The sequence below is a fragment of the Bufo gargarizans genome, chromosome 9 (genome assembly GCF_014858855.1).
Source record: "Bufo gargarizans isolate SCDJY-AF-19 chromosome 9, ASM1485885v1, whole genome shotgun sequence".
Lineage (NCBI taxonomy): Eukaryota > Metazoa > Chordata > Amphibia > Anura > Bufonidae > Bufo > Bufo gargarizans.
This window is the reverse complement of record NC_058088.1, coordinates 83929616-84001704: the sequence shown is the minus strand read 5'-3', so window position 1 is coordinate 84001704 and position 72089 is coordinate 83929616. Positions and strand designations below refer to the sequence as shown.

The 72089-nt window shown below is 42.4% G+C and overlaps 1 protein-coding gene across 1 annotated transcript; it reads left to right on the top strand.

The window, feature by feature from the left end:
• Window positions 1-26551: 26551 nt before the first annotated feature.
• On the top strand, window positions 26552-61521 carry SERTM2 (serine rich and transmembrane domain containing 2). The gene is made up of 2 exons (XM_044268488.1): window positions 26552-26831; window positions 59583-61521. Exon 2 carries the CDS (start codon window positions 59958-59960, stop codon window positions 60237-60239), a length of 282 nt encoding a protein of 93 aa, XP_044124423.1. The 5' UTR covers window positions 26552-26831; window positions 59583-59957; the 3' UTR covers window positions 60240-61521.
• Window positions 61522-72089: the final 10568 nt, after the last annotated feature.

The window sequence follows — 72089 nt, the reverse complement described above, 5'->3', positions numbered from 1 at the left end:
GCGACCATCTTCATCAACGCACGGCTGAGGGTTTCCCCCATCCTCAGCCATGACAGTATGACTAGAAGGATGGCCCCCACTGGCAGTTGGTAAGTAACCAGGAGGATGTCTCCAGCAAGCATGGCTGAAGCATCCTCTCTGACTACTGCCTACAACTGAGGCTATATAGGGCCAAGAGGCCACACCCAACAATCAGACACACCCCGTGACTCACACACACAGAAAGGGAGTTAACCCTTCCAATACCACAGAAGGGAAAACACAACATAAAGGGGAAGTGTCCAAACAACGAACACACTGTGGCTGTTGCCGCAGGCAATGACATGGGTGGCACTCATGTCCTGGGAGTCAGCCCGAAGGCCGGGACACGGCCACCACATGTACACAACGACCAAACGTTGCCACGGGCAACCACAGTGAGGGGAAGATGTGAGTGCACACCACACATACCACAGAGTGCACACAGACATACCAAAGTGCATACAAACGCGCACACAACTCCAAGGGAACCGCACACAAAGCTGTTGTCCACGGCAACCGCACTTGAGGCTAACAACATATGCCTCCAGCTGCGGTTGAAACTACAACCCAAACCGTGGGCAACTGTATGTGGCTCCCAAGGAGTCACGGCCATAAACATGGTCGTGACACTTCTTCCTTAAGGCTCTGCATTTTAGTAGAGAATGTGGTATCTTGTGCAGCGGGCATTGTTTGGTAAGATATTTGGGTATGTTCTATTCTTGAGAAGACTTAAACGGCCTATAAGGAGAACCTGTGGAGACAACATTTTTTATGTGGACTGCTACTGGTGTTTTATGAGGTTTGACACCAGGGGTAGTGGGACATGACAATATAAAGTCATAATTGGGATCATTTCTAATCCTAGCCTGTTGAGTAACAAAGTCTACAAACACCACGAAGGGGGGAAATGGTACATGGTGCACAATCGGATTGACACCTGTGGCGGTGTCCAGGAATGCTAGCCCCGGCAGATCTCCTTCTGCCTGAGAAACCTGTACCTCTATCAACAAGTCACTGAGTTCCTGGAGCTTCTGGTAACACCTACCCACTATTCTGGGAAATTTATCAATTCTCTTATATAAAGCATTTTCTATAGCTTCTATTGGACCATAACACTCATCAAGTCTTCCCCACACCATCTTTACGCCTTTGCCCATATCATTTATGTTAATGTCTCTGATTCTTTTGGCACTCTTGTGTTCAGCAGACTCGCTTCCAAGCCACTTTACCAAGAGATCTAACTCCTCACTACAGGAAAGATCTAAATCCCTTATGGCATTCTGGGAGGAGGCTCGCCATGCCCTGTTGTTCTCGGGGCGATCGGTGAACTTTATAAGTCCATTGGTAACCAGCTCTCGTTTAGCAAAGAACTTAGTGAAGTCAATGGCAGCCTGGTAAGCGCCAATACTACCCAGTGTGTTGTTGTTATGCTGCCTGTGTGTATCACTATACCTTTTAGGGGTTTCTGGCTTAGGGAAGTCCTGCTCGAAGTACTGCGGTTCCAGATAGGATCTTTGGCTGATGGACGTATCCTGAGACACGCTGTGTTGGATCTTGTTCATCTAGGTCTGGCCCAAGTACTGTGTTTTCTCGGACTCGGGAAACTCCATGGCTTCTAGGAACTCTGGTTTGTCTACTGCGGCTGCCGCTTCTTTCTCTGTAGCCAGTTTTTCCAGAAACGCTTGCAGGCATGCTGTCTCTTCTTCCAGTAACACTTGCAGGTGTGCTCTCTCTTCTTTTAGTGACGCTCTCTCTTTTTCCTTTGACGCTTGCTGCCATGTTCTCTTTTTCTCTTAAAGCTCTCTCTTTCTTTAGTTGCATCTCTTGTGCAGCAAAGGAAGACCTTACTTTTTCATCCTCAGCTTCTGCACAGGCAAGAGCAGCCTTTTCTTTTATTGTGGACTTGCTAGAGCAGGTTGCTCGTGACCTGGTCCTGTATGATGATGCCTGGCTAGCAAACATTGTGTGCCTTTTGCTGGCTGCTTAATGTTACTGTGCGGACTCAGTCTATGTAGAAATGGACTTCAGCATGGTCTGGATCGTGCTGCACTTGCTAGGGGCTGCACTCTCACTTCTTGTGACTGTATGGCAATCACTGAAATCTTGTACGCAGGACCGCTTGTGTGATGGTGGCTCTGTATAGTCAGATCCACAATCGCTGGTGACTATCATCTGTTTTACTGTTCTGTCTTCATACACATTTGCACAGTGTGCAGTCTGACATTCAGCATAAAGCATTCCTGTCTTCCAAATAAGACGACTGTTCTTTGTAGTCTAACTTGTTTATTGGTAAAACAGGATTGTTGATTGGCAAAACAGGATTGATTGTTTGATTGGTAAAACTACAAGAATACAAATAGCATGTATAAGTATAAAGTATAGATAGCATTTACTACAACATTTGCATTATCACTGAAGCACATGATAAAATAGCTGCCTGTAAATAAGAATACATGTCTAGCTAACAACAGTAACAACTCCCTGAGTAACAATTACAATTAATTGAACAGCTCTGTATAACATATATCCCTTAAACTAATGATGAGCCTGCCGGGCTATATTTGAATTCGTGATATTTCACTAATATTTGGGTGAATATTCATCATATATTTGTGAATTAGCAAATTTTTGATGATTTTTTTTATTGCAAAAAATCGACAATGTAATATTCGCGTAATGCGTGCGAAATACAGGCATGGGTCACTTTGGCTACATTTTCCAAGCTGCTAGAAGTTTCCTAAGACTGGAGAAAATGGTTGGCATGGCAGAACATTAAAAATGGCTTTATATGCAGTTAGAATGCTCCAATATATTTGCGATTGCGCTAATCGGCACTAATTCTGCAAATATTTTGGCGCAATACGTGAAACTTCCCATTTTAGCAGGTCTGCATGTATGTATGGACAGCAGAACATAAAACACTACATAACACACTGCACTGCAACAGCTACAGTATATCAGGATATAACTATCTTTAATATATATATATATATATATATATATATATATATACTAACTATCTATCTAATGTAGTGTGGAAAGCACAAAGCATAGCAATAACACTGCTGTCTCTCTCAGAACTTAAAAAAACTGTAGAAAATGGTTGCTGGGGAGGTTCTTATATAGTAAGGGGTAGGCAACTTTCCTATTGGTTTCTAGGGATGTTTCTAAGCTCAGACAAAGACATTGCAACCTTCTCAATGGCCCACAAGCAAAAAGGGAGGTTACTGATGAAAAATAAATCTAGAATATTCTAAATTACGAATATATATAACTATATTCTAAATATTCGCGAATTCTCGAAATGCCGATATTCTCAATTAATATTCAGGATTAGAATATTTGCACCCAACACTACGTGAAACAAAAGTAGATCTCTCACCAGATATGCTTTTCCAAAGATGGTGGAGTTTGAGAAGGAGATATGCAAAAGGACAGCTCTGCTGATGTGTCCTAGAGACTGGAGGGTTCTCTTTCCCAGGATGCTTTTCACTTCCACATTGCAGTGCACCACCCACAATGCAGTAGTCTTTGTAACAGAAAAACAAAGTGTAATACAACTTAACACCGCTAGATGGTGCTATAACCACACTAACCACTTGAGAAATACCAAGACTCTGGCAGAATGAACTGGAATCATTTTCTAACCCTGCTGGGCAGAACACCAGGAGTCTACAATATAGAACTTATTCAGAATATTTTAATTTTCTGAAACACTGACTTTTGGGTATTCATTAGCTGTAAGCCATAATCATCAACATTAAGAAGAAATAAATGCTTGAAATAGATAGTCGGTGTGTAATGAATCTATTTAATATATGAGTTTTACTTTGAGATGACATTCTAATTTATTGAGATTCATCTGTACATTCTGTCTGCCTTAAAGTGCTCCTGATACATTATGCCTGCATGACATTGCCCCAGATAGATTGTGCCTGCCAGACAGTGCATCTGACACACTGCGCCTGTATGAGAGTGCCCAGGCCCATTGCTAGATTTAGTCCAAGTCCCCAAATGTAGTGGGCTGGAATGGAACTAGAAGGTTCCTCTCCAGGAAAACTAACTCTGCTACTGTTGCCACCATCTGCTGGTGAACAAGGCACATTACACTTAAACAGTATTTTACAATGAAATATAAAAACAAATTTTGCAGGACATGATATTAGATGTGTAAAATGACACAGGATGCACCATTAAAGATAGTGGGGGCCAGACAAAGGTGGTAATGCCACTCTGTGGTATTACAACTTGACGTTCTCAGGATAACAATACAGTTGAATTACAGCAGCAGGGCACAGGAGCCAATGGCTTCCTGCCCCGCCATTCACTCTCATAGGACACAGGCCCCTAAGCTTGAGGCCTAAGAGATAGTAGAACAGCACAGGTGGTCTCTAAGCAATGACATCATAGCTACCTGTTTCCTGTATTCGCACTTACTCTGCCTGCCCTGACCTTGGCCTGTTACTGCCTCAAACTGGTGTCACTGACCCCCGTGGGTTAGTTGTGTCAACCACACCAGGACTACTCCAGGAGGTAATGGTCTGATGGTCCCTTGCAGCAAAGTCCAGATCCCAGGGGTTAAAGGGTGAAAACCACTGCCGGGATTATGCCTTTAGGTTTATCCCAAAGTTAAACTGGTTGGTTGACACTTTGGCTCCACACCCACCTCCATAACAAAATGTTATGTAAAGCACGGACTCTAATTCTTTATTTATTTGTTTGCTATTTTTTGCTAATTAAAGTCCGAGTTTTGCCAAGTTCAGCCTAGTACTGTTAATCCCCCCCCCCCCCCCCCTCCCATTGACAGAAGTATAATTGGGTGGGAAATTACAGTCAAATTTTTTATCTCATAATTTGACAGTTTATAACACTGGTCATTCATTGAGTGAATTACTAATTTACTTACTATCTCTCTCGAATATTCTGCAATTTGGAAGTCATTGAAATGTAAAAGCAGATTGTAGTCCCCTCTGCACTTGACAGCTTCTTTTTTCTTGACAGAATAACATATACTCTTCTTATCAGACATACAATTATCATCTGCTCTTAAGAGCTCAATCATTTGATAAGAGCACATGGTGGCAGATTAACACTGCCTTTGTATCAGAAGGGATAACAATCTGTTTTCCTTTCTTTGGTGAGACAATTACTTGGAATGCAACACCCCATTAAGTATTCCATTAACCTGAAAATATACCTTAAAGCCTAACATAATTATATCACAAAAGAACATAATTCAGTTTTCAATTGTATATTACATTTACAAGAACACGTGGGTTGGCAGGAAATCATACATGTTGATCATGGTCATGTGCAGATCATACTCCAAAGAATAATGAAACACTGACTGTATTCAGCATTGGACTTGCCACATCTGCTAAAAATATTACTATTTCTGAGTTGAAGGTTTTTTGGGCAAACTGCAGAGAGGCTGATAAAGAAATAATAAAGTAAAAAAAAGTAGAATCCCATTCCCGATCCAGCGCCACCATACCAACCTCTCAGCAGGGCTGTAGCTGTGGCATGCTGTGTTGGCTGCAGAGGTGACTTCCCATATACTACTGCAGCCAATCATTGGACTTGTGCACCACACCTATGAAGCCAGGAATTGGCTGCCGCAGTATATGGGACGTCAACAATGCGACCACATCACCCAAACACTTTGTCTCGCCATATTCTGTGAGAACTGTTATTTTTCAGTTGAAGTAAGTTCGTGTGGAATGAGTTGTGTTTTTATTGGCATCATTTTAGGGAACCTGCAACTTTTTGATAATATTTTTATTCCATTTTTGGCAGAGGTGAGGGTGACCAAAAATGGCAATTCTAGCTTCTTTTTTTTTCACCGCATCCACTGTGTTGGCTATATAACATAAGATTTTAGCAGTTAGGGCATTTTCATATTTTTTATATTATAAATGATAAATGGGGATAAGGCTACTTTCACACTAGCGTTCGGGCGGATCCGTTCTGAACGGATCCGCTCATAATAATGCAGACGGAGGCTCCGTTCAGAACGGATCCGTCTGCATTATATTAGCAAAAAAAAGCTAAGTGTGAAAATAGCCTGGGACGGATCCGTCCAGACTTTCAATGTAAAGTCAATGGGGGACGGATCCGCTTGAAGATTGAGCCACATTGTGGCATCTTCAAACGGATCCGTCCCCATTGACTTACATTGAAAGTCTGGACGGATCCGCACGGATCCGCACGCCTCCGAACGGCCAGGCGGACACCCGAACGCTGCAAGCAGCGTTCAGCTGTCCGCCTGTCCGTGCGGAGGCGAGCGGAGCGGAGGCTGAACGCCGCCAGACTGATGCAGTCTGAGCGGATCCGCCTCCATTCAGACTGCATCAGGGCTGGACGGCTGCGTTCGGGTCCGCTCGTGAGCTCCTTCAAACGGAGCTCACGAACGGAAACCCGAACGCTAGTGTGAAAGTAGCCTAACTTGAATTTTTAATATGTGGGGTGCTTTTTTTTTTTTTAGAACTTCAGATTGCTCAATTGCATGTGCTATACACTGCAACACTGAAAAGGGTAGTCCTGTGGGCCTTCATAAGATGACCGCATAACTTGTAGGAGGGCAATCGGGGAATGGAGGGAGCTCCCTCCCTCTGCCTGACGATTCAATTGCCACAGGGCCCAATCCTGTCAGTAGCAGTCAGTAACACAGCCGACTTATTTTGTGTATTTAGCCCACCTGTGACTTGTACAGTTATATCACGATGCTCAAAGTGTGTGGGGGGGGTTTAAAAAATTGCTGGTTAATTATATTATGGGGAGGGCAAAGTGTGAGACAATGAGTAATGCTTTTGTGATGAGTAAAAATAATAGAAGCAATAGATTTAAAGACATGAAAAATGAGTTTCTGAATTAACTGCATAACAGCAGAGCAGGCGACGTGAACAAAAGCTATTGAGCAGTCCTGTGGATAAGCAATGGCATCAACACAAGGCACCACTGTCCTGCGGAGGCCGCACACATCTTTATCCTGCTGCATTGAGGAATAGCCTCAGAGGCTGTGATTTTATCAGCAGCGAGACCTGCAATCCATCACAAAGTATTGCCTAAAATCCATCCTCACCAATGTCACCCCATATAGCATGCTCAGTGCATTGCCTTGTAATATATTGAGTCTGTCTGTGAAAGAGTTAAAGATATAATGAACTATTTGGAAACAGATGGCTGAGAAATAATAAATTCCCAGCATCATCAGACCGTATGCAACCAAGACTCAATGACGTGTCCTCGCACAAAGGGAGCTGACATGCCTGCAGAACTCATTTCTATGGACTTACGATTAGCAGGTGGGGCCCGTGTAGATCTGAGGCTGAGAGATAAGCAGGTAATCAAGGGAGAACTCAAACATCATATCATTTGCCTGAGGTGGCATTTCGAAAGCCAATATTTCCTATTTCTGTCATCTCCATTCTGCACTGAAACAAACTGCACCTGCTGCACAACGCAGAGTCAGGCACAATGGCAGAGGCAGCCCCGGTCACACAGAGCTGTAGAGCAGTAGCTCGATATAATATATGAATAATAGCTATAAAATATATTCATCATATACAGGGATGACACCAAATGAACTATGGGGTCATTTATCAATCGGAAATATGCCTAAATTAGGCGTATTTCAGGCGCAGATGGTGGCACAGCGGTTAGTTGCACCGCAATCTGCGACTTCTCCCTGCTCACGCCAGGTCTAAAATTGTGGGGGTGGAGTGGGCGGAAAAGGGGACTGGATGGTAGGCCTGTGTCATTTACCATTTTCCTCGCCTGTTTTAAGCATGGGAAAAGGTCTAAATGTAAGACAGCTTGGAAACTCTCTTACATTAGGAATTGGCAGAGGATAGGCCAAAGTTATGAAGAGTCTAAAACGTCGATCTTATTAAATGTGCCCCTATTTGTATATGTAAGAGAACTGCGTGTACAGGAAGCCTCCAATGTACTATGTTCATAGGGAACGAATAAGGGACAGACACGACTTCTCTTTTTTTCTTTAAAAAAAACTCCTGGTTTTGGCTACCAAAACTGCATCAAGAAACCTTGAGAAATTCATCTCATGGGCCACACCCTTGAGATTAATTTTCCTTCGTATACCGTAAAATCATGGACACATAGATGTAAAGCATAGGGCCATATCAGTCTTTGGGTTGGGTATTACAGACCATTAAGTATGGTACAGTCATTTGCATGGTCTCTAATCGTTCTCCTGATAATGGCTCATGACAGTGACAAGTACAGCAAGCTGCCCAGTATTTCCTTGCACTTCCATCAGCAGAATACAAGCTGCCATTTATTGCAGTCTACATGGTGAGTCAAAAGTCACAGGACACCCTTTTATTTCAGAAACGTAAGGGAAAAGTAAATATCTGAATAACCCAGCAAGTAATGGTTGAGAGGGCCTATGTTTTAGGCTATGTCCGGAAATGGGCCACCATCTTGAAAGCTGTGATAATAGATCAAACTTTTCTATTGGCAAGGGGGTCATATAGCATATCAAAGAAGACCAGAATTTTCTCAAAAATCAATTGCTGCAAAAAAAATTGCAATCTCTCTCGGGGTTCAAGAGTAGAGTTGAGCGAACACCTGGATGTTCGGGTTCGAGAAGTTCGGCCGAACATCCCGGAAATGTTCGGGTTCGGGATCCGAACCCGATCCGAACTTCGTCCCGAACCCGAACCCCATTGAAGTCAATGGGGACCCGAACTTTTCGGCACTAAAAAGGCTGTAAAACAGCCCAGGAAAGAGCTAGAGGGCTGCAAAAGGCAGCAACATGTAGGTAAATCCCCTGCAAACAAATGTGGATAGGGAAATGAATTAAAATAAAAATTAAATAAATAAAAATTAACCAAAATCAATTGGAGAGAGGTTCCATAGCAGAGAATCTGGCTTCCCGTCACCCACCACTGGAACAGTCCATTCTCAGATATTTAGGCCCCGGCACCCAGGCAGAGGAGAGAGGTCCCGTAACAGAGAATCTGTCTTCATGTCAGCAGAGAATTAGTCTGCATGTCATAGCAGAGAATGAGGCTTCACGTCAGCCACCACTGCAACAGTCCATTGGCATATATTTAGGCCCAGCACCCAGGCAGAGGAGGGAGGTCCCGTAACAGAGAATCTGTCTTCATGTCAGCAGAGAATTAGTCTGCATGTCATAGCAGAGAATGAGGCTTCACGTCAGCCACCACTGCAACAGTCCATTGGCATATATTTAGGCCCAGCACACACACAGGCAGAGGAGAGAGGTCCCGTAACAGAGAATCTGGCTTCATGTCAGCAGAGAATCAGTCTGCATGTCATAGCAGAGAATGAGGCTTCACGTCAGCCACCACTGCAACAGTCCATTGGCATATATTTAGGCCCAGCACACACACAGGCAGAGGAGAGAGGTCCCGTAACAGAGAATCTGGCTTCATGTCAGCAGAGAATCAGTCTGCATGTCATAGCAGAGAATGAGGCTTCACGTCAGCCACCACTGCAACAGTCCATTGGCATATATTTAGGCCCAGCACCCAGGCAGAGGAGGGAGGTCCCGTAACAGAGAATCTGTCTTCATGTCAGCAGAGAATTAGTCTGCATGTCATAGCAGAGAATGAGGCTTCACGTCAGCCACCACTGCAACAGTCCATTGGCATATATTTAGGCCCAGCACACACACAGGCAGAGGAGAGAGGTCCCGTAACAGAGAATCTGGCTTCATGTCAGCAGAGAATCAGTCTGCATGTCATAGCAGAGAATGAGGCTTCACGTCAGCCACCACTGCAACAGTCCATTGGCATATATTTAGGCCCAGCACACACACAGGCAGAGGAGAGAGGTCCCGTAACAGAGAATCTGGCTTCATGTCAGCAGAGAATCAGTCTGCATGTCATAGCAGAGAATGAGGCTTCACGTCAGCCACCACTGCAACAGTCCATTGGCATATATTTAGGCCCAGCACCCAGGCAGAGGAGGGAGGTCCCGTAACAGAGAATCTGTCTTCATGTCAGCAGAGAATTAGTCTGCATGTCATAGCAGAGAATGAGGCTTCACGTCAGCCACCACTGCAACAGTCCATTGGCATATATTTAGGCCCAGCACCCAGGCAGAGGAGGGAGGTCCCGTAACAGAGAATCTGTCTTCATGTCAGCAGAGAATTAGTCTGCATGTCATAGCAGAGAATGAGGCTTCACGTCAGCCACCACTGGAACAGTCCATTCTCAGATATTTAGGCCCCGGCACCCAGGCAGAGGAGAGAGGTCCCGTAACAGAGAATCTGTCTTCATGTCAGCAGAGAATTAGTCTGCATGTCATAGCAGAGAATGAGGCTTCACGTCAGCCACCACTGCAACAGTCCATTGGCATATATTTAGGCCCAGCACCCAGGCAGAGGAGAGAGGTCCCGTAACAGACAATCTGGCTTCATGTCAGCAGAGAATCAGTCTGCATGTCATAGCAGAGAATCAGGCTTCACGTCACCCACCACTGCAACAGTCCATTGTCATAAATTTAGGCCCAGCACTAGTGTTGAGCGGCATGTCCCATATTCGAATTCGCGAAATTTTGTGAATATTCGAAAGAATATTCGTAAAATATTCGCGATTATTCAAATTCGTTATTATTTCGCATATGCGATAATTCGAATTATCGCATAATACATATGCTATGCAAAATTCACATGTGCGCTAATGAAATCGCCTTACGAAGATTCGCAACTCAATTCAATCACTAATGTATGAATGCAATGCCCTTTGCCTCTGTTCTGGGACAAGTGTAGATATTCGCATGTGCGCTAATAAAATCGCCTTACGAAGATTCGCACCTCAATCACTTTCTAGGGAATGTGAGACTTTTGGGAATCAATCGAGATACAGTGGGGGGTGATGACAGTAGTTGACAGAGTACAGATCAATGTAATCTGTAAGGTGGAAAGTAAAATAAAAAATACGAATATTCGTAAATCGAATTTTACGAAGTTCTACGTATTCGCGAATATGGTGCTATACTATATGAATGCACAGGCCTTTGCCTCTCTGTTCTGGGGACAAGTGTAGATATTTGCATTTGCGTTAATAAAATCGCCTTACGAAGATTCGCAGCTCAATTCAATCACTAATGTATGAATGCAAAGCCCTTTGCCTCTGTTCTGGGACAAGTGTAGATATTCGCATGTGCGCTAATAAAATCGCCTTACGAAGATTCGCAACTCAATTCACTAATGTATGAATGCAAAGCCCTTTGCCTCTGTTCTGGGACGTGCCGATATTCGCATGTGCGCTAATAAAATCGCCTTACGAAGATTTGCGCCTCAATCACTTTCTAGGCAATGTGAGTAAGATCTGAGCTGTTGGACCTTTGGGAAACAATCAATTATATGTGTACTGTAATTTTGTGGGGGGGGGGGGGGAAACAAAAAACGAATATTCGTTTTTACGAATATATAGCACTATATTCGAAATATTCGCGAAATCGCGAAGTTGCGATATTCGCGAAAAAAATTTGCTTTTCGAATATTCGCGCTCAACACTACCCAGCACCCAGGCAGAGGAGAGAGGTCCCGTAACAGAGAATCTGGCTTCATGTCAGCAGAGAATCAGTCTTCATATCATAGCAGAGAATCAGGCTTCACGTCACCCACCACTGTAAGAGTCAATTTTCATAAATTTAGGCCCAGAACCCAGGCAGAGGAGAAAGGTCCCGTAACAGACAATCTGGCTTCATGTCAGCAGAGAATCAGTCTTCATATCATAGCAGAGAATCAGGCTTCACGTCACCCACCACTGCAACAGTCAATTGTCATAAATTTAGGCCCAGCACCCAGGCAGAGGAGAGAGCTCCCGTAACAGAGGATCTGGCTTCATGTCAGCAGAGAATCAGTCTGCATGTCATAGCAGAGAATGAGGCTTCACGTCACCCACCACTGCAACAGTCCATTGGCATATATTTAGGCCTAGCACACAGGCAGAGCAGAGAGGTCCCGTAACAGACAATCTGGCTTCATGTCAGCAGAGAATCAGTCTGCATGTCATAGCAGAGAATGAGGCTTCACGTCACCCACCACTGCAACAGTCCATTGGCATATATTTAGGCCTAGCACACAGGCAGAGCAGAGAGGTCCCGTAACAGACAATCTGGCTTCATGTCAGCAGAGAATCAGTCTGCATGTCATAGCAGAGAATGAGGCTTCACGTCACCCACCACTGCAACAGTCCATTGGCATATATTTAGGCCTAGCACACAGGCAGAGCAGAGAGGTCCCGTAACAGACAATCTGGCTTCATGTCAGCAGAGAATCAGTCTGCATGTCATAGCAGAGAATGAGGCTTCACGTCACCCACCACTGCAACAGTCCATTGGCATATATTTAGGCCTAGCACACAGGCAGAGCAGAGAGGTCCCGTAACAGACAATCTGGCTTCATGTCAGCAGAGAATCAGTCTGCATGTCATAGCAGAGAATGAGGCTTCACGTCACCCACCACTGCAACAGTCCATTGGCATATATTTAGGCCTAGCACACAGGCAGAGCAGAGAGGTCCCGTAACAGACAATCTGGCTTCATGACAGCAGAGAATCAGTCTGCATGTCATAGCAGAGAATGAGGCTTCACGTCAGCCACCACTGCAACAGTCCATTGGCATATATTTAGGCCTAGCACACAGGCAGAGCAGAGAGGTCCCGTAACAGACAATCTGGCTTCATGACAGCAGAGAATCAGTCTGCATGTCATAGCAGAGAATCAGGCTTCACGTCAGCCACCACTGCAACAGTCCATTGTCATAAATTTAGGCCCAGCACCCAGGCAGAGGAGAGAGGTCCCGTAACAGAGAATCTGGCTTCATGTCAGCAGAGAATCAGTCTTCATATCATAGCAGAGAATCAGGCTTCACGTCACCCACCACTGTAAGAGTCAATTTTCATAAATTTAGGCCCAGAACCCAGGCAGAGGAGAAAGGTCCCGTAACAGACAATCTGGCTTCATGTCAGCAGAGAATCAGTCTTCATATCATAGCAGAGAATCAGGCTTCACGTCACCCACCACTGCAACAGTCAATTTTCATAAATTTAGGCCCAGAACCCAGGCAGAGGAGAAAGGTCCCGTAACAGACAATCTGGCTTCATGTCAGCAGAGAATCAGTCTTCATATCATAGCAGAGAATCAGGCTTCACGTCACCCACCACTGCAACAGTCAATTGTCATAAATTTAGGCCCAGCACCCAGGCAGAGGAGAGAGCTCCCGTAACAGAGGATCTGGCTTCATGTCAGCAGAGAATCAGTCTGCATGTCATAGCAGAGAATGAGGCTTCACGTCACCCACCACTGCAACAGTCCATTGGCATATATTTAGGCCTAGCACACAGGCAGAGGAGAGGTTCATTCAACTTTGGGTAGCCTCGCAATATAATGGTAAAATGAAAATAAAAATAGGATTGAATGAGGAAGTGCCCTGGAGTCCAATAATATATGGTTATGGGGAGGTAGTTAATGTCTAATCTGGACAAGGGACGGACAGGTCCTGTGGGATCCATGCCTGGTTCATTTTTATGAACGTCAGCTTGTCCACATTGGCTGTAGACAGGCGGCTGCGTTTGTCTGTAATGACGCCCCCTGCCGTGCTGAATACACGTTCAGACAAAACGCTGGCTGCCGGGCAGGCCAGCACCTCCAAGGCATAAAAGGCTAGCTCTGGCCACGTGGACAATTTAGAGACCCAGAAGTTGAATGGGGCCGAACCATCAGTCAGTACGTGGAGGGGTGTGCACACGTACTGTTCCACCATGTTAGTGAAATGTTGCCTCCTGCTAACACGTTGCGTATCAGGTGGTGGTGCAGTTAGCTGTGGCGTGTTGACAAAAGTTTTCCACATCTCTGCCATGCTAACCCTGCCCTCAGAGGAGCTGGCCGTGACACAGCTGCCTTGGCGACCTCTTGCTCCTCCTCTGCCTTGGCCTTGGGCTTCCACTTGTTCCCCTGTGACATTTGGGAATGCTCTCAGTAGCGTGTCTACCAACGTGCGCTTGTACTCGCGCATCTTCCTATCACGCTCCAGTGCAGGAAGTAAGGTGGGCACATTGTCTTTGTAGCGTGGATCCAGCAGGGTGGCAACCCAGTAGTCCGCACAGGTTAAAATGTGGGCAACTCTGCTGTCGTTGCGCAGGCACTGCAGCATGTAGTCGCTCATGTGTGCCAGGCTGCCCAGGGATAAGGACAAGCTGTCCTCTGTGGGAGGCGTATCGTCATCGTCCTGCCTTTCCCCCCAGCCACGCACCAGTGATGGACCCGAGCTGCGTTGGGTGCCACCCCGCTGTGACCATGCTTCATCCTCATCCTCCTCCACCTCCTCCTCATCCTCGTCCTCCTCGTCCTCCAGTAGTGGGCCCTGGCTGGCCACATTTGTACCTGGCCTCTGCTGTTGCCAAAAACCTCCCTCTGAGTCACTTCGAAGAGACTGGCCTGAAAGTGCTAAAAATGACCCCTCTTCCTCCTCCTCCTCCTCCTCCTCCTGGGCCACCTCCTCTTCCATCATCGCCCTAAGTGTTTTCTCAAGGAGACATAGAAGTGGTATTGTAACGCTGATAACGGTGTCATCGCCACTGGCCATGTTGGTGGAGTACTCGAAACAGCGCAACAGGGCACACAGGTCTCGCATGGAGGCCCAGTCATTGGTGGTGAAGTGGTGCTGTTCTGTAGTGCGACTGACCCGTGCGTGCTGCAGCTGAAACTCCACTATGGCCTGCTGCTGCTCGCACAGTCTGTCCAGCATGTGCAAGGTGGAGTTCCACCTGGTGGGCACGTCGCATATGAGGCGGTGAGCGGGAAGGCCGAAGTTACGCTGTAGCGCAGACAGGCGAGCAGCAGCAGGATGTGAACGCCGGAAGCGCGAACAGACGGCCCGCACTTTATGCAGCAGCTCTGACATGTCGGGGTAGTTGTGAATGAACTTCTGCACCACCAAATTCAGCACATGCGCCAAGCAAGGGATGTGCGTCAAATTGGCTAGTCCCAGAGCTGCAACGAGATTTCGCCCATTATCACACACCACCAGGCCGGGCTTGAGGCTCACCGGCAGCAACCACTCGTCGGTCTGTTGTTCTATACCCCGCCACAACTCCTGTGCGGTGTGGGGCCTGTCCCCCAAACATATGAGTTTCAGAATGGCCTGCTGACGTTTACCCCGGGCTGTGCTGAAGTTGGTGGTGAAGGTGTGTGGCTGACTGGATGAGCAGGTGGAAGAAGAGGAGGAGGAAGCCGAGAAGGAGGAGGTGGCAACAGGAGGCAAAGAATGTTGCCCTGCGATCCTTGGCGGCGGAAGGACGTGCGCCAAACAGCTCTCCGCCTGGGGCCCAGCTGCCACTACATTTACCCAGTGTGCAGTTAGGGAGATATAGCGTCCCTGGCCGTGCTTACTGGTCCACGTATCTGTGGTTAGGTGGACCTTGCTACAGATGGCGTTGCGCAGTGCACACTTGATTTTATCGGATACTTGGTTGTGCAGGGAAGGCACGGCTCTCTTGGAGAAGTAGTGCCGGCTGGGAACAACATACTGTGGGACAGCAAGCGACATGAGCTGTTTGAAGCTGTCTGTGTCCACCAGCCTAAATGACAGCATTTCATAGGCCAGTAGTTTAGAAATGCTGGCATTCAGGGCCAGGGATCGAGGGTGGCTAGGTGGGAATTTACGCTTTCTATCAAATGTTTGTGAGATGGAGAGCTGAACGCTGGCGTGTGACATGGTTGAGACGCTTGGTGACGGAGGTGGTGGTGGTGGTGTTGGTGGTACATCCCCTGTTTGCTGGGCGGCAGGTGCCAACGTTCCTCCAGAGGCGGAGGAAGAGGCCGAGGCGGCAGCAGCAGAATAGGCCGAGGCGGCAGCAGCAGAAGAGGTAGCAGGGGGAGCCTGAGTGACTTCCTTGGTTTTAAGGTGTTTACTCCACTGCAGTTCATGCTTTGCATGCAGGTGCCTGGTCATGCAGGTTGTGCTCAGGTTCAGAACGTTAATGCCTCGCTTCAGGCTCTGATGGCACAGCGTGCAAACCACTCGGGTCTTGTCGTCAGCACATTGTTTGAAGAAGTGCCATGCCAGGGAACTCCTTGAAGCTGCCTTTGGGGTGCTCGGTCCCAGATGGCGGCGGTCAGTAGCAGGCGGAGTCTCTTGGCGGCGGGTGTTCTGCTTTTGCCCACTGCTCCCTCTTTTGCTACGCTGTTGGCTCGGTCTCACCACTGCCTCTTCCTCCGAACTGTGAAAGTCAGTGGCACGACCTTCATTCCATGTGGGGTCTAGGACCTCATCGTCCCCTGCATCGTCTTCCACCCAGTCTTGATCCCTGACCTCCTGTTCAGTCTGCACACTGCAGAAAGACGCAGCAGTTGGCACCTGTGTTTCGTCATCATCAGAGACATGCTGAGGTGGTATTCCCATGTCCTCATCATCAGGAAACATAAGTGGTTGTGCGTCAGTGCATTCTATGTCTTTCACCGCTGGGGAAGGGCTAGGTGGATGCCCTTGGGAAACCCTGCCAGCGGAGTCTTCAAACAGCATAAGAGACTGCTGCATAACTTGAGGCTGAGACAGTTTCCCTGGTATGCATGGGGGTGATGTGACAGACTGATGGGGTTGGTTTTCAGGCGCCATCTGTGCGCTTTCTGCAGAAGACTGGGTGGGAGATAATGTGAACGTGCTGGATCCACTGTCGGCCACCCAATTGACTAATGCCTGTACCTGCTCAGGCCTTACCATCCTTAGAACGGCATTGGGCCCCACCATATATCGCTGTAAATTCTGGCGGCTACTGGGACCTGAGGTAGTTGGTACACTAGGACGTGTGGATGTGGCAGAACGGCCACGTCCTCTCCCAGCACCAGAGGGTCCACTAACACCACCACGACCATGTCCACGTCCGCGTCCCTTACTAGATGTTTTTCTCATTGTTATGGTTCACCACAACAACAAATATATTATTTGGCCCAATGTATTGTATTCAAATTCAGCGGGATATAAATTTGAGGCCTAGTATTTAGGCGCTGGGTGACCGGTATGGATTTAGTGACAGAATTAGACTTGGAAATGCACAGAAGCGTGTGTGTGTGAAGTTATTCTGAATGACCCAATGTGCACCTTGAATATTATATACCCTTTTAGGGATAGATTTCAAATAGCTCTGATATAGCAGAAACCACTAAATTATGAAATTGCTAAATTGGGAATTGTACTTCAACCCAGAACAAAAAATGTGCTTTGACGGACACTAAATATCTTGCCCAGCAACAACAGTACAACGGTGGGTAACGAGAGATTTAGAGGGAATTAAATTTGAGGCCTAGTATTTAGGCGCTGGGTCACCGGTATGGATTTAGTGACAGAATTAGACTTGGAAATACACAGTAGCGGGTGTGTGTGAAGTTATTCTGAATGACCCTATGTGCACCTTCAATATTATATACCCTTTTAGGGATAGATTTCAAATAGCTCTGATATAGCAGAAACCACTAAATTATGAAATTGCTAAATTGGGAATTGTACTTCAACCCAGAACAAAAAATGTGCTTTGACGGACACTAAATATCTTGCCCAGCAACAACAGTACAGCGGTGGGTAACGAGAGATTTAAAGGGAATTAAATTTGAGGCCTAGTATTTAGGCGCTGGGTCACCGGTATGGATTTAGTGACAGAATTAGACTTGGAAATACACAGTAGCGGGTGTGTGTGAAGTTATTCTGAATGACCCTATGTGCACCTTCAATATTATATACCCTTTTAGGGATAGATTTCAAATAGCTCTGATATAGCAGAAACCACTAAATTATGAAATTGCTAAATTGGGAATTGTACTTCAACCCAGAACAAAAAATGTGCTTTGACGGACACTAAATATCTTGCCCAGCAACAACAGTACAACGGTGGGTAACGAGAGATTTAGAGGGAATTAAATTTGAGGCCTAGTATTTAGGCGCTGGGTCACCGGTATGGATTTAGTGACAGAATTAGACTTGGAAATACACAGTAGCGGGTGTGTGTGAAGTTATTCTGAATGACCCTATGTGCACCTTCAATATTATATACCCTTTTAGGGATAGATTTCAAATAGCTCTGATATAGCAGAAACCACTAAATTATGAAATTGCTAAATTGGGAATTGTACTTCAACCCAGAACAAAAAATGTGCTTTGACGGACACTAAATATCTTGCCCAGCAACAACAGTACAGCGGTGGGTAACGAGAGATTTAGAGGGAATTAAATTTGAGGCCTAGTATTTAGGCGCTGGGTCACCGGTATGGATTTAGTGACAGAATTAGACTTGGAAATGCACAGAAGCGTGTGTGTGAAGTTATTCTGAATGACCCAATGTGCACCTTCAATATTATATACCCTTTTTGGGATAGATTTCAAATAGCTCTGATATAGCAGGAACCACTAAATTATGAAATTGCTAAATTGGGAATTGTACTTCAACCCAGAACAAAAAATGTGCTTTGACGGGCACTAAATAACTTTCCCAGCTACAACAGGACAACGGTAACGAGAGATTTAGAGGGATTTAAATTTGAGGCCTAGTATTTAGGCGCTGGGTGACAGGTATGGGTTTAGTGACAGAATTAGACTTGGAAATACACAGTAGCGGGTGTGTGTGAAGTTATTCTGAATGACCCTATGTGCACCTTCAATATTATATACCCTTTTTGGGATAGATTTCAAATAGCTCTGATATAGCAGAAACCACTAAATTATGAAATTGCTAAATTGGGAATTGTACTTCAACCCAGAACAAAAAATGTGCTTTGACGGACACTAAATATCTTGCCCAGCAACAACAGTACAGCGGTGGGTAACGAGAGATTTAGAGGGAATTAAATTTGAGGCCTAGTATTTAGGCGCTGGGTCACCGGTATGGATTTAGTGACAGAATTAGACTTGGAAATACACAGTAGCGGGTGTGTGTGAAGTTACTCTGAATGACCCTATGTGCACCTTCAATATTATATACCCTTTTTGGGATAGATTTCAAAGAGCTCTGATATAGCAGGAACCACTAAATTATGAAATTGCTAAATTGGGAATTGTATTTCAACCCAGAACAAGAAATGTGCTTGAACGGACACTAAATAACTCGCCCAGCTACAGCACTAGGGACAGATTTAGCTGGATATAAATTTGAGGCCTAGTATTTAGGCGCTGGGTGACAGGTATGGGTTTAGTGACAGAATTAGACTTGGAAATACACAGTAGCGGGTGTGTGTGAAGTTATTCTGAATGACCCTATGTGCACCTTCAATATTATATACCCTTTTAGGGATAGATTTCAAATAGCTCTGATATAGCAGAAACCACTAAATTATGAAATTGCTAAATTGGGAATTGTACTTCAACCCAGAACAAAAAATGTGCTTTGACGGACACTAAATATCTTGCCCAGCAACAACAGTACAGCGGTGGGTAACGAGAGATTTAGAGGGAATTAAATTTGAGGCCTAGTATTTAGGCGCTGGGTCACCGGTATGGATTTAGTGACAGAATTAGACTTGGAAATACACAGTAGCGGGTGTGTGTGAAGTTATTCTGAATGACCCTATGTGCACCTTCAATATTATATACCCTTTTTGGGATAGATTTCAAATAGCTCTGATATAGCAGGAACCACTAAATTATGAAATTGCTAAATTGGGAATTGTACTTCAACCCAGAACAAAAAATGTGCTTTGACGGGCACTAAATAACTTTCCCAGCTACAACAGGACAACGGTAACGAGAGATTTAGAGGGATTTAAATTTGAGGCCTAGTATTTAGGCGCTGGGTGACAGGTATGGGTTTAGTGACAGAATTAGACTTGGAAATACACAGTAGCGGGTGTGTGTGAAGTTATTCTGAATGACCCTATGTGCACCTTCAATATTATATACCCTTTTTGGGATAGATTTCAAATAGCTCTGATATAGCAGAAACCACTAAATTATGAAATTGCTAAATTGGGAATTGTACTTCAACCCAGAACAAAAAATGTGCTTTGACGGACACTAAATATCTTGCCCAGCAACAACAGTACAGCGGTGGGTAACGAGAGATTTAGAGGGAATTAAATTTGAGGCCTAGTATTTAGGCGCTGGGTCACCGGTATGGATTTAGTGACAGAATTAGACTTGGAAATACACAGTAGCGGGTGTGTGTGAAGTTACTCTGAATGACCCTATGTGCACCTTCAATATTATATACCCTTTTTGGGATAGATTTCAAAGAGCTCTGATATAGCAGGAACCACTAAATTATGAAATTGCTAAATTGGGAATTGTATTTCAACCCAGAACAAGAAATGTGCTTGAACGGACACTAAATAACTCGCCCAGCTACAGCACTAGGGACAGATTTAGCTGGATATAAATTTGAGGCCTAGTATTTAGGCGCTGGGTGACCGGTATGGATTTAGTGACAGAATTAGACTGGGATATGGCCAAAAAATGAACAGACTATTGCTGGTTAAATGCACTTGGTGTGACAGCTTCACCCTGATGTAGGCTTTAGCCAAAAAACAACCACACCATTGAGGGTTAAATGCACTTGGTGACAGGCGCAGCTTGCCCCTGATTTTGTATATGGCCAAAAAATGAACAGACTATTGCTGGTTAAATGCACTTGGTGTGACAGCTTCACCCTGATGTAGGCTTTAGCCAAAAAACAACCACACCATTGAGGGTTAAATGCACTTGGTGACAGGCGCAGCTTGCCCCTGATTTTGTATATGGCCAAAAAATGAACAGACTATTGCTGGTTAAATGCACTTGGTGTGACAGCTTCACCCTGATGTAGGCTTTAGCCAAAAAACAACCACACCATTGAGGGTTAAATGCACTTGGTGACAGGCGCAGCTTGCCCCTGATTTTGTATATGGCCAAAAAATGAACAGACTATTGCTGGTTAAATGCACTTGGTGTCACAGCTTCACCCTGATGTAGGCTTTAGCCAAAAAACAACCACACCATTGAGGGTTAAATGCACTTGGTCGCAGCTTGTGCTGGCGCACCACAAGACACAAAATGGCCGCCGATCACCCCAGAAAAATGAGACTGACAAACGGTCTGTGCAGCCTAAAAACAGTGAGCAATTGAGGATCAGCAGCTCAATGATCCACAGCTGCAGATCGATCAGTTAATCAAGTCCTTTGGAGGAGTTAATCTGCCTAATCTCGCCCTACTGTCGCAGCCGCAACCTCTCCCTACGCTAATCAGAGCAGAGTGACGGGCGGCGCTATGTGACTCCAGCTTAAATAGAGGCTGGGTCACATGGTGCTCTGGCCAATCACAGCCATGCCAATAGTAGGCATGGCTGTGATGGCCTCTTGGGGCAAGTAGTATGACGCTTGTTGATTGGCTGCTTTGCAGCCTTTCAAAAAGCGCCAAGAAAGCGTCACAAAAGCGCGAAGAAAGCGACGAACACCGAACCCGAACCCGGACTTTTACGAAAATGTCCGGGTTCGGGTCCGTGTCACGGACACCCCAAAATTCGGTACGAACCCGAACTATACAGTTCGGGTTCGCTCATCCCTATTCAAGAGTTATCAACACAGAACGTTCCCTGTGATGCACAGCTATTTGATGTGTTCCCCTTCACTCATTACTTGCTATATATTCTGTGTGTTATATTAAATAAATAATCCCTAATTCCGAATGATATTCCATAATAAACATGTAATTCCATTTTAGCTAAAGCTACAATCATTGTACACAAATTATTTATTTATTCCTCATATCAGCACCAACATACTCCACAGGGCTGGACATAGATTCTCGTCACTTGCTGAAGAAGCAGAAGAATTGTGACAACGTTTTACCAATTGAGGATAGTGCAACGATTCATCAAGATAGCTTATAAGAAAGTCATGTACCCGTTTTGGTTTACTGTACTCCCAAAAGGAAAGATTGGAGGATGATAAAGTACAGTTTGTTACCCATTACCACTTTAGATGGCAGGAGATGAGAGCTTGCCTTGAAAAATTTTGGCCGGTCCTGCTTACAGATCCAGTGGTTGCGAAGTATGTCTAAACTGGACCTTCATTGGTTGCAAGAAGGTCTAAAAATCTGAGAGACCATTTAGTGAAGAGTCTTTATGTCAGGCAGATAATTTTTCCTGAGGTTGGTAATCCAAGGTGGGGATTTTTTCCTTGTGGAAAATGCATGGCCTGCTCCAATATGGTGAGGGCCATGGAATTTCATGATAGCACTGGCGAGAAAATATTTTGGATCACTCATCGCTTGACTTGTTCTAGCACTGCGGTTGTGTATTATGTAAGATGACGCTGCTTAAAGATATACGTGGGTCTTACAATGAGAGAATTGAAAGTTTATGTAAGAGAGCATGTCCGTGACATCACATCTGACCTTGATGTGCAAGATGAATCGCAATTGAAGCCAAAAGCCAGGCACTTTAAACTCCACTATAATTGTGATTCTTCAGGCCTAAAAGTACGGGCCATTGACTGTATACCAAAGAATATCCGAGGTGGGGATACTTCTAGAAGACTTGCTCAATTAGAATACAGATGGATATGGAAGCTAGACACACTATGTCCAAAACGCCTCAATGAATCTTCTGGTGTCTCGTATTTTCTGTAGATTGTTTCCCAGGTCTGCATACTCTGTGTTTTTAATTTTTTCAAATAATTTTAATAATATTTTAATGGTATATATTATATATATGTGCCATTTTTGTATCACATTGGGGTGCAAGTCCCCGTTTGGCCGATCCCAAACATTTTGTTTTTCCTGTCCAGCTACATTTGTATTATTATAAGATATTTTATATGGATCGAGTGTCAATTGATAGTGCCCTGGGAAAATTGAACTGGGCCTGACTGTCGGATAGTTTTTTTATGTCAGAGAGATTATGTCTTAGTGCTAAAATACATAATGATATCACAATATATGGTTAGTATTGAATACGCTTCACATACCGCTTATTTTTCATTTTTATTGAATCATTATATGGTTGTTTTCTACCACTTGTTTATGTAATTGTCACTTAATATTTTTTCAGAATCAGGGGGGCACTATGAGGACTGCTGGCACTACAGGGGGCACTATAAGGACTGTGGGCACTACAGGGGGAAGTTTAAGTACTGTTGGCACTACAGGGGGCACTATAAGAACTGTGGGCACTACAGGGGGACACTATAAGGACTATTGGCACTACAGGGGGCAGTTTAAGAACTGTTGGCAGTACAGGGTGGACTATAAAGTCTGGGGACACTACAGGGGGCACTATAAGGAGTGTAAGCACTACAGGGGTGCACTATAAAGACTAGGCACTACAGGGGGCATTTTAAGGACTGGGGGCACTACAGTGGAGCACTATAAAGACTGAGGACACTACAAGAGGCATTATAAGGACTTTATGCACTATATTGTGCACTTCAAGGACTAATGGTATTACAGGTGGGCAGTTTAAGGACTGTGGGCACTACAGGGGGCACTATACATTTTGGGGGCACTATATATTTTGGGGGCACTAAGAAGGGCAGTTTAAGAACTGGGAGCACTACAGTGGGGCACCATAAAAATTGAGGGTACCACAGGGGGCATTGTAATGTTTAGAGGCACTATAAGGATGGAGGGCACTATGGGGGTCAGTTTAAGTATTGGGGAACTACAGAAGGACCCTATAATGACTGTGTTTACCACAGGAGGGGTACTATAAGGCTTGGGACACTATAAGGTCTGGAGGTACTACAGGGGGCAGTTTAAGGAATGTCACTACAGGGGGCACTATAAGGTCTGGGGCCCTACAGGGAGGACTGTAATGACTGGGGGCAGTATAGGGTGCATTTAACTACTGGGGCACTTTAGGGGGCATTTTAACTTGTGAGGGCACTATAGGAGACATTACAACTACTGAGAGCACTATGAAGGAAATGTAATACTACTAGGAGCTCTATAGGGGTGCCTTATTAATAAGAGGGGTGCTATACAGTTGTCTTATTACTACTGGGTACACTATGCTGGGCATTATTATTTGCACACTAGAAACACTACAAATTGGCACTCGGGGAGCATAATTATTATTATTGGGGGCACTGTTGCTAATGAGGGCACTCTGGGAGAGAATTATTGCGATTGGTGGGACCTTTATATTACTATAGGGGAACTATCTTTATGGCAGTATAATGTTTGCACTATAGTATCTGGGGTCATTAAGGAGCACAGCAGGCACAGTATTGGGGGTAGCAGCAGGATGACACTGTTGTCGCATTATGGTCGGGATAATTATGAGAGAAAATTAAGGAACCTAAGATGTCTGTATGTGTCAAACTCTGCAGAGACAACGGCCCGGATCTTTTAAAACCCTAGCAACGGCCCTTTTTTTTGTGCATTTTTTGTAAAAATGACCAGCTCTAGATGTCTATGAGAATATGAAATGCATCTTTTCCTACTGCCTTTTTTTGGGGACAATTTTTGTCTCTCTGACTTTTTTTAAGCATTTTTTATTTCTTCCTTTCCCCACTTTATGACCTCTTTCACACAAGCAATATAGATTGTGTCAGGATCTGTTCAGGGAAAAACTAAAAAAACTGATGGTCTTGCAGTCAAGTTCGATTATTTTATCTGCGATTGCGTTGAGATTTTTATTATGCTTAATGCGCATGAACGGAAGAATAACAATTTATATCTCTTACCAACCATCAGTGAAAAACGTATTGCATTCGGATACCTTCTGTTTTTCACACAAGCCCCTTCACTTCTATTGAGCCAGAGCTACGTGAAAAACGCACAATATAGAACATGCTGAGATTTTTCCTGAACGCAAAGATGAAGAATAAAAAACCGACCCGTTGAAATTAATGGATCAGGATTTGGTCCGGATGCAATGCGTTCTCTACACATATCGCATCTGGACAGAAAACTCACTCATATAAAATTTGCATCAAGACCCCCTCAACACGTCTGTTGGTAAAAGGTGAATTGCGTTATGGATTTCGTTACCATGGACCATAGCGCAATTCTATGACGGAATGCATAACAGAATGCCTTTAGAGGCATTCCGTTATTCATTCCATCATAATAGAAGTCTATAGGCTGCAAAACGGATCCGTCCCGTTTCTGTTATGCAGGAGAGTCCTGGCAGCCATTTTTCACTGTCATGTAAATGTAGCCTTAGGGCTCATGCACACTAACATATTTTTTGTCCTTGTCCGTTCCTTTTTTTGCAGGCCCGTATGCGGGACTATTTATTTCAATGGGGCCGAAACAAAAAAAACTAATGACTCCGTGTGCATTCTGTGTCCGTATGTCCGCATGTCCGTTCCGCAAAAAAAAGAACATGTCCTATTCTTGCCTTGCAGACAAGGACAGGCGTTGTTACAATGAATCTGCTTAAAAAAAAAAGGTTGCAAACATGGACGCCACACGGATGTCATCCATTTTTTTTGCCTATACATGTTTTGCGGACCACAAAATACATACGGTGGTATCCATGAGCCCTTATAGGGAAAAACACCTAAAAAAAATGCAATTTAAACATGTTTTAACTCAAAAAATGCCACAAAAAATTAGCATTTTTTAAGGGATTTTGTGGTAAAAAAAAAGTCACTGAAATTTTTTTATGCTCATGTATTTTGCATTGGTGTTTTTATCAGAAAAAAAATGCCAGAATAACCCCCTTTTTTTTGCACATGCATTTTTTTCTGGATTTTTAGTTTTTTATCAAACTGTTTTCCTAGTAGCATTTTCTTCATGCGATTTTTATTTTTCTACTATGGAGGACGTGATGTGAAAAACCCCAGAAAACAATTTAAAAAAACACACAATCTAATTAACAATTATGGCAGTAGCAAAAAACACTTGTGTATCCTGCAATCCTTATTCCCATAGACCTTCAGCAAAAAAGCAGGTGCAAAAACGCCACTAAAAGTACAAACGTGCAGAAAAACGTCAGCAATAATCTACGTGTGAAAGCCTGACTGAAGAGATAATGCAGAATCAAACCGGTCACACTAATAGGGTAGTAGCAGCAGAATGTTTGTATTGTTCTTACTATATTTATGATTATCAATAGGATTATAATGGATTGATAGAACATATATTTGTGTCCTCAACTGACCTTTTGTCTTCTTATTTTTAAAAATGTGACTCCAACACCAAAACGGTGGCAGGCTGACATCTGAAGAACAATAGCTGACATTCATTAACCTAAAGAATTGCAGTGACCTTCAAGGTCCATAGACCTTAGCTGTCAGATGCTGACTGCAGATTCTCCTGCCTTCCACAAGCTGTCTCATACGTTCAGCAGTGATGGAGACGTGCCTGCAGATACCTGCTGCAGATTATATAAAGGGTTAACCTAGAGCATTTGGGCAGGAAAATGAGACTATGTACGCTTGTTATTTGCAAGATGATTTCTTATTTTTTCTCTCTCTCACTTCTCCTCCTCCATATACTGCCTCCACCTCCTCCTCCCAGTTCTCTCAATGCTCCTGAGCATCCCTGTTCTGCTAATGAGGTGGAGCTAATGCTGGCACATTTCTCTCCTAAGACCATAGAAAAGTGAACTTATTCGAAGCCATCCCTAGTCCAGGAGGCAGGAGTCTGGGCTACACACATCTCCAATCTCTTGGAAGGAAATACTTGGATCATATCAAGTCATATACAAAGAGACCTGCAAGGCTTGGGAGGTGGCTCCTACAATAAGAGGGAGTGCTGGTATTATTTCATATAGGAAGGATTCATGTCCGGTTATCCTGGAGCAAAAGTTATTTTCCATCATGGGGTTGGCGATCATGACTCTACTGGGAATCTACAAGGATGTAAAGAAGGAGCTCTTGGTGAACACATCATATCCTTAAAGGTAAATATTAACTGCAATTAGGAGCATGAATAATCTAGTCTACGAGCGCATTGCATGTACTGCACCGCTGAATATGTTGCAGCAATACTGGATTTAAAAGTAGCCGGCACAATAGCACAAAAGACCAGAAATGTAGATGAGTTTGGATCATGCATTTAAAGCCAAAAACATATAGCAGATCTCTGATAGGAAGTCTATACAGTGTAGCTACAACCATATACCTTTGGAGTACCCATTCATAAAATTGTATGATATTGGATTCAGTGACAGAATATTTCACCGTGGTATAGAACTAAGGAACCTCAGATGACCTACAGATCTAAGTTTAATGTATTTGCTGTCTAAAACATGCCATGCTGGCAAGCACAGGGTTAACCTGCACATGCTAGCATATGGTTAAGGAGCGATTGCGCCCTAAGGTAGTCATGTTTTAACACTCGCTAATTGGAAGCAGAGCGTAATGATAAACTTCCCATCCTGTGTGATCAGCTACCTGCAATCTGTAATATGGGCTGCACTGTTCTGTATGATGATTGGTCAATTAGCTGGCATTAGTCATATTCGGCTCTAACGCAGGATCCCCTCAAGCATATTTCATGTGCCATTCTATGGACTTGGTTAGTGTGTGGTGAGGGACAGGTTCCTTCCCTATCCCATTCTGGATCAGAACCATCACCATCAGGCCAGGAAGACTTCAGTTGAGAAGGACATTGACTTCTGTGGGTAGCAGATGTCGTAGTGTATACTAATTGCACTAGATATTTATAGTGCTTTGCTATATTTCTGCCACAAAATACCAGATCAAGGATGCCCAATGTGCTAGCCTACAATGTTTGCTGGAAAATGCACCCAATAGGGGTCCAATGCTCTGCTTGAAGGGAATGTTGGTCCTTCTTCCCTGCCCAGAATATAGGGCATTGCAGATACAACACACTAAATGTATGATACCAAACAGATACATTGTTACGCATATTGTACTCATAATAAAACATCTAATTATGAATGTATACATGGAATGGAAGCTAAGGAACTAACAAGGGGGAGATGTATTAGGGCATGTTCACATGTGGTGGATACGCTTCCAATCTGCCATAGCATATTTTCTGGTGGCTAATCCGGTGCATTGTACAGTACCGGCAAAGTGGATGAGATTGTAAGAAATCTTATCTACACATTGACCTGCGGATTTGCAATCTGCAATGTGTCAATTTATATTCGGGCTCTCCACTGCAGAGTTTGCCCTGTCCAATGGAGAGGGTGGAATCCATGACCATGAGTAATATATAATGGTTTTGTCGTGGTCTTTCTGTCACATGAGGAACTTTTATCCAAACCAATTATCAGGCCTATTATTGGGATGAGCCTTTGTATAAATGTTCATTCCCAATAATTGGCCTAATTGATGAATGAAGAAATGCTCGTTCATTGGGTGATCATTCTTTCTGCTGGCGCCAAAAATCATTGTTTATGTGCAGCAGATGGTGCTGTCTAAACAGGGATCTGCTGTCCAGGAACTATGATTTTCCAGGAACTGTATCAATCGCTTGTCCCCATACAGCCGAAGTGATTGCTGCATGTAAACACAGATCCCATTACCGCTGACGATCAGGCAATTATCATAAATCTCTGGTTCATTCCCGATAATTGCCTGACACATTGGTCTGTGTAAAAGGATATTTAGTGATAGTAAACCATCCCATATAGGCAGAATAGCTTGATGCCAATAGGATGTTACATAGTATGTGCTGGCTTGATACGATGGCAGCTGCTTGATAACTGAACCCTATTTAAAGCTATTGTGTTACGCTCCGGAGAGATCTTGGGTGTTCAATCATCAGCTAAATCTGACAGCGAGAAATTCTAGAGGGCATAAAGAACAAGGACTCTCATAACTCAGAGGTAGCTTGAACAAGTTAACCTGATTTATGGGAGATGGTATATTAAGAAATACAAATGCTGCCTCTGACTATGCCAGGCCTGTCAAACGCTTTATTACATGTCAGCATTTTATTAACTTACCAGAAAACTTCAGAACGTTGGTTCAACTAAAGATAGTATGTCATTTTTATATAGTAATCAATTATTATTAAACTGTGTATGTTGGAAAAATTATTTCAATACAGAATTAAAATCTTCATTCCCGTATGGAGGTTGCAGAAAATAGCTATTTTAACACAATAGCATAAAGATCCACTAAAAACAACTGCAAATAGATGTTAGAAACCACTGACAAGACAGAACTCAGAGACGTTTTATTTCCTAATACAACTTTCCTATCGGAAATGGTTCAGCCAACAAAATAGTTGCAGAAACTTGTAAATTGCCCAGTAAAAACAGACTGCAGGCTGCCATCTATGGAAGCCTGTAGTCCGATAATGGATTTGTAGATCTCAGATTGATTTTCTGACCCGACAATCATGGGGCAGGTTAGAGGCAGCCGTTTATGGTAAATGTTCCTGCAACTAAATAAAGCACAGAAGCTACAAAAATTGAAGCTCACGGGTACCAATACAAAAATATACTTTATTGAATTACAATTGTACATACATAAAAGACGTTGTAATTAAAAAAAGGTAGCATGAAAGAAAAACACTGTCCCAGTGTTTTTCTTTGCTGCTACCTTTTTTAATTACGTCTTTTATGTATGTACAAATGTAATTCAATAAAGTATATTTTTGTATTGGTACCCGTGAGCTTCAATTTTTGTAAGTTCTGTGTTTTGTTGTAGGAGCTGGGACTTTTTTTTTTTTTTTTATTTGTTGGCCCCATGAATTTGCCGCAATATGAGTTGGTCTTGCGTTTATATTAAAGCATTAAAGAGGTTTTTTCATCTTAGACAAGGGGGCATATTACTAGGATATGCCCCCATTGTTTGACAGGTATGAGTTCCAGCATATCAAAAATGCGACCCCAAAAGTGGTGGAGGGCGCACTGCGCATACGCAGCAGTCCTCCATTTATTTCTATGGGGACTCTGAAAATAGCAGAACGCTGACTCTGCTCTTTCCGTTGGGCCCATAGAAGTGAATGGGAGCAGTGGCTTGTCATGCAGGGTGCACTCCTATTTGCTTCAAAGGGGAGAGCGCTTGGTGGGGCTCTGTTTAGGAGATAGGTTCAGGTCCCAATGGTGGGACCCACACGTATAAGACAATGGGGGGATATCCTAGCAATATGCCTCCAATGTCTGAGATGAGACAAACTCTTTAAAGTATTATACTGCTATAGGAAACCATTATTTATGCAGTTGACTGATTGCTGTACGATGTCTGTGGGAAATGGTGTGATCTTGCAGCCCATAGAAATGCATTAGACTGTTCTATCCTAGATGACAAAGCTGTGTCAGATTCCCTGCCTTAGTGGCACTGAAACAACCTAAAGCAATGGTAGTTTGTCCCCAAAGATTGGAGGGGGATAAAAAGGGGATGGTCTCTATGGATACAATAATTTTACAAGTAGCATCTAGTAATTGCCTTTTAGTGTGAACTCTCTGCCTTCTAGAATCTAGGTTTTCAACTGGTAGTAAATGTGCCCTGGGTTACACATGTCAGGCCTCTAGGGGTGCCTGCAATAGGCAGTGAAAGATTATAGTATTGAAAGTTGTGGGGATTCGCTCTGGTAGTTAGGACTAGCGGATGCCGTATAGAGGCAAAGTACACAGTTCTTGACTCAAACAGCGGTGTTTATTCACACATTGGTGTATAACAAAATGCAGATAAGGTGCATCACAAAATGCAGGCGGCTTGGTGTTTGTTCACACACAAGGAAAGTCCATAAACAATAAGTCAACTTTTCTCCTGGGTGTTAATTCACACCCTGTTAGCAGTTCAGCCTCACCAAGTCCATAAGGAGCCTATTCGCATTTAGAAGGGTTCTCCAGCCCGACTCAAACCTCAAATCCCAGCACAGCCCTCAGTTCACAGCACACAGACTGAGCTCCACTGTCAGAGGGAGGTAACTCGACACGCCTGGCAGTGCTGGCTGATTTTTATGCCTGGCAAAACCCGGCCTGGAACATGGGGAGAAGTCACCCACCCAGCACTTTGATTACTCCCAGTAAGAGCTGTCCCGGATCAGCTATGACAGCCATGCTAAATCTCAAGGTGTCAATCAGAAACCGGCTTTTACTACACCAAGGCAAGGAACCTCTGTGACACCTTCCATCCACGATGATTCCAGGCACCTTCTTAAAAAGTTTAGTAGTAGTTTTATTTAGAAGGATGTACCTGGCATATGAACATTAAGAAACACCGTTCTAGAGGTACACCTTGAAAAATGCTTGTGTGCTGGGGGCAATTATACTTAGCCAATTTCTATATAACTAAATGTGCAAACAGTATACTAAGATGGTCATATCAGGCTTTGACTCCTATCGTGGTCTAATAAGCAAAAAATGTACTTACAAAACAAAAAAGTTCGCACTTGGCAGATTTATTGCAGAAATTTATTTGACTGTTTCATACATTAGAATATTTTTTTTTTAATCCATGCAGAAGATAAAGAAACAACAGTGCATATTTCCACTCACAGAATGTTCCAGAACAGGTATAGAGGCACCAAATCAAGCAGTAAAATCAAATTTTTTTGAATATGCAAAAACAATAATAAAACACATAAAAGGGTAGGGTGAACATACAGGCGATTAAGTATTACATGATAGAAACATTATATGTAAATGACAAAGCAATTCACACATTTGGCTATTGCTTCTTCTGGGGCAAAACACTCTGCATTCTTTTGATCTCCCAGATGAAGCACCAGCGAAACATCCCTCAGAGTGTGCTATCGCCACTATGGTCTGTATTGCTATATCATTTATATCTACTCTTTCCAGGACACCTGCCTGTGCCCTAATTTGAGATGCCTTGTATGTTACATTTTTTAACCCATGGCACTAAGTATTATACTGTCTACTATGGGAATTATATCTTATACTCTGGGAACTGTGAAACCTTTGACTAATGTTTATCATTGTCTTTTATGTGGTGGAGCTTTTGGTGGTTGGGGCCTTTCTTTCTGTAGGTCTGATATGCATTAGTGAAATTTTGTAATTCTATATCTGTATGTTAAGTTATAGAATAAAAGTGAAATGATTGTAGCAAATTTAGAAAAATATTTATGGTCTTCAGTGATATTTAGTACAGCAAAGGCTATATTCACATGACCATATGTGTTTTGCAGTCCGCAAATTGCGGATCGCAAAAAAACGGATGACGTTCCGTATGGCATCCGTTTTTTTTTTTGCGGATCCATTGTAATAATGCCTTTTCTTGTCCGCAAACTAGAAAAAAAATAGGATATGCACAATTTTTTTTGCAGGACAACGGAACGGATATACTGATGCGGACAGCACATGGTGTACTGTCCGCGTTATTTGCAGACCCATTGAAATTAATGGGTCCACATCCTATCCGCAAAATAAACTGAACGGACACGGAAACAAACCACGTTCGTGTGCATGTAGCCAAAGGAGAATGGAATATCCCATATAATACCTTTATGTAGCCCTGCATGCTCTAAGTCGTCAGTGCTAAAACTGAACATATGCTCTCACTTATTGCATATTTATGGTTCAATTTCTTTTTATTAAATATTTTCAAACAATTATGACATTACATGACAATATGCATGGATGATACAGTCAAAAAAGGTTCTTCCGTACAAGGAGGGATAACAAGAACAAAACTATTCTATAAACAGGTTAGAACTCAAAAATCAGTCCAACAAGAGGCGAATCGCCAACAGGGAACTGTTGAAGGAAAACCCTCAGACATAAAGGACCAGATAATGACAAAGGGGAAGACTGGGTATAAGGATGTGGGTGGTGGTAGGGGTATAGTGACCAGCTAAGCCACCTGGTTGGGGCATGTGCCATTGATCAACCAGTTTGTGAAGGCTAAGGCTACTTTCACACTTGCGTTCGCAATTCCGCTCGTGAGCTCCGTTTGAAGGAGCTCACGAGCGGACGCGAACGCCTCCGTCCAGCCCTGATGCAGTCTGAATGGAGCGGATCCGCTCAGACTGCATCAGTCTGGCGGCGTTCAGCCTCCGCTCCGCTCGCCTCCGCACGGACAGGCGGACAGCTGAACGCTGCTTGCAGCGTTCAGCTGTCCGCCTGGCCGTGCGGAGGTGTGCGGATCCATTCAGACTTACAATGTAAGTCAATGGGAACGGATCCGCTTGAAGATGACACCATATGGCTCAATCTTCAAGCGGATCCGTCCCCCATTGACTTTACATTGAAAGTCTGAACGGATCTGCTCAGGCTACTTGCGAACTTAGAAATTTTTCTAAGTTATTAATGCAGACGGATCCGTACTGAACGGAGCGTCCGTCTGCATTAATATGATCGGATCCGTTCAGAACGGATCCGATCAAGCGCAAGTCTGAAAGTAGCCTTAGGATCTACAAAATTGGAACCAGGAGGTCCAAACCGTAGCAAAGGAATAAGCATGATTGTGGTCTTCTGCCCTGAGCTCTTCCATGAGAACCAGGACATCTAATGCAGTTACCCATGTTAACCTCTGCGCCTATTGCATTTTTTATTAAATACCCAGGACACATAGAGCATGTCATGTAAAGCACTTTAGGAAAATGAACCTTGTGTAACTTCTAAATAGATAAAGATAGGTCAGAACTGATATTTCAGTATGTTTCTGAGTAAATTGAAGCAAGACTGATATATTACATGACCCCCTTTCTATTGAAGAAACCTGAGCTGAAATCAATACTACGGATTTCAAAATGGCAGACTAAAACTTTTTAACAAACGAATAAAGCAGCCCTTGTCTCAAATAATATTTTCACATATTTGAAGTAAATTTTCTTCAAATTACACAGCTAAAAGGGCATGTCCAGACTTTTCCTCACTAAATATATATATATCTGGTAGACAGGCTAGCGGACGCAGTATAGAGGCAATTACAAAGTCTTTAACTTAAACAGTTCTGAGTTTATTCACACATAAGGAAAAACAAAATGACCGTTGACAGTCTTGGTGTTTGTTCTCACCATGCAATTTCCATAGAACAAAATCGACACCTGGTTAGCAGTTTTCCAACCTCAGTACACAGCAGGCTTTAGGGACCTGTTTCCTGGCATGCAGCTCTCAGCCCTTTAGCATGGCACAAATTCACAGGTCCCAAAACACAGAGACTCCCCAGCTTCTCTGTCAGATGGAGGATAAACCACACCCAGCTGAGACTGCTCGCTGGGTTTTATAATAGGCCAAAAAGACCCAGCCTGGAGCGTGGGGAGCAGCCACCCACCCAGCACTTTGGCTGCTTCCAGTAAGAGCCGGCCCGAATCGGCTTTACAGCCATACTAACAAAAAACAGTGTCAGTCAGCCCTAGCTGCCACTGCCACTTAAAACTACTGGCTCTTACCTTACCGAGGCCAGGAATCTTGGTGACACATACCTTCCATCAATGACCGCCCCTTGCGCCTTCCTACAATATATATATATATATATATATAGATAGATGCATGGTAGAAGATGAATGCATATATAAAAGCATATAGGCACGGGCAGAAGATACCACATGAACAAGGAGACGGCAGTATATGAGGCAGAGGATGTCTTAGAATTTATTAACCACCTGGAATTTTCATATGCAACAGTTTCTATTGTTGGTAAATGGTGCAGAAAACAAAAACGTTCCAGGTTTGCAGGCAGAGACAGCTTTTAAATAAGAGAATCATGCAAGCTCGCAGGAAGGCAACATGAACTCAAAAACCATGTACTACAATAGTGGTCTGCAAAGGTGCTTTGCTGAATGCACATCAGACCCTCTAGTGCAGTGTTCCTCAACTCCAGTCCTCAGGGCCCACCTACTGGTCATGAATTGAGAATATCCCACAGAATAAGTACCTGTGGTAAGTCCTGATGCACTGACACTAATTATATAACCTGCTCAATACTAAGGAAATCCTGAAAACATGACCGGCAGGTGGGCCCTGAGGACCGGAGTTGAGGAACCCTGCTCTAGTGCATGAACTACAGCAGCAGAAGACCATAGCAGGATATTGAACCTGCAGAGGACACAGGCTTGACAATGCTATTCAGCTGAAATTTGAGAAATTTACTTGACATTTATTTGATCTCTACAGTCTATTTCTAGTGCTGCAGTGTTACTGCAATGTGGTAACTGACATTAGCCTATTTTTCCAACCATTGGACATTTTTAAAATCCTATCAGTCTATTGGATGGTGACCTCCACGTCATCTTTAGCCCCTGCAAAACATTTTATCTCATGCTCAATAGTGTATTTACTCCCATGTTTAGACCTTTCAGACCATGTGAAAAACCTGCATCAAGATCTACCATGGGACTATATTATTCCAATATGAAACCAGGTGGGAGAAACGGATTGCACTCATCGTAAAAAATGAACACACCATGTTTGCATTTTATCAACTATCCGTAAATATTCTCATGTTTCTGAACATCCTGAAGCCAGTCACTGTAGGTGACTACTTACATGTTCTGCAACATCTGCACAGTGCTAGCCAAACTGTCAACTGATGTTTCCTCAATTCTAAAATGTAGTAGTTATACAGAATATATTCAGAGTATTTATTTGCTTTAATCTGTGGTGACGAATCGATTCAATTTGCCACTGCATGCAAGGGCAGAGTGGGCTCCTCGCACCCTCACTTATCTTCAGCACCAGGGGAACATGCCCTGACAGCCCATCCCTCAATGACTACACCCCTTTTGCATGACTTTTTGCTTCTCCACTGTATGCAGAATATGTTGTTTGATAATAATAGTTGAAGAAGAGGAAGAAGCAGTGTGGTGTTTTCTATTTGCTTTGCTTTTATATATGACTTAAAGGGGTTGTCCCATATCACCGTTTCCACAGTGAGATGGGACTAATCGCTGGTCCCAGGTGGCTGGGCTTACAGAAACAGCCAAGCAGGCAGGCAGGTGCTTCACTGTTTCTGTAATTCCCATTATAGTGAAAGGGAGCTATGCAAACAGCATAGCAGAACAAGCTGCACTTCTTTCGTAATTTCCGGGGTGTGCGTTTAGTCCCATCTCGTCTTGGAAATAGTGATAGGGTAAAACCTCTTTTTCTTTTCTTTTTATTCTATTTTGAAGATACAACATATGTTTTGCAAAACATAAGACCCAGAAATTACAGCGTCTATGAAGATTACAAAAATTAACAATAGAACATCTTCCAACAGTAGGGTTTACAATGAAGTCACCTAGGTGTGATATATCACAGTATCTTGGTCAACACAGGCACAAGAAGTGGAAATGTAGCTAAGACAATAGGCAACTATACATTACAGTAGTGGCATTAGATCACTTATGTTTATACTCCATGTGTCTCTCTGTATTCTTTCCATGGGCTCTAAAACGTATCAAATCTGTCGTGCTTCCTAGCCGCCCAGCTAACTAGCTCCTCCATTCTATAAATCTGTCTAATCTTGTCAAACCATTGGTCCAGTGTTGGAGGGTCTGTTTTAAGCCAATAAGGAGCAATTAGTAAACGGGCTATTTGCAGGGTACAACCTCTTTAAACTACTTTATTCACTGTGAATGAAAATTTTTAGTAGTTATACTCAAGTATTACATTGCATTTCTACACGTAAGGTCAAGTGGTTGATTTTTTCCAGGCCAGGAATAGTGTCGATCACATATCAAAAGTTCCTCTTCCCCCAGTGGTGTCAGTAGCCAGGTGAACACACTCCTCGTTCCTCTTCCGCCAGTGGTGTCAGTAGCCAGGTGAACACACTCCTCGTTCCTCTTCCGCCAATGGTGTCAGTAGCCAGGTGAACACACTCCTCGTTCCTCTTCCGCCAGTGGTGTCAGTAGCCAGGTGAACACACTCCTCGTTCCTCTTCCCCCAGTGCTGTCAGTAGCCAGGTGAACACACTCCTCGTTCCTCTTCCCCCAGTGGTGTCAGTAGCCAGGTGAACACACTCCTCGTTCCTCTTCCGCCAGTGGTGTCAGTAGCCATGTGAACACACTCCTCGTTCCTCTTCCCCCAGTGCTGTCAGTAGCCAGGTGAACACACTCCTCGTTCCTCTTCCCCCAGTGGTGTCAGTAGCCAGGTGAACACACTCCTCGTTCCTCTTCCCCCAGTGGTGTCACTAGCCAGGTGAACACACTCCTCGTTCCTCTTCCGCCAGTGGTGTCAGTAGCCAGGTGAACACATTCCTCGTTCCTCTATCCCCCAGTGGTGTCAGAAGCCAGGTGAACACACTCCTCCCAGGGTGGGAATAAATTAAATATGACAATTGGAAAACAATATAGAATATACAAAATACGCCAAAATGTTATCGTAATTTTTGCTAAAGAATGTACTCAATAGCATCTGCCAAATGTTTTACATATTTTAGACACTTTCTCTATCCAAGTCTGACGACTACATTGTGTATGGAGCTGTGCTGTTCCAGAGTCTGGATCCAGGGCACTGCAGCTCCTGCAAACAGCAACTCAGTGGTGGGAGCTATAAGTCAGACCCCAGTTGATAAAGTCCAGATGATATTTTGGAGACCTTCTTTAATAATTTTAGTAAAATTCTGGGGGTAAATGTATGGAAGACATGAGATGGCATGAAGAAGATAGGTCTGGCATGCCTAATTGTGCCAACATTATGATTCCACATGTGCCATTCAGATTATTTTGGGGCAATTTAAAGGGGTTATTCAAGATTAATGCAGACCTCCCAGAGTGGCTGACCCACAGTGGTAATCATACTTACGTTCGGTGTCTGTGGCTCCCGGGCCACCTCTTTCTCTCCCTGCTGCTCTGAAAACAACATCTATCGCTGGGGGACACGTGACCGCTGCAGCCAATAAAAGGCCATAGTGGTGACCTGATCCTCCTGTGTCGCGACAACTGGTCACATGATGTAAGCGGCCACTCTGGTAGGTCTTTAAGTAATTTCTGCCTTCTATAAGTTGACACAGTATTGACACGTATCTGCCATTGTCCCATAAGCCGTACATAAATAAGCTACTTTATAAGGCTTTTATACATCCTTACTCTAGAAGTCTCTTTAATGTTCATTAAGCTCATTCATTGGCATCCTGCTGGTATTCTTCAGGGTTCATTCTGAAATTACTGGAGACTTCCTATGATTACCTCCTACAATCTTATTAATCAGCTATTTCAATTTTTTTTATTGATTCTCTGTGAATTATAATATCAGAAGTCTAATGCTTTTCTTTCTCCTTTTGTTCAACAAAAATTTGAAAATGTTCATTACTTGGGTTGTCCAGTTCGGAAAATCCCTTCTTGATAGATTAGTCTCTCAAAAATAAGCTGATCACAGGGGATCCATAGTAATTAAACTTCTGGACTAATCTCCTTCATGAGGATCGATCTCTTTTCACTTATACTGACAGTCACTGATATTGAGGAGTGTGTGATTTCTCTCCTCTGCAGAGTTTCAGGTGGGCCCTCTGCTTTCTGTCTATACTTGTAAAGAGTCTATGTGTCTTCCCCCCTGCACACTACCTTGTGTATTCTTTCATCCCTTCCTGCAGCCTGTGTGAGCTGCCCTACTTGTATTCTTCCCCTCTCTCCACCCTCTGCTCTGCCACGTCTAACCCCTCCTCTTCCTTGCTTCTATCTCTAACACTGAGAGAAGGGAGGAGGAGAGCCGAGAGTTAAGGTGGATTTAAACAAACCAATAATCGTCCAGATCATCGTTCCTGCGAACGCTCATTCACGATAATCTGGCCATCTAAATGTGCTGCTGATCACCCGATGTATGAGCAAAAAGCTCATTCATCAGGAGATCCTGTGATTCATTTCTGGGCAGCAGATCGTGCGGTCTAAACAGTGATCTGCTGCCCAGAAACAATGATTCTGTAAGGGGAGGAGCGATCGCTATATCGCTCCTTCGTCCTCATACTGTGAAGGAGATCACTGCATGTAAATACAGCGGTCTCATTCACTGAGCGAGCAGCCCACTGTTGGGAAGGAACACTTCCTTTGCGAAAATCGACCAATCTATCGACCAGTCTAAACCCGCCTTTAAGCAGGAACAAAGCCCTGAAGGATTTATGTCTCATTCAGCAACACCAGTAGCTAGGTGAAGAAGGATTTTTTAAAAATAAAAATTATTTACAAAGCTGTTTAATTATGCATTTAAAAAACAAATTGACAATGAAAATGTGTTAAACATTTTAGTACAAAGGTATAGCAATTAAATCCAGTAACTGTACATGGATATAACTGAACTTTACTTCCACTGCCTCATTCCTCAGTTTTAATGGATCGCTTGTCAAAGGACAGGACATGTTTGTCTTAGTTATATTAAATATTTGAATAATACTTCAGAGTCTTGTTGATTGTAGATATATGAGATAAACAGATAGATAGATAGACAGATAGATAGATATTAGATAGATATGAGATAGGTAGATATGAGATAGATAGAGTAGATAGGATAGACAGATATGGTATATAGATAGATAGCTAGATAGATGTATAGATATGAGATAGGTAGATATGAGATAGAGTAGATAGGATAGACAGATATGGTATATAGATAGATAGCTAGATAGATGTATAGATATGAGATAGGTAGATATGAGATAGAGTAGATAGGATAGACAGATATGGTATATAGATAGATAGCTAGATAGATGTATAGATATGAGATAGATAGATAGCTAGATAGATAGCTAGATAGATAGACAGATAGATAGATATTAGATAGATATGAGATAGGTAGATATGAGATAGATAGAGTAGATAGGATAGACAGATATGGTATATAGATAGATAGATAGATAGATAGATAGATAGATAGATAAGCAACACTCACTTTTACTGCGCTGAATCTCCCATTGAAATGAATAGGAAGCATAAAAAATGCTTCATACGTGTTTAGGAGTTTATTTGCGTTTTCTGCATGGTTTGGTGCAGATCCATGCCAAAAACCGTGAGCTAAAAAAGCAGCTGTGTATTGAAGTAAACACCCACTGGTTAAAAAAGTGTTAAAAAAACTGCATCAAAAACACACTGAAAACAGACTGAAAAAATACCTGCAGATTTTGGATTTTGTAAGCAGTTCTTCAAAGTCTGTCGTGCGAGCATATCCTTATAGAAGGCATCTGCAGTATGCACTTATTTCTTATACCAATGAGTCTTTAAACCATATAGAGCTAATACACAACCCTTTTAAATATACAATGTACCATTTGACCAAGGGTCTATTCACACATCCGCAAGTGTTTTGCGGAGCCGCAAAACATGCACTTCGGCCATGTGCGTTCCGCATTTTGCGGACCACACATGGCCGGCACTTTAAATAGAAATGCCTTTTCTTGTCCGTGTCCGTGGACAAGAATAGGACATGTTCTATTTATTTGCAGCCCCATTGAAAATCCAGACCCGGATCCGGACCCATTTTGCGGATGTGTGAATGGACCCTAGCTGAGCCTAATAAAGAATCCCCCATCTCTCCCCTCCACCTGTCACCCCCTCACCAGCTACCTGCATGTACACATAGCAGCCATCAATCCCTGGGGTTGGAAAGGACATATTTTTTTCTCTGTGGCAGATTGGTCTATGCCACTCATAGGATCAACTGAAACTAATAAAGTAGCTGAAATGCGGAAAAGATTACATTTCACGGTCTTACTTAAATGGACACATGTGACAGGACTACTAGGAAACATCAAATAATGTAACAGCCGCAATTACAGACACTTGAACGTTTATCTGTCTTGTATTCTCCTTAGAGTGCACTGTCCTCATATACCGCCATCCGATATATGTAATCAATATCTTAGTTGCTAGGGTTTTATTGTATGTGAAGTAATACAGTTTTCTATTAATATACTCGTGAGGGCGGTCAAATACAATTTATCATTTAGACTGGTTCAATAAAAAGCTAGTGTGTAGGCAGCAAACAGAATGGCGAGCAGTTTTCTACCATGTAACCCATCCGTCCTGATTCTGTCCTCCATAGCACACACAGAGAACATGTCATCTGGGAAATATAGTTTGCCATGCTAAATTACTATGGCAGGATGTGTCTGTACACGAGTAAAATGCCTTGGAGAACACTGTTTACTTTAATGGGTAGAACACAATTAGCGTATGCATTCTGTCTGAGGCAAAACTTCATGTAAAGTTCACCCTCAAAGGGAACCTGTCATCAACGTTATGCTGATCTCACTGAGGGCAGCATAAATTAGTGACAGAAATGCTGATGTCAGCGGTGTGTCACTTATGAGCTAAAAGTAAGTAGTTGCTGAGACCCAGCATCATAATCACTGCAGCCCAGGCCTTGAAAAGAGTCATGGTCACCTGAGAAGAGTCCTGGTTATTCATGAGCTCCTGCTCTTCTCCCCACCTGCTGATGGCTGACAGTCTTCTACCTAGTTTTCTCCCTTTCTCTCCAGGAGAGAACTGCCAATCATCAGCAGATGAGCGGGGAGTGCAGGAGAGTATTGTGACGAAAGCACCTTCGTCACTGGGAGTTGGAGAGGCCTGCTTGCCAGCCTCTTGCCCTGTGACTATGGCCCCTGGGACACTATTTAGGCATATTGGATTTCAAAGGCTCGGTTTCTGCCCCATGGACTTTTTACTGGAACTATTTGGGGAATGTGGCCATGTGCACGGTGGGGCAAAAATAAGACTTCCAGGAAGTTCCTGAACCCCTGAACCAATCTGGATGATTTTTGGATAGGTTGTTCACCCAGATCGAGGCTATCAGGGGATGTGACTTTTATGGGGATATGTGGTGTTTTGGGGTGTTTTCTGTGGTTGGGAAAAATGTGTATTTTATGCCTGTGAGTAATTAAGTCCATTGTGTTTGTTAAATATATCACAGGCAGAGTCCACTGTGTTTGTTAATTATTTCACAGGCAATGCCATTGTGTTGTTAATTGTGTCCCAGACAATGCCTATTCTGTTATTAATCACAGGCAATGCCATTGGTTTGTTGAATGTATAGTTTTTGTGTTTAAACTGTAAAACTGTAAATGATTGGCTGCTATGTTATGTCCTCAGTTCCCAACCAGGTCAGCGGGGGTGGTACCCTTGTTGGAAAATGTGTATAAAAGGCAATGCTTGTGTGGTCAATAAAGGGTTCCTGTTTTACATTTAACATAGAGCCTCGTCTCATGTGTGTGGGGATTGCTATACGCTGTATACTCCCCTGGCTATAACCCCTAGCTCTTGTAAGAGCTGTTACTGTTCCTTGTTCCTGTGGTGGTTATGGTGTCGAGCGGAGTGCTTGGGGCCTTCGGGAAGCACTAGGAGCATCCATCAAAGGAGGTACCCAGTCAGGTACAAGTATAAATAACCAGGACTCTTCTCAAGTAGATTTGACTCTTTTCAAGGCCTGTGCTGCAATGATTATGTTGCTGGTTCTCAGCAACCACTTACTTTTAGCTCATGAAATCAGCATTTCTGTCACTATTTTATGCTGCCCTCAGTAAGGTCAGCAGAAAGTTGATGACAGGTTCCCTTTAAAGGCTATGAGCACCTTAATTTTTTCCATTGCATTTTATTCATTTTGGGATAAAAAAATAATTTTGTCAATTGGTCTGTTTAACAGTTTTTGGTCTACAGCCTTTACTTCAAGTATATCTGCAGACTAATTCTTTCTCTTTTACACTGAATCTGTCAGGAAGCTGCTCTTATTACTGAACTTCTGACAGCTCATAAACACTCATTATAGTCATTTCTTAACAGACGGATAAGCATACAGCTTCAATTAGTGTTTATGAGCTTTCAGGAGAGATAAGGGTTATACATTGAGCCATCCGAGCAACTCCCTGACAGATTTGCTGTAAAGCAGAAATAAATAATCTGCAGCTATACTAAAAGTCTTGACTGAAGAATATAAAAAAATGGTTGAAAAATATTAATATCTTCCATGTATATCTTCTCATTTTACATTAAACCCCCATAATTATCACAACAAAGACATCATTTATCTGGCATTCTCCAGAGAAACAAGTTTAGAATTTTTTTAAATGACCAAATCTTATTATCCAAGTTTATTTTCATCATTTTTTTTAATCATGATTTAGCACAGAGCTGTGTATATGAAGGCCAGCTCAGGAAATCAGATTACATGGCCAACACATAATTAAATTAGCCCACAAACAATACTAATTCAGCAAGATACTTGAGTTTGAAACCTGAATCTAAATCAGGCAAAGGCCAAGAACCAAATAAAGCATACATATCTCTGAACAATATGTCTCAAAGTATATGGACCCTTCACATCTTTAAGAGCTTGTTCGACATCCCATTCCAAAACCATGGATGTGAATGTGGAGTTGGGTCATTTTCTTTGGCTGAATTTCGGTGGCTGTCCAGTGTTTCTGGAACGGCTGAGGTATGTCCTCCTCTCAGCTATCTCTGCACCCATAGGATGCAGAGACAGTTGCTTGTAATGGTGAATCGTGGAGCCATCTGCTCCCCGCTTCACCATTCAGCTCAGCTACTGGCACTCCGCAGGAGGCACGATGCGGTCAAACATAACTCTGCTAGGCTGTATAGGAGGAGAGGTGCAGGCCAGGTAATCAGCCTCTGCTCCTCCTATACAGCCCAGCGGCGCGATGTGTGACAGCAACCTTCCTGCTGCTGGGGAGCGCAGGGTGAAAAGTGATGATAATCAGAGGAACTCGGTACAAATACAGCTGAAGATAGGACATGGAAGCACTAAGAAGCACTTCAGCAGGCTTTCGTATCTGTGCCTTCGCACCGCAAAAGATAGGACATGTCCTATCTTTTTCCATACCTGGCGGATCTAGGAGCCACTGAAGTCAAAGGGTCCACATCTACACCACTGAGTGCACACAGCAGGTGCCCGTGCAGTGTGGACTGCTATTTCGTCTTTGGTTCGTCTGAATGAGCCCTTGTAGGGTTGCTGTTGATGTCACTGTTATGGGAACACTGTGGATATCACTCTTATGGGGGTACTTTTGGATCTCACTGTTGTAGCTACTGTTGTCACTGTGGATATCACTATGGGGCACTGTGAATGTCACTGTTATGGGGAATACATGAATGTCACTGTATTAAGGTCACTGTGGATGTAATTGACTTATGGGAAACTGTTATGGTGGTGCTGTATATGTTACTGGTATGAGGAACTGTGTATGTTACTGTTATGAGGAACTGTGGATGTTACTGTTATGAGGAACTGTGGATGTCACTGTTACGGGGAATACGGGGATGTCACTGACTGTTATGGGAAACTCTTGATGTCACTGTTATTAAATGAATGTCACTGTATTGAGGTCACTGTGGATGTCACTGTTATGGGGGTGCTGTGTATGTCATTGTTATGAGGAACTGTGGATGTTACTGTTATGGCAGCACTGTGGATGACACTGTTATGGGGCACTGTGGATGTCACTGTTAAGGGGGCACTGTGGATGACACTGTTAAGGGGGCACTGTGGATGACACTGTTAAGGGGGCACTGTGGATGACACTGTTAAGGGGGCACTGTGGATGACACTGTTATGGGGGCACTGTGGATGACACTGTTATGGGGGCACTGTGGATGACACTGTTATGGGGGCACTGTGGATGACACTGTTATGGGGGCACTGTGGATGACACTGTTTTGGGGGAACTGTGGATGACACTGTTTTGGGGGCACTGTGGATGTCACTGTTATGGGGCACTGTGGATGTCACTGTTATGGGGGCACTGTGGATGTCACTGTTATGGGGGCACTGTGGATGACACTGTTATGGGGCACTGTGGATGTCACTGTTAAGGGGGCACTGTGGATGACACTGTTAAGGGGGCACTGTGGATGTCACTGTTATGGGGGCACTGTGGATGACACTGTTATGGGGCACTGTGGATGTCACTGTTATGGGGGCACTGTGAAGGACACTGTTATGGGGCACTGTGGATGTCACTGTTATGGGGGCACTGTGGATGTCACTGTTATGGGATTACTGTCAATGTTTAGTAACTACACACATAAACAACAAATGAAATAGATGCATGCAAAGCCGGGTCATTCTGCTAGTAAATATATACATTTTCTGCCCTACATGAGTTAATATAATGGACCAGATGAAGTGATGGAGCACAGTGATCATATAGATGGGTTATTCCAGGACGCACCGCTGTGTTTTATGTCATCATTCAATCTGACAGAAGGGATTATGTCATCACTTCTGGGATGATGACCTGACTTTCCTTATTATGGCAGTGGGGAAGCCCGAATCTACATCATCCTTTCATCTCCTCAGACACAACTGTTTTACTGTGATTGGAATGAGATATGTCTTCTATGGCAAAAATGTGCTGCACCCCACCCATAATTCAGCCTTCCTCATCTGAGTACTTGACTTGCTTTCCATTCTTTCTGAAGTCTACACGCCATGACAGGCTTCATCAATGCTTGTACAGTGTACTGTCATCTTAACATATATATATATTTTGCTTTGTTGCTCATCTTTGGAGTTGCAGCTTCATACGCAGTCAATAGCTGAGGCACAAAGCTTCAAAGAGCTCTCGGCTTCTGATGAGATTCTCTCTGTCTTGCCGGTAAACTCTGCCCTCTAATCACACACACAGTCCCCGAATCCAAGCTGCAACGTGCTTAGAGTCATTGATTTACTCACAATCCCCAAGTGACTCCCGAAGTTATTCTGTGAAGAATATTAAATGAGAGCTTGGAACAAACACAGCTTCTCAGATCAACGGGAAAGCCAATAGCAAAGAGACACTGGGAAGACAAGATGTCTGTAGAAGGAGAACCGCATAGTGGTCTACAAGGAAAAAATGCATCTTTCATCCTCATGCACACGGTTGTATCCGCTTTTCGGTTTGCCCAAAAACGGATCTGTGAAAAACAAAGAGCTTTTGTGTACATTCCAATTCATCTTACTCACTTCAATAGAAAAAACTATTTTTTATCCGTCATTAAAGCCAGGATACGACTTGTGCTGAGATTAGCAAATCGGTCACACTGATCCGTGAGCCAAAAAAAATGGATGTGTGCGCGACTCCATAGAAATGGGGTGTGCTATCTAGGTAGCATGATGATGAAAAATATGGTCATGTGTAAGTGATGAGCAAATGTGATGTGGACAAATCGATGGGTAATTTGATTTGGGTCCAAGTAAATTCCCTGAAAAATTGTGGATGACATTCTGGGGTCTCCTATGACTCTATGGAACTCACTTCAAAGTCTAACACCAAGCCATTAATAATGGCAGGTTTACATCGGGGGCGAACATTCCTACGAATGAACTACTTTCATACAATTTACCTGTCTAAAGGTGTGGCCGATTACCCGATGAACAAGCGAAACTCTCATCGGGTGAAATGTTATGCTACCCAGAAACAATGCAGCTATGAGGACGAGCGATAGCAGTTGTGATCATTCGTTCTCATATTGTGAAGGAGATTGCTGCATGTAAATGTAATGGTCACCTACACTGAATGAGCAGCCAATTGTTGGGAAGGAACGCTTCCTTACCGATAATCTCCCGATTCTCGGCCCATGTAAACCAACCATAAGATTAATTAAAGTGACAGTGACATTCATGGCTATGGGTAAAAACACAGTGCACTATATGATTTTTTAGGTAAAAAAATGGTCTGAAAAATGTTCACTTCTTGGTGTTTGGTGCTAACAGTACATATACATATATATATATATATATATATATATATACATACACACACATACACATACCACCTGGGGTCATCTCTTGATCCTCCTTCTCCTGTCTTCTTATCTAATGAAAAGGATGATGCAATTTAGAGAAAATTGCTTGAATCAAATTGCCCAAAAAATCTGATTCAGAATTTACCAGAATTTAAAATCTTAAAAGTAAAGCAAATATTAATAATAATGTAATACAGTACACGATAAATTGCAAGTAAAGGTAACATAAAAAAGTCTTTCTATTGTAAACTTGCCAACCTCAACATCTTGACCTATTTTAACTTTACATATAGAAGCAGTTGTATTAGGCCAGCTTCACAAAGACTGATGGTGGTGCAATATTACATTATTATAATTTTGTGACCCTCCCCCTCGCTTATAAACTATATACTTTTGTGACCCTCCCCCACTTATAATTGTACATTGCTGGCACAGTGAAATAAATGTTAAAACACACTGTGGAAATCAATGGCAGTCAACAATATTTCCTGTAGACATCTCTACGCAAAATGTAACTGCGGCAATGGTGCATCGTTGGTGGCCATGGGTAGCTTACATGAGGTGGCAGTGGACCACACGTGATTCTGTAGTGCAGGATCCTGGTAAAATAGATCAGGATAGGTCATCAATATCAAATCAGTGGGGTATGACACCTGGGACCCCCACCAATCAGCTATTTGAAGAGGTAGCAGAGCCAGTGCTGGTGCTGCTCCCCCTTTAGAATTACCTGTGTGCCATTTCCTTTGAGGCGGCAGCACATTGTAATTACAACTGCTCATACCAGTTACTTAAATGGAACAAGCAGCTGTAATTACACTGCACCGATTCTACGAAGGAGATGACACGCAGGTAATTTTGAAGAAGAAGCAGCGCTCACATGAGTTCCACTACCTCTTTAAACAGCTGATCGGCCGGGGTGCTGGGAGTCGGATCCCCACCGATCTGATATTGATGACTATCCAGCAGTACAATCCTCAAAGATCCCCTAATAACTATTATTATTATTATTATTATTATTATTATTATTTGGCATTTCAGGGAAGTTATTTATCTTTTTCATAAATATCTAAAAATGTATTCTAAAAAAATAGATGGCAATAAATAAAAATGTAGATCAAGATAAAAAGCAAGAAGAGCTCTCCACTAAGGGACAGGTGGGAATCTCTCCAGTTGCTCGAAATCCACTCCTCTGAGGGTCAGACAAATATATTGTACATGGATCAAAGGTACTTGAGGGTGTTTTTCTGGGCCCTCAACTAGATCAGACAAACACCATGGAAGGCTTAGTGCTGTATAACTTGAAGTAATCCTCTTTTCAGGTCCCATGACAGAGACTTAAAGCTAAAAAAATAAACACCAGGGAATGATTGGGATGATGGTGCCAAAAATTGCTCAAAAAATTAAAGGGGCATTTCAATCTTGATATTTATAGCATATCCACTGATATTGCATAAAGGTCCCATAGGGACCTATCTAAAGAACAGGACCCTCTCTTGCAGCTACTGTGAATGTAGGGGTGACCACGCATGTGCCTCTCTCTCCATTCTCTCAGAAAATAGCATGATAAGACATGCTCAGCTACTTTTAGAAGTCCCACAGAAGAGAATGGAATGAGTTGTGCATGCGTGGCCACCTCTATATTCACAACAGCTGCAAGATAGGGCCCCATTCTCAAGATAGATCTCATAGGTTGGGTATTCTATAAATGTTAAGATGGTTACCCCTTTAAATTGGCTGCCTAGCTTGGACTTTGTCAACATCTGGGACCACTTATGCCATGTCTAAGGGCAAGACACATCTTCTGTCCGAAATGCGTTGGAGGTCGTTTGCTATTGTACAAGATGCTTTTAATTGATCTTAAATAAAGGGATATGTTTTTTTGGAGTGCTGGGGAAATGGATATTTTATTTCTACATGTTCACTTTGAAGCCTGCATGCACTCCAGGTTTTTGTCTGGGCACTTCAGGAAGAGGAGATGGATACAAGGGGGAGCTGACAGTGACTGTTTTACTTTGTCTGTGACTACTTTGTCTATGAAATCAATGGTCCATCCGTGTAGTGTACAAATAGGCCAGATAATGCAACGTGAGAGACATTTTTTTATGGTAGATGGGGGTCTCATCCTGTATTACATCCATTTATTTTAAAAGGGCATTCATAGGAATTGCCAGCCTCTTTAAAATGTTAATGCTTTGATATTACGGTTACTAGTTTTATAATGAGAATGGGAAGTAAGACGTATGTCCGATTTAATGGAAGGAGAAGTCAAGGCAGGCATTATACGGGAGCGAGCAGAATCCTAAATATAGTAAAAGAATGAGGGGCACTCCGTATAAGGGAACAGGAGACGGTGGTTCACAATTTAAATTTATTATACTACCACATATATTCACTGTATATAAAAACAATAAAATCCAATAAATGATATACCAAATTAGATGAGGAGGATCCTTATCATTAATAAAATGTCCAGAGAGTCCATAGGACAACACACATCCGGTATTCAATTGCCACAGATGGTATGGGCAAATTACCGTTTTAAGAAGTCTTTTTCTTTTTCAAGTATATCACTTGGGGATATAAAGCTTCCACAAAGTCCCATATATAGCATCCGATTTCGGACAGATCAGGTCAGGCATAAAACACAAGAGTTCTCTTTTATAATAAGACAGCCAGAATATCTTACCCTCTGTATGTCCGCACCACTTGTATGGGGACTCGAGGTAATGGCTGGATGATGTTAACGCGGCGTCCCACGTGGTACGAGTCTGACGTGACGTCTCACGTGACTCACCAACTTAGATCGTAGTAGCGTGTGCCTGTAGCGTCACCGGCTCTGTGTTTAAAGCTTGCTGTATAGATGGCCCCGACCGAAGCTGTCACTCAACGGTTCACTTATAGTGTTCAGGGGAGAGAGAAGGCTCACTGTCTTGACTTGCCCAAACGCGTTTCGAGGTATACACCTCTTCCTCAGTGGTGAAGACAGTGAGCTCTGAGCAGCCTTTTGTATCCTCCCAGGAAGCCAGCTCAGGTGGAGCTGCTTTGATTGTAACATCCAAAAAACATGGTATCGGAACCTGATCAGATTCCATATTGGATCCTGCTCCTTTCATGAATATAAACATCAAATATCGAACATCTTATCATCTGTATCAGAACAGAGGATGGCAAAATGGTATCATCACATAATCTATTCAATATTTGACATGTGCAGTATCCAATGGAAAATCGCAGCTGTATAAGGGATATTTCCATGGACTAGCTCATCACATTGACATAAACATATTTCATTCCAATAAAATAACATAACACTAACAAAAATATAAAATTCTGGCCTAATAACATTGTTAATGGCACTATCATATCATTTTCAAATAAAACGCACCGAAAACGCATATGCGTCTTCAGTGCGTTTTTGATGCGTTTTTTATAAAAAATCAATTAAAACTAAAATAATGTTAAAATACCTTCAAATACAATAAAATAGGCTTCTTACAACATATATGAAGCATCATACAGTTAGTTTTTTCAAAGATGGAGACCTGGGGAAACTCCCCTCAAAGAGACATAATATCTATACCAGAAGAGGGGATAGAAATATATATTCATATACTTGTGTGTAGATAGGGGAGGTCTGTGCGGTCTGGGTGGACCGAGAGGTGTGCACCCTGTCCATTCAGTATTGGGGTGAGCCGCTGATTTTTACATTTTTGATTACTGTTAGAATCCTAAATAAATGAACTGGAGAGTGAGGAGGTTGTGCTGTGAAGCTGAGGTACAATTGACCCATAGCATCTTGGTCTATAACATGCACGCAATGAAGCACATATAATAGATGCACTGCAAAGCTGCAGGCCAGGAGAGATACTGGAATGAGCTGAGAAAATGAAAAAAGGATTTGGACTTGTTTGGAATGATCCATAGTATATCAATAAAGAAAGGGTCTTGTGCTCATTACTGTAGGACTGCAGCGCTTCTCAGCAGAGCGTGCCTCATCTTCTGGTCTCAGATATTAAAGTACAGTCATTAAAATCAAATAGAAATACCTCAATACCTCTTTGAAATATATATTGCATATGTATGTATGGGCATAGAGGTTTATGATTGTGTGCGTAAAGCCTGCTGATTATGTACTTCATTTTTTTGCTTAGTTTCTATTACATTATGGATCATACTAAGGTAGTCCTGTTTTATGTACATTGAAATATCACCCTATTTTTTTTTTTAAATCAGAGCTATTATACACTATAATGTATTTGGTTTCTTCTGTATATTTTGAAAACCAACAAACATTTTGAAATAGAAAAATATCAAATAGTACTATAAATATACAATGCGAGAAAATAGCTCAACCCAGTAACATACATATTAATAAAATAATAACTCAAAAATGGAGACCAGAATAATATTTACTGATTACTGAGATAATTAAAGGGGGCTTTCTGGTGTTATATATTGATGACCTATTCTCAGGATAGGTCATCCATATCTGGTGTTGGTCCTACACCCGGCACCCCCACCAATCAGCTGTTTGAAGAGACCTCCTTGCAGCTTACCAAGCACACATCCTTCCATTGAATAGCGAATGTGCTTGGTATTGCAGCTCAGCCCTATTCACTTGAATGGGACTGAGCTGTGCTTAGGTCATGTGACCAATGAACGTGATGTCACTGGCCTATGAAAAAGCCGCAGGGCTCACAGGAGTGCCACTGCCTCTTCAATCAGCTGATCGGCGAAGTGTCGGAAGTCAGACCCCCACAGATCAGGTATTAATGACCTATTCAGGAAACACCTGGAAAACCCTTTAAAAATCAACATGAGCCCTCCAGCAGCCTAAAATAAAAAAATATATGTCTTGCACTCACTAGTTCTTCCATGGGGCTGATCCAGTCCTCCAGTAGCTGCTTGTCTGCAAAGGAGCAGAGGGGACTGTCTACAGCACATGACCACTGCAGCCAATCACTGCCCTTAGCATTCAACCCACAACTGCTGCACAATAATTCGCTATTACAGTTACCCCACAGCAAACTAAAATGCTAATGTGATGTAGAGTGTATCACAATCTTTTTTAGTTTGATAACTGTCAGGAATTGAATGCATACAGATAAATGCGGAATACTCTAACCTCACTATACAATTTATTAGAAACCACCAGAGAGTGGTCGCCTCATGCAGAGCACACTAGTCCATATGGATTTTTAATATTAACATTTTAATTTACAGTAAGGGGATATTATTACTTTATATCATATAAGCCTCAATATGATAGGAGGGAAGTTGCTTGTATAAAGTTATTTTGATATTCACCTGTGACGAGTGGTCAGGGTCACCTTTTCTACTGGTTCTGGTGGATAAGGTGTGAGCTGGTTGATTTAATTATTTCAAATGAGCCACAAAAAAAAGAGCTTAAATGACTCACATTACCAGGTTAGGAGGTAAGCAAGAGGCACAGCCCTTGTACAGATGTTATGGGCTACACTGGTGATCAGATGCCTCCATCTCCCTTCTATATTGAGCTGCAAAATCACATATTAGACATATGGCACTGGATATAATAGCTGCTGCCAGAGCTGCACTGTTATGGCCTCTGATGTGTATCCCTTCCATGTGTCTCTTGCCACCCATCCTTGAATTAGGTAGCAAGGGGTCATTCAAGATGTTGGAAAATAGTGGGCTTGCATTTAAAGGGCACCTGTCAGCAGATTTGTACCTATTACTGCTATTACTGACCATGCCGTGCTATATGGTACCTCACACATAGTAATATTATAGCACTTACACTTTATTATTTTATCTTACTTATAAACGTGGTTCCAGTCAGGTAGATACATATATGTTTCTCTTATTTCTCTTATTCATACTTTATACTTCAGTTTAGCTCTTTATAGTATTTATTTTCAATCATGTATAGATTTACATTGATATATCATATTATATTAGTATATTCTACACTCATACATATAATATTGCTGTTCATCAGTGTATCCACCCTATATTGGGTAATGGTCCCTTATTGTAATGTTTTTTCATTGATTTTATGGGATTGGGTTTATAGTCTCAGTATCGTGATTAACCCCTTAAGGACTCAGCCCTATTTCACCTTAAGGACTTGGCCATTTTTTGCAAATCTGACCAGTGTCACTTTAAGAGCTGATAACTTTAAAACGCTTTGACTTACCCAGGCCGTTCTGAGATTGTTTTTTTGTCACATATTGTACTTCATGACACTGCTAAAATTGGGTCAAAAAAGTGAATTTTTTTGCATAAAAAAATACCATATTTACCAAAAATTTAGAAAAATTTGCAAATTTCAAAGTTTCAGTTTCTCTACTTCTGTAATACATAGTAATACCCCCAAAAATTGTGATGACTTTACATTCCCCATATGTCTACTTCATGTTTGTAGCATTTTGGGAATGATATTTTATTTTTTGGGGATGTTACAAGGCTTAGAAGTTTAGAAGCAAATCTTGAAATTTTTCTGAAATTTACAAAAACCCAATTTTTAGGGACCACTACAGCTCTGAAGTCACTTTGCGAGGCTTATATAATAGAAACCGCCCAAAAATGACCCCATTCTATAAACTACACCCCTCAAGGTATTCAAAACTGATTTTACAAACTTTGTTAACCCTTTAGGTGTTGCACAAGAGTTATTGGCAAATGGGGATGAAATTTGAGAATTTCATTTTTTTGCCTAATTTTCCATTTTAACCCATTTTTTCCACTAACAAAGCAAGGGTTAACAGCCAAACAAGACTGTATCTTTATTGCCCTGACTCTGCCGTTTACAGAAACACCCCATATGTGGCCGTAAACTACTGTACGGCCACACAGCGGGGCGTAGAGTGAAAGGTGCGCCGTATGGTTTTTGGAAGGCAGATTTTGCTGGACTGTTTTTTTGACACCATGTCCCATTTGAAGCCCCCTGATGCACCCCTAGAGTAGAAACTCCATAAAAGTTACCGCATCTAAGAAACTACACCCCTCAAGGTATTCAAAACTGATTTTAGAAACTTTGTTAACCCTTTAGATGTTGCACAAGATTTAATGGAAAATAGAGATACAATTTCAAAATTTCACTTTTTTGGCAGATTTTCCATTTTAATATTTTTTTTCCAGTTACAAAGCAAGGGTTAACAGCCAAACAAAACTCAATATTTATGGCCCGGATTCTGTAGTTTACAGAAACACCCCATATGTGGCCGTAAACTGCTGTACGGCCACACAGCGGGGCGTAGAATGAAAGGTGCGCTGTTTGGTTTTTGGAAGTCAGATTTTGCTGGACTGGTTTTTTGACACCATGTCCCATTTGAAGCCCCCCTGATGCACCCCTAGAGTAGAAACTCCATAAAAGTGACCCCATCTAAGAAACTACACCCCTCAAGGTATTCAAAACTGATTTTACAAACTTTGTTAACCCTTTAGGTGTTGCACAAGATTTAATGGAAAATAGAGATACAATTTCAAAATTTCACTTTTTTGGAAGATTTTCCATTTTAATATTTTTTTTCCAATTACAAAGCAAGGGTTAACAGCCAAACAAAACTCATTATTTATGGCGCTGATTCTGTAGTTTACAGAAACACCCCATATGTGTTCGTAAACCGCTGTACGGGCACACGGCAGGGCGCAGAAGGAAAGGAATGCCATACGGTTTTTGGAAGGCAGATTTTGCTGGACTGTTTTTTTTGACACCATGTCCCATTTGAAGCCCCCCTGATGCACCCCCAGAGTATAAACTCCAAAAAAGTGACCCCATTTTAGAAACTAGGGGATAGTGTGGCAGTTTTGTTGGTACTAGTTTAGGGTACATATGATTTTTGGTTGCTCTATATTACACTTTTTTTGTGTGGCAAGGTAACAAGAAATAGCTTTTTTGGCACGTTTTTTTTTTGTTATTTACAACATTCATCTGACAGGTTAGATCATGTGGTAATTTTATAGAGCAGGTTGTCACGGACGCGGCGATACCTAATATGTATACAATTTTTTTTATTTATGTAAGTTTTACACAATGATTTCATTTTTAAAACAAAAAAAATGTTTTAGTGTCTCCATAGTCTAAGAACCATAGTTTTTTCAGTTTTTGGGCGATTATTTTAAGTAGGGTCTCATTTTTTGCGGGATGAGATGACGGTTTGATTGGCCCTATTTTGGGGTGCACATGACTTTTTAATCGCTTGCTATTACACTTTATTGTGACGTAAGATGACAAAATGGCTTTTTTTACACAGTTTTTATTTTTATTTTTTTACGGTGGTCACCTGAGGGGTTAGGTCATGTCATATTTTTATAGAGCCGGTCGATACGGACGCGGCGATACCTAATATGTATACTTTGTTTTATTTATTTAAGTTTTACACAATGATTTTATTTTTGAAACAAAAGAAATCATGTTTTAGTGTTTCCATAGTCTAAGAGCCATAGTTTTTTCAGTTTTTTGGCAATTATTTTGGGTAGGGTATGATTTTTGCGGGATGAGATGACGGTTTGATTGGTACTATTTTGGCGTACATGCGACTTTTTTGATCACTTTTATTACCTTTTTTGGGAACTAAGGTGGGCAAAATTTCAATTTCCTAATAGTTTTTTTTTTTTTTTTTTATGGCGTTCACCGTGCGGGGAAAGTAACATGACCGTTTTATAGATCAGGTCATTACGGACGCGGCGATACCAAACATGTGTAGGAAATTTTATTTTTTTCATTTTTATTCAGTGATAAATGTGTTTTATTGATTTTTACTTTTTTTTCCACTTTTTTTTGACCCAGACCCACTTGGTTCTTGAAGATCCAGTGGGTCTGATGTCTGTATAATACAGTACAGTACAATATATATTGTACAGTACTGTATTTTACATACACTTTGTCTGAACAGATCTCTGCCTTCAGCACAGATCTGTTCAGCACCATGGACAGCAGGATGCCTGAGACGGCGTCCTGTTGCCATGGGAACCTTCCCCGTCTGCTCAGTAGTGGTCAGAACTGCGCAGACGGGGAAGGGTAAGGACGGGGCTCTGGGGGGGCTGTCTGGGAGCTCCCTCCCTCTCCATTCGGGGGGCTGCAAAGGCACTGCAGCCCCCCGATGGGAGAGGGAGGGAGCTACTTCTTACTGTTAACTTTTTTCATACAGCGGTCCGTACGGACCGCTGTATGGAAAGGGTTAAACGGCTGACATCGCATCACCGATGTCAGCCGTTTATACCAGGGTGCCAGCAATGTGCTGGCACCCTGGTATACCCACTCTACACCAACGAATTTTCAAGGGGAGGCGGGCGGGGGATCGCGATCCCGCCTGCCGCACCGCCCGCCTCCCGCACCGCCCCCACCGCCCACAACTCCCCCCCCTGCACCACCCGCCGGCAAAAAATCATGCAGGGGTGCAGGGGGGGATGTAAAATCTATATTTGAGGTACACTAAAGTTTCTGATCCCCGCGGTCAGGGACCGCGGGGATCAGAAACTGCAAAAAGCGCAGCAAACCGCAGGTCTGAATTGACCTGCGGTTTGCGGCGATCGCCGATAGGGGGGGTCACATGACCCCCCCTGGCATTGTCACAGGATGCCGGCTGAATGATTTCAGCCGGCATCCCGTTTCCATTAACCCCCGCGGCGCCGGAATCTGCATTTAAAGTTAGGACGTACCGGTACGCCCTGAGTCCTTAAGGACTCGGGAAATAGGGCGTACCGATACGCCCTGCGTCCTTAAGGGGTTAATAAAGGTACATTTACAATAAAGATGTTATTGTTTATATATGTAGATATATTTATATTGAATATGCCCAAAAATATATGTGTTTGGTTATTAGTCCGGGTTCTTTGTTATTTAGGGTGTTATCTATATTATAGATTTTTAAGGTGTAGGTAATTGTTAATTGCATGTATACTAATGCCAGAAGCCTGACTAATAAAACTGGGGAACTGAAATAAGTGATGTGTAAGGAGCACTATGACATAGTGGGAATAACTGACACATGGCTGGATGATAACTATGACTGGGCAGTTAAAGTACAGTCTGTTTAGAAAGGATGGTCAAAACCGGAGAGGGGGAGGGGTCTTCCTTTGTGTAAAGTCCTGTCTAAAGCCCACAGTCCGAGAAGATTTAAGTGAGGGAAATTAACATGTGGAGTCACTTTGGGTAGAAATACATAGAGGCAAAAATAAGAGAGGCCCTAGGCGTAACTAACTGGGACAAAATCCTCAAAAATAAAAAATACTGCTACAAAATGGGATATTTTTAAAAGCATCCTAAAATCTAATTGTGAGCGGTACATACCTTAAAGCAATAAAGGGTTAAGTAACAAGAAGAAACCAATGTGGATAAATAGAACTGTAAAGAAAGCAATAAATTACAAAAAGAAAGCATTTAAATCACTAAAACAGGAGGATAGCGAGAAAGAACTGAAAAACAAGGAAAAAAATTAAATATGTAAAAAACAAATAAAAGCCGCCAAACTAGAGACCGAGGGATTAATTGCCAAAAAGAGCAAAACTAACCCTAAAATGTTCTTCAATTATATAAATGGTAGAAAGTATAAATCTGAAGGTGTCGGCCCTCTTCAGAGTAATGAGGGGGGAGTTGCAGACAGCGACGAGGAGAAAGCAAAGCTATTAAATATTTTTTTCTCCACTGTATTCATGATGTCAGATGCAATGCAGAATGTAAAAGTGAATTCCCCATTAAAAGTGCCCTGTCTGACCCAGGAAAAAGTACAACAGCGACTTAAAAAGATTAAAATAGACAAATCACCAGAACCAGATGGCATACACCCCTGTATCCTAAGAGAATTAAGTAATGTCATAGCCAGACCCTTATTTCTGATATTTACTGACTCTATACTGACAGGGAGTATTCCACAGGATTGGCACATAGCAAATGTGGTGCCAATATTCAAAAGGGTGCAAAAACAGAGCCTGGAAACTATAGGCCGATAAGTTTAACATCTGTTGTGGGTAAACTGTTTAAAGGTTTTCTAAGAGATGCTATCTTGGAGGATCTCAATGAAAATAAGCAAATAACACCATATTAGCATGGCTTCATAAGGGATCGGTCATGTCAAACTAATTTAATCAGTTTCTATGAGGAGGTAAGTTCTAGACTTGACAGTGGTGAATCAATGGATGTCGTATATCTGGACTTCTCCAAAACATTGGAGAACACATAAAATGTTAGTATATAAAATGAGAATGCTCGGACTGGGAGAAAATATCTGTATGTGGGTAAGTGGCTTAATGATAGAAAACAGAGGGTGGTTATTAATGGTACATACTCAGATTGGGTCACTGTCACTAGCAGAGTACCTCAGGGGTCAGTATTGGGCCCTATTCTCTTCAATATATTTATTAATGATCTTGTAGAAGGCTTGCACAGTAAAACTGTTTAAAGTAATTAACACTGAAGGCAGAGGACAATATACAGCAACAGATGGATCTGGATAGATTAGAGGCTTGGGCAGAGAAGTGGCAGATGAGGTTTAACACTGACAAATGTAAGGTTATGCACATGGGAATGATTATTGCAAATCACTCGTACATACTAAATGGTAAAACACTTGGTAGCACTGACATGGAAAAGGACCTAGGAATTCTAATAAACAGCCAACTAAGCAAAAAAAAAACTTTGTCAGGCAGCTGCTGCCAAAGCCAATAAGATAATAGGTTGAATCAAAAGGGGCATAGATGAACATAGCCCTACCACTTTACAAATCACTAGTCAGACCACACATGGAGTACTGTGTACAGTTCTGGGCTCCTGTGAACAAGGCAGACATAGCAGAGCTGGAGAGGGTCCAGAGGAGGGAAACTAAAGTAATAACTGGAATGGGACAACTACAGTACCCTGAAAGATTGTCAAAGTTAGGGTTATTCACGTTAGAAAAAAGACAACTGAGGGGAGATCTAATTACTATGTATAAATATATCAGGGGTCAGTACAGGGATCTCTCCCATCATCTATTTATCCCCAGGACTGTAACTGTGACGAGGGGACACCCTCCTCGTCTGGAGGAAAGAAGGTTTGTACACAAACATAGAAAAACCTCATGTAAGCCTCACAAAGTGACTTCAGACCTGAACTGGTCCCTAAAAAGTGGGTTTTTGAAAAATTCAGAAATTTTTCAAGATTTGCATCTAAACTTCTAAGCCTTGTAACGTTCCCAAAAAATAAAATGGCATTCCCAAAATGATCCAAACATGAAGTAGACATATGGGGAATGTAAACTAATAACTATTTTTGGAGGTATTACTATGTATTATAGAAGTAGAGAAATTGAAACTTGGAAATTTGCTAATTTTTCCAACATTTTGGTAAACTTGGTATTTTTTTATAAATAAAAATAAAATTTTTGACTCCATTTTACCAGTGTTATGAAGTACAATAGGTGACAAAAAACAATCTCCGAATGGCCTGTATAAGTAAAAGCGTTTTAAAGTTATCACCACATAAAGTGACACTGGTCAGATTTGCAAAAAATGGCCTGGTCCTTAAGGTGAAATAAGGCTGTGTCCTTAAGGGGTTAAGTGGGGAAAATTGGCTTCTACCTCACAGTTTTTTTTTTTTGCCTTCCTCTGGATCAACTTGTAGGATAACAGGCCGAACTGGATGGACAAATGTCTTTTTTCGGCCTTATATGCTATGTTACTATGTTACTAATCCATGTTCATTTTCGCCCACATTACTGAGAAAAACATTAAAAAGTTTTAATATATACAAATGAGTCTCTATGAGCAACAAGGGCATTGCCGTTACACCTAGAGGGCCCACTTTCTCTGCAGCGACTACTCGCTCTGCACTTTGATCGACAGGGTCAGGTAGTGAAAACATAATCAGGTAATGAAAAGATAATCACACCTGCCCTGTCGATCAAAGTGAAAAGGGTGTGGCAGTGGCAGAGAGAGCAGAGCCCCCATTGCTACTAGAGGCTCATTTGCATATAGTAAAACATCATTTTTCTCAGCAATGCGGGCACATATGAACATGGGACCAACACAGATGTCTTCACCTACCTAGTGCACACGTAACGGGTTAGCCAGTTTCATAGGTACAAATCTGCTGACAGATGTCTTTTAAGTATATACTGGTACATAAGTATAATATTTTTATGTTATATCATTACAGAACATCTGTAAAGCAACTCATGAAATAAGACTGTGCATCATCAAGATCAACTCTCCAATGACCAAAGAAACATCTTTTGAATTGTGGCCTGTTAGCTCCAAAAAAAAGTGCAATTTACTAAATGATCAATAATTTCCATATATTGGCATAATGACAAAGTGGATTACCGGGGCTGGCTTTTTTTGGAATACAGATATTTTGAAGCTGAAAAAAATCATGAACTTATTCTGCATCTCAGGAACATGGAAACAGAAATATGAGTAATATGGACATCTTTACTAAACACAGCAGACACAATTAATTTGACGTCTCCATTATTTTGTACTGGAATACTACCGCAGTACCACTTGTATTGACACAATAGTATCTCAAGCTATGACTGAAGTCTATTTAAAATTCCGTGGAAACCGAACTATCTACGTCCAGCAGTTCCCAACAGTGGCCACAGAAGCAACTGCTACCACCACGGATAAATACTCCAACCTGTACATGTATGTGGGATTGTTCCTTGGCCTGCTCGCCGTGCTCCTGGTCTTGCTGTTCACAATGCTCTTACGTCTCAAACACGTAATCTCTCCCATTACCACTAACACGGAAAGCACGGACACGCCACAATTCACTGATGTGGAAATGCAAGGGAGGTCGCAAAGTGCCTAATGGACTTACAGTAATACAGACAGTCATGCATTTGGGCGCTGTTGATCCTACGACTGCTGCACCGCCCTGCAGGGGCTTAGCAAATGCCTCTGTGTTGGACAGAAATATCATATTCTGCTCAGCTACTGAACATTTCTTTTATAGAATTAAGATTTTAGGATGACAGCATATACTGTGGACATTCCTGTCGTTTTTATGTAGTATAGATGTTGATACAGCACAAATATCCCTTATTGCAAAGGACCAAGTTTTTGTTAGTTGCCCATCTGCTTTGGCCAATGTCTAGGTGGTCAGTAATGAAAGTCAACTTCTAATCACGTGACCGAGTTTCTTAATATAGAAATGTATTCATTCAAATATTTTATTTTTTACTGCCTTAAAGTAAAAATGATTTGCTAATATCAAATTAGGATGAATGCACCTACCTGTTTGGCAATACACATGATGGATCTCTATGGGTATGAGTATGATATTGAGCACTTGCTAACATCTCTGGAACATAGTACTCTGAAGGTAGTAGACTTGTCTCTTAGGGCACTTATCACCAAGTGTCACATAAGGATATGTCCGCTAATTTGTTATTTTTCTAAACGACTGCTTTTATGTGTACATTACGTCATCAGTGAGTCACGATGAGCAAGGAACTTCAGGTCATTCTTTCTTAACTGTGTTATGCCATTATTACATGAGTATGTATAGGACTATAAACACGTGCATCTATATCAGTTAAGAGAATATTTGATTATTTGCACCTTTAAAGTCTAGTGGGGGAAAGGAGGCAGAGTGTTTTTTTTTTTTTCAGAGAACCACTAAACCTGAAAAACCACCCTTTCCAAAAATCTATTCATGCCCTTCCTCCTCCTCTTCACTGTCCTATGATAAGCTGTAAGACAAGTGGCTGGAGCAGGACCCTCCCTGCTGTGTTCTTAAAGTTTGTTAAGTGGCAGAAACGTAGCCAATTTTCTAACGTGCTCACCTTGCATTAGTTCCAATGTCAAATGCATTAAGCTTGAATAGATGGACGGCGCTCCTCTCTTGTCACTTATGCACTGCCACCATATCAATGCAAAGATTTTCTGTGACAATCAGACTGTCTTGGGAAGAAGTGGAACACACCAAAGTCCACTGTTGGGAGCTTAGCATCCACAGCAATAAGTGTGACACATACATAATGCCTCTACATATATTCATGACATTGTCTGTGGTCTTTTGAAGGGAAGCTAAGAATAATGGTTTTGTCATATCATTTTAAATGTGTAAAATAAGTGACATGTAATGCAACATATTAGCAAATAAATATAATAGTTCTATTCTTTATAAGAACAGTGCTTGAAAAATGTGCTTATTGGGATGTAGGTGACAATGTATGATCTTAACATTCTGTCCATGGCAAATCATCAGGGTTCACAGAATCTTCCAAAAACCTTGGATAGGTACAGCTTCACAGCTGTTTTTCTAACTCCCATAGACTTGACTGGAGGAAGGTGCGCATCACTTACTCCTGACTGCACAGAGGACCAGGGAATACCCGTGGGGTCCTAGAAGTGAGACCCTAATCCAGTGATGGCAAAGCTTTTAGAGACTGAGTGCCCAAACTGCACCCAAAAACCCACATATTTATCACAAAGTGCCAAAATGGGAATTTCCCCTGAATACTACAGTCCAGTATAGTATATCTTCCATGTACTTTTCGCTATAAAAGCCTGTTTACACTCAGTGCGCTGCCTGTGGTGTTCATAGTGCGCCTGCGCTGATGAATGGCAGGAAAAGTCTAAGGCCTCCTGCACATGACTGTAGGTGTCCCGTTGCCATATTGAGGACCGCATTTGCGGATCCGCAATACACGTGCACCGTTCCACGTGCATTCCGCATCACGGATGCGGACGCTTTCACTTTAATGGGTCCGCCAAATCCGGAGATGCGGAATGGTGCAGAACGGAAGCACAGAACGGAACCCTACGGAGAGGTTCCATGGGGTTTCATCCCGTACTTCCGTTCCGAAAAAAGATAGAACATGTCCTATCTTTTTGCAGATCGTGGACCCATTAAAGTGAATGGGTCCGTGATCCACTGCGGCTGCCCCATGGTCAGTGTTCTTGCATTGCAGCCCGCAGCACGGCCACGGGGTTCGTGTGCAGGAGGCCTAAGGCATATTGGTAAACCATAGACTTTTCCAGGGTGCAAGTGCCCACAGAGAGGGCTCTGAGTGCCGCCTCTGGCACCCGTGCCATAGGTTCGCCATCACTGCCCTAATCTATTAGGCATTTATAGCATATCCTTTGAATATGCAATAAATGACTAAGATGGGAAAAGCGCTTTAAAGGGACTCTGTCGGCAGTTTTGCATCAACTTGTCTTGTTCGCAAGTGCACCATAGGTGCAGGGCTGCAATGCTTCAGGCTTAGAGCATGAGCCACTTCACATATCTTCCCTCTGCTGTGATTGACAGCTGTAGCAGTCTCCTGATTGGACACAACAGCTGTCACTTACAGCAGAGGGGAGGGGTGGTGGAGCTGTCCATATGTTGCGGAGCCTGGAGCACTGTGAGCCCACCCCTGGTGCACTTCTAGTACACTTGCAAAAGCAGCATCCACGGGATTCAAAGTTCATTTTATCAATTTCAAGGTAATTAAAAGCAGGGACAGAGGTATGTATTACCTCCTGTCCCCTGCCCCTACCCATGTCTGGCAGCAGTTTTGCATTGACAAAACTGCTATCAGATTCCATTTCAGAAAAAAGGTAATCCTACCCTAGTAATGTGTAGGTTAACAGTTTATTTCTTCTACATTAGTGTATCAATAAAGAAAAGTTACTTATAGGTTTCAAAACATGAATTTACAAAACATTTTTATTATTTGTCAAATACGACAACAATTTAAGCAATAGACCACTTTTCGGATAGAAGGTCCATCACAAGCAGCAGCAAGGTTACTCCTTACAGAGGTTTTGGAACAGGTTTCCAGTATGCTGTGGATAGCTAGAGGGTTTAGCTGACGAGAGATATTATTAACTGAAAGCCCCCCAGAACCTCTCTGCCTTTCAGAGGAGTCTTTAGAAGGGGTTAGGTTGCTACCTCAAATTATTCCTCCAAAATGTAAATCTTAATGAGGCCCGAACGACAGGATCACCCAATGAACAAGAATTTTGCTCATTCATCGAGTGATTGACAGGACGTTTAGACGGGCAGATTGTCCGGAACGAGTGTTTGCAGGAATGTTTGTTCTCGATATTCTGCCGACAATCGGGCAGTGTAAACCCACCCTTAATTTCATCACTTTTCTCAGACAGTTGCCGTGTTCTGCTGTTCCTTATTACTCTTTAGCTCTGTTTGTTCAGATAGGCTGCTGTGTACTAGCACAAGCCCAACCTAAGCTGACCAGGAAGTCAATACATGTAGTTCTCTGCTACAGGCAGCTAAACCGCTAGTAAGAATATGATTATCAGGCTGCTGTTAGACATAGGAGTCTCAGACAAACCCCATGAAAGCACTCAAGTGAATGGGTACGCATCCGTGGACCCATACGTGTGCATGAGGCTTGATAGTGCACCGTGAATGCTGCACAAAACACAAAGAAACTGAATTACAATTTAAGAGTTGCTGTTTTATTGTTCATCCCGATTCCCTATAAATTGACAAAAAATTGAACAAAACGTAATATGTACTCAAAGGGGGTATCATTAAAAAACTACAATTGTTCCATAAAAAATAAGCCCTTATATAACTCTACTGACAGAAAAATAGAAAAAATGTATGGCTTTCAGAATATGGTGCACAAAAACTAATTATTTTTAAAAAGTGTTTTTACTGTGCAAAAAGTAGTAAAAGATAAAAAACTGTATAAATTTGGTGTCTCCATTAGGACTCATGCACACAAACGTATTTTATTTCCGCTTCCGTTTTTTTTGCGGACTGTATGCGGAACCATTCACTTTAATGAGGTCCACAAAAACAATGGAAGGTACTCCATGTGCATTCCGTTTCCGTATTTCTGTTCCGCAAAAAGTACTGCATGTCCTAAAAGTGTCTGCAAATCATGGTCCGAGGCCCCATTCAAGACAATGGGTCCACAAAAAATACGGAACACACACGGAACACATCCGTATGTCATCCGTATTTTGCGGATCTATACTGTAGAAATGCTATACCCAGCCCATATTGCTCATGTGTTTGGTGATTAATAAGTTACTGTTTCCATTTCCGATCCGCAAAGAATGGATCGCATACGGAAACCACACAGATATGTTTTGAGGAATAACGGAACGGAAGAGGACTTAAATCAGAGAGAAAGAAAAACTCAGATACGGAGCAACAACAGTCGTGTGCATGAGCCCTTATTGTGAAGTTAAAGGGAATTTTATTTTAAATCAATGGGACAATTTTTAAGGATTGCACCCATCTAACGGCTGTTAAAAATGGGTACTCTAGTTCAATATGGACTTTTATGGGTTAAAAAAAAAATCACTCACCTCATCCACACAGAGGCAGTCGCTTCTCTCTTGATTCTGAAAGACCTACCAAAGGATGTCCGCTCAAGCGTGATGACGTCACCTCACAATCATGCTGGGTGCGTGTGGTGATGTCATCACGTTTAAGCGCAGGTCCTTTGGCAGGTCCTTCAGAATCAAGAGGGGAGCGGCAGCCTTTGCGTGTGCAAGTGGATGAGGTGAATGTTTTTTTTTTTTTTACAGCTGAGGACCACTATGGGCGACACTGGGGGCCACTATGGGAATAAGAGCAAATGGCAGGTGAAAGCGTTCAATGGTTGTCAGACTTTTCTGTATGCACACACACACAATCATAGAGCCAGTGAGATGGGTTGGTGCCCTGTGCCACATGTTTTATTGACACCCACCTAATGTGGTGCACAAATAATACAACCATACAAATGCCAAAACAACTTTGCCTTAGGGCTCATGTACACAAACATTTTTTATTTCTGTGTCTGTTCCGTTTTTTTTTGTGGACCGTACGCAGAACCATTCATTTAAATGGGTCTGCAAAAAAAAGGAAGTTACTCTGTGTGCATTCCATTTCCGTATGTCTATTCCACAAAGGAATAGAACATTGTCCTGGATAGGTCTGTTCTATTTGGGGACAGCTGTTCCGGACTGCACACAGACGTCATCCATACTTTTTGCAGATCCGTGTTTTGCAGACTGCAAAATACATTTGGTCGTTTGCATGAGTAAATTCTGGCAGCTTGATCCACATGCAGTTTACACCAAATTGCTGGGCCGCACCGCACTTCTGGGCTACACCTGTACACATGCTATTTGTTTCCACTGAGACCCGCAATTAGCAGTGAGCCACATCTGGATTCCATTGCCAGACCGCATTGTTTATAGGCAGCCCGAATAATACTGCCAGACAATCAATAAAGGAATATTGCTGCATCCTCTACAGCTGCCTTTCTATAGGTTTCGGCATCCAGTGTGGGATCAGTGGTGCTAGCCTTGGACGTCCAGATGATCAGTGCCAAAAGAGCCCTATTCAGTAGTAACAGATGATGCAGACAATGCAGACACAGGAGTGACTCCAGACACGTAAAAACAGTATGAGAAGATTGAATGGATTTCTATTTAAACCATGCATCCTTCAGATCAGTACCAGAGGGATAGTTTGACATTACCATGCGCACCCAGCATGATTGTGAGGTGACGTCATCACGCTTGAGCGGACATCCTTTGGTAGGTCTTTCAGAATCAAGAGAGAAGCGACTGCCTCTGTGGGCCCCACAGTGAAAGTCAGAATTAGGACCACATGGCTGGAACAAGGAGCAGACCCTCAGTCCCTTTAATTCACCCCACACACACACATATACACACAAAGTGCACAAAAAGGAACACAGTGAGTGACTATATACAGTTATAGTGGACATAAGCATTCCATACCTGTCAGCCGAAATGCGGATATTAATTGTTCCTGACCCGCTCCCCTCTCCAGCTCCCCCCACATATGCCCGTTTGGCTCAGCAGAATGTGATGTAGCTATGTGATCTGCCTGCATTGAAGATAGACCATTGACCAATGCTTTCCCTCCTCTAACATATCCTGCCCTCCGATACAAGACCATATCAGAGCTGATAGATCGAGTTTTTTGGAGGAGGTTCAGAGGCAGATTTTCCAGAAGGTTTTTCAAGAATATCACAACAGCAAATTACAAAGTGAGAAATGTGCAGACCTGATCTATCTTCTCCATCACAAGGGTGCAGAACTTAAACTGGAGCAGACCTTATAAACTGGACAGTCAGCTAACGAAGGCAATTTTCTATCATTCTTTTTAGTGATTAGAATACAATTTTAGCTCATACAACAAAAGAACATTTGACAGCAATTTATCCCAAACGAGTAACTGCTGCTTGTAGCGGGACATGCCACCGAGATCTCTATTGCATCTCCTGCTTTTCAGAGTAAGTGAAACCGACAAGCCCTCAATAGCCTATTTAAATATAGCACGGCCATAGGGCTCAGGGGAAATTCCTCCAGTTAATGGTGTACTTTTTTGTGCTGTATTAACTCAAAGATGGCATTGTGGTGTACATGGAGAGCATAAAGCACCTCGATAGTGCACATTGACTATATTTACAGCAGATATACAGTAATTTACTGAATCAAGTAGAAATAAGGTAAATTGGAACAATTCTTCACATGTACAAATACATAGCTCCCAACTTTTTGTACTGTCAAAGATGGACAATTTTGGTTCATTGTGTGAAAATCCATTTTTCCAGCATATTTCTAGACTTTACTAGTTTTGTTAGCGCACAATAGCACAAACATTATCTGAATAGAAACATTTCTAACACTAAATTGCATCAAATAATGAAATAATATACAAGGTGAAGTCAAATATACAGAGAGGAACCAGACAAACACTTTCAGGATCAATATTGTAAATGTAAAATGCAAATCTATGCCTCACAAAAAGAGGGACATTTAAGGAGAAAAGAGGAACAGAGGGACTTGGATCAAAAATAGGGACTGTCCCTCCAAAAGATGGACACTTGAGCAGATGATTCTGGGCCTGAAAGTTAAACAGATGCCTTATCATGACCTTATTATGACCACAGTGTATATGTGGGTGAAGTTTTTATAGAGTTACTCACCTGAACTCAGTGGTACAGGCTACCTGAGCTCTCCAATACGTGGTACATATAAATAGTGATGACATCCACTTACTGCCGCCATGGACAGCTCCTGCACTGAGGTGTGAATAATTCCTTACCCAAAAAGTAAAAAATAAAATAAAATCACTGCAGGGACACAATGGGACCTCCTTAAACATGAACCCGGCAAAAATATTTAGGTAGAGGAGAAAGATAATCATCACCTAATCGCCCCTAACTCCTTTACCTGGATATGGACCTTGCCTTCATCACCGGTCAAGTGTGAAGAGTCACAGTAATCATGTTCAGAAAGAAAAGGAGAAGGTCATCACCAACTTACCTCTAACCTATAGCATATTATCTATGCATAGTTACCTCAAACTATCCCTTTTCCAATAATAATAATAATAAAAAAAAACTGCAGAGGTATAGATGGAGACCCTTAAGCTTTAACCATATCACTGGTCAATGCAAAACACCCTGAAGGAACCCAGAATTTATATTCAGGATGAAGAGAAGGACACTTTCAAATAAGCTCTAACATGTACTATGCAGTTTTTACAGAAATGTTACCATAAAAATGAATGAATGAAAAAGAATATCAAATAACAAATTGTACAATATCAAATCTCCCAAAGAGTGTGGAGAGAAGATGAAGAAGGGTTAAAAAAGGGTAAGCGGTGATGAAAATTAAAATGGAAATAGGTACTTCGCTGGCAAAACAGTCTCCCACCTACTATCTGTCTTGGTATCTTCTTAAGAGGCAGAAAGGTCTTGTAGCTGGCCAGCTAGAACCTGTCCTAGGTTGCTAGTATAGCTTAGATGTGTATACAGCTAGACCTGCCAATAGCCTTAATAGAGTTCCTATGTTTATGTGTTAAAGACAAAAGCAGAGTTATTTACTGTGATATCATGTTTTGAATGTCATATAACTGTTATAGTTTGTGTTCACAGAAGCAGAAAAAGATAATATGCCTTTAAGATTAATTTTGTAATGTAAGGTAAGCTCAGTGATACAACGGAAACAACGGAAAGCATAGTGTTAATCTGTTGTTGCTGGGCAGAAGTCTAGACCAATCAAAGCCAGCTTCTCACACAGCAAGAGTTTTCACCAGTCACAGCCAGCCTCACACACAGCCTGTCTGGGAATTCCTCTAGCAGGAGCTGCTAGAATCATTATTCACCAAAGACAGGAGCTGAAGAGACATTCACTCCACTAAGAGCTGTGTTTCTATGGAAGCAGAGAGGCCAAAATAGGCATTTAATACAGTCATATGATGTTCCTACTGTTAATTTAGTGATTAGAACTGTATACTGAACAAGTTATATGTGTGTTTACTTACAGTTCCACCAAATTGCAAGCATACAATTGCAAACTACAAAGTTTACAATCCAAATTCAAATTCCAAATTGCATACAACCATACCAGATCATACTCAACCAATCTGCAAATAGTTACTGCTAATTGCATACTGCAAATTGTAACCAAATTCAGCAAGTAGAACTATTAGTTAGACCTCAGATATACCTCTCAGAGAGATCATAAAGTGCTTAAATACAAACCGGATTCCCAAAAAGTTGGGACACTAAACAAATTGTGAATAAAAACTGAATGCAATGATGTGGAGATGGCAAATGTCAATATTTTATTTGTAATAGAACGTAGATGACAAATGTTTAATCCGAGTAAATGTATCATTTTAAAGGAAAAATACGTTGATTCAAATTTTCACGGTGTCAACAAATCCCAAAAAAGTTGGGACAAGTAGCAATAAGAGGCTGGAAAAAGTAAATTTGAGCATAACGAAGAGCTGGAAGACCAATTAACACTAATTAGTTCAATTGGCAACTGATTGGGTATAAAAAGAGCTTCTCAGAGTGGCAGTGTCTCTCAGAAGCCAAGATGGGTAGAGGATCACCAATTCCCACAATGTTGCGCAGAAAGATAGTGGAGCAATATCAGAAAGGTGTTACCCAGCAAAAAATTGCAAAGACTTTGCATCTATCATCATCAATTGTGCATAACATCATCCGAAGATTCAGAGAATCTGGAACAATCTCTGTGCGTAAGGGTCAAGGCCGTAAAACCATACTGGATGCCCGTGATCTCCGGGCCCTTAAACGACACTGCACCACAAACAGGAATGCTACTGTAAAGGAAATCACAGAATGGGCTCAGGAATACTTCCAGAAACCATTGTCAGTGAACACAATCCACCGTGCCATCCGCCGTTGCCAGCTGAAACTCTACAGTGCAAAGAAGAAGCCATTTCTAAGCAAGATCCACAAGCTCAGGCGTTTTCACTGTGCCAGGGATCATTTAAAATGGAGTGTGGCAAAATGGAAGACTGTTCTGTGGTGAGACGAGTCACGATTCAAAGTTATTTTTGGAAATCTGGGACGCCATGTCATCCGGACCAAAGAGGACAAGGACAACCCAAGTTGTTATCAACGCTCAGTTCAGAAGCCTGCATCTCTGATGGTATGGGGTTGCATGAGTGCATGTGGCATGGGCAGCTTGCATGTCTGGAAAGGCACCATCAATGCAGAAAAATATATTCAGGTTCTAGAACAACATATGCTCCCATCCAGACGTCATCTCTTTCAGGGAAGACCCTGCATTTTTCAACAAGATAATGCCAGACCACATTCTGCATCAATCACAACATCATGGCTGCATAGGAGAAGGATCCGGGTACTGAAATGGCCAGTCTGCAGTCCAGATCTTTCACCTATAGGGAACATTTGGCGCATCATAAAGAGGAAGGTGCAACAAAGAAGGCCCAAGACGATTGAACAGTTAGAGGCCTGTATTAGACAAGAATGGGAGAGCATTCCTATTTCTAAACTTGAGAAACTGGTCTCCTCGGTCCCCAGACATCTGTTGAGTGTTGTAAGAAGAAGGGGAGATGCCACACAGTGGTGAAAATGGCCTTGTCCCAACCTTTTTGGGATTTGTTGACACCATGAAATTCTGATTCAACATATTTATCCCTTAAAATGGTACATTTTCTCAGTTTAAACTTTTGTTCCGTGATTTATGTTTTATTCTGAATAAAATATTAGAAGTTGGCACCTCCACATCATTGCATTCAGTTTTTATTCACGATTTGCATAGTGTCCCAACTTTTTTGGAATTTGATTTGTAACTTAAAGTGAGAGTACAGATACTGAAGAGAGAAATACATCCACCATTTTATGTTGAATGACAAGATTGAACAGTTGAACCACCATCGTATGCATACCGCCATTTTGTGATATCTTTTCAACACGTGTTTTGTACATGGACTATCTGCTGTGGAGACGGCAATGTTATATATGAAGAAAAGTTGAAGTTAATAAAGAAGTTATTTGAAACATTTGGTGTGCTCTTTAAACCTACTGTTTCCATAGAATGGCGCTAGAGGAATTACAGAGTAATAGACAGTCTGGTTAGACAAAAAGTCAGAGATATCAAAATTCTTCTAATGCCACAGCACAAAAAGGTACTTCATAGTGCTGCGCCTGACACGGGTTTTTTGAGGACTCCTGTTACCTCTGCACCCTCTAAAGCAGGGATTAGCAACCTCAGGTATTCCAGCTGTTCTGAAACTACTTGTGCATGCTGAGAGTTGTAGTTTCACAGCAGCTTGAGTGCCAAAGGTTGCTGATCCCTGCTCTAAAGCTATGCCCCTTGTTATTGCAATAAATTGGAAATCCCTGACCTACTTGGGTATTGAATCCAAGACCATGAAATCTTTATAGAAAGAAACCTGAACCTTGACTTTGATTACAGAGGGATGAAGTTTTTTATACACAGTAGGACAGATTTATTAAAAAAAAGCGCTAGAATTCTGGCTCAAAACGAGCCAGACTGTAGACCAGGGGTGGCCAACCCGTGGCTCTTGAGCTGCATGCGGCTCTTTGCTTCTTCAAGTGTGTCTCTAGCTGTGGAGCCGGGAAGCAGTCAGGCGGCTCACTCTCCACCCCATGCTCAGATCTCTTTTCCTAATCGGGCACTGTTGCTACTTTGCAGCTCCAGCTCACTCTCCACTACGTCCTGATGCACACGGTGAGAACATAGTACAAGGAGACACGTACTATGACCTGACGTTGTGCTCATAAGGTCACAGAGACCCAGTGCCTGATCAGGAGAGGGAAGAGATTTTTTTAAATGATAGAACTGAGCATGGGGCTCTGATCTAAGCATGGGAGGTTCTGATCTGAGCATGGGGGGGTGCTGATCTGGGCAATGGGGGTCTGATCTGAGCATGGGAGGGAAGATCTGAGCATGGGGGTTCATATTTGAGCATGGGGGGCAGATCTGAGCATGGGGGGTCTTGTTTGAGCATGGTGGTCTAAAGATAAAGCAAATTTATCATGCAGCATGAGCCAGAGTGATAAATCTGGTACATCTCTAGACCTGAGGTGGACTGGGAACTTAAAATGGCACTGGAAAAAAATCCTAAAAGTGGATCCATGTTGTAGGAGGTTTAAAATTGACAGAAGGCAGGGCAACACAAATAGGGAGGGTCAGCAATACCATAGCGCAAAATACCGTCCCACCAGAACCATATACCACAGTGGAGCACAATATATTGGGCTAAAAGCTGTCCTCTGCGGTGTACATCAATAGCTGCTATTTTCTGTTCTCCTCCTCCAGTTCTCTCTGATTAAAATATGGAGCAGGGGGCTTAAGAAGGTCACATGTGGGCACAGCAGATGAATTCAGGAGGGCATGTGGGTTGTGGAAGAGAGGAGGGCTT

What these genes read in the sequence shown, in the direction of transcription:
- SERTM2 (XM_044268488.1), top strand. Translation starts at nt 59,958, where the DNA reads ATGACTGAAGTCTATTTAAAATTCCGTGGAAACCGAACTATCTACGTC.